Source organism: Mytilus trossulus, chromosome 13, assembly GCF_036588685.1.
Source record: "Mytilus trossulus isolate FHL-02 chromosome 13, PNRI_Mtr1.1.1.hap1, whole genome shotgun sequence".
Lineage (NCBI taxonomy): Eukaryota > Metazoa > Mollusca > Bivalvia > Mytilida > Mytilidae > Mytilus > Mytilus trossulus.
Genome location: NC_086385.1, coordinates 31,187,776 through 31,259,864, shown reverse-complemented (window position 1 = coordinate 31,259,864; position 72,089 = coordinate 31,187,776). Strand labels below are relative to the sequence as shown.

Sequence of the window (72,089 nt, the reverse complement as noted above, 5' to 3'; positions counted from 1 at the left end):
AAAGAAAAAGCAAGGAAAGACTGAAATAGGTAAAACAACAGAAAAGGCAAGGAAAGACTGAAATAGGTAAAACAAAAGCAAACGCAAGGAAAGACTTATTTTCAGCAAGTATGAAAATTGTTTTGTGAATAAACTATCTTTACATTAAAAATATCCTACAAGTTGGTCCCTTTAAACAGTAGCTCAACTCAAAACAATAGAAAAAAAGAAAGTACAGCTGTGGTAGACAACATGTATTGCCACCTGAAGAATAAGACACAATCTATGCGTATCATGAGTTTTGCGTGCGCAAGGACTTCTCATATTCTCCGTTTAAAGTTTCCGTCAATAACTTTACATGCGTTTTGTGTTTCAAAATGGGTAAAATGATGAAAATATATTCTTAAAGCAAAAACGAAGAAAGAGATGTCGTTATTAGTGATTGTGTCTCTCCTTCTCGTCTTCACTCTTACATCCTCGCTCTCTCTCAGCCAGTCTCACATTCTCTCATCCCCACACTCCCACTCTCACACTCTCGCTACCCCGCTCTCCCACTCTCGCGCAATCTCTCGCTTTCTCCCACTATCGCTCTCTACCAATCTCGCTCTCTCCCTCTCTCGCTCTCTCGCACTATCACTCTCTCCCACTCAAACACTCTAACACTATCATATTTTGGCTCACTAGCTCTGTACCACTCTCCTATTTTTTTGCTCTCTAGCTTTGTCCCACTCTCTCCCACTCTCGCTTCCTCACAATCTCTCTTGCCTACCTACTCTTTGGTTCCCTTCTTAGAAGCTGATGTAATGGATATGTCCTTGCACAATTAACAGCCGAACAAGAGATACATAATAGCAGTGCTTATGTTCTGCTCCGTCAAGACTTTGAATGAACAAGTCCTTCTATTCAGGAGAACACCACTGCCTACCAGTATCCGATCGGCATCTCACCTTCAGACACACGTCATAAGGAGAGGAGCAAAACATTACTATCTTGTGCTCAGTTTCTCTAATGATTAAAAGATAAAATTTCTAAACTAAAAATCACCTTCGAGTGCCTTGTACTTTCCACGAAGTTGTCAATTGCTATTAGAACATTTTGATAATATCAGGTAGCTGAGAAAGGTTGTGACCATTTCACTCAGCCAATCATCATCTTAGATCACAGGCAACAATACATTGATTAAATTGTGTTTCCAATGGGTTCTGAAAGGGATAAATTTGCATAGAATTAGCGAAATAAAAAAATTGTGTTATGTTTGCCAGTAAAACCCCTCTCCACCAGAGTTAACTAACATAAAATTCGAGGTTTACAATTATAGGTCACAATCACTACAAAAGTCTAAAAGTCTGAAAAGACCATTTTTTGTCTTAATTTGCATGAACTTTTACTCACATCTGTGAAGCTGGTCGGGAAAATTTGGACTGGCACTGGAAAATGAGAGTATATTGGACAGCCTAGTGATAGACATTTTGCCTTGCAACAGGCCACTTACGGACCCCTCAAAGAGTTGTTGCAAGGGTTCTTTACGTGCAAAGACTGTGGCACTCTCTTTACATGAGGCATCGGATGCAAAATTACAAAACATTTGATAATTGATCTAATACTTAATTCATGTACGTTCAAGATACACTTGAAATATTTGTCAATGGACACCAATAATTTTCATCGTCAACAAATAATGTGAAACGGTATCAGTTCTTATGTTGTACTGTGACACTAATGTTTAGGTTAGGGAGAGGGTTGAGTGCTCACAATAACGTGATTCATTTTTTTACATACATAAGGTTGTTAGTTTTCTCGTTTGAATGGTTTTACATTGTCAATTCGGGGCTGACTATGCGGTATGGGCTTTGCTCATTGTTGAAGGCCGTACGGTGACCTATAGTTGTAAATTTCTGTGTCATTTTGGTCTCTTATGGACAGTTGTCTCATTGGCAACCATACCACATCTTCTTTTTGATATTAACTCCGCAATAAGGATTTTAAGTGCATGTCACAAGCCAGGATTTTCCAGTTCAGTGGTTGTTGTTGGTTCGTGTCTGTTTTATTTTGTTTTCTTCGCAAGTTGTATTTTATAGTTTACGTCGTTATCAATCTAGTTTAGTAAGTTTATTATGTCTGCACCAACGGAATATCTCGTCTTGGAAAGAAAAAGATAAAGGAGAACGAAATTCCAAAGTTAATTGTTTTGGCCTAAGATTTTGTCTGAACCTAACCACTTCGGGACTTGAGATTGTGTTCGGTTCTGGTAGAAGTTCGGTTTTAAAATCAGGTTCATAACAAATAAAACTTTATATGACTTGACTTAAAACATAGTATGGTTTAGGAAGGTGTCACTGTATATAATGTGTGTCTTATATATTTTTCTATATTTCTATATTGTAAACTATACGTACTCCTGCGACCCTTTGACCCTACGACGTCAGCACGAGGTACCTCGGCAAGGGTGCGCCTACGAAGCGCCTCATACTTGCCTGCATAACCTCATCCGCTACTGTAAAGTATATGAAATGAGATGTTAACATACATGTTTTTTTAAAATGGATAAAAAAAATCTCAATATTGCCAGTGCATGAGGGCAATAAATATAATAAGGAAATCATTACTTTTTTAATCAGAAAAAAACTTGAATACTTTTATATGCGTTCGCAAAATATTACTTCGATACATAGTTTTCAGGATAAATATGAGATTAAAAATCATAAATTAAATCAAATAAGAATTAGAAAATGAAGATATTTTATAGATTACACTTAAAGTTACAGCTCTGCATTTCCATAAATATGTGGTTCATTTCAATGAACGATTGATTCACCAGTGGCAAATATTTCGTGCATGTTCAGGACGAAAGCAAATTAACAATGAATAAGTCATGTAGTATATATGAATCGCGATGAAAGGCGGAAAATTTGGACTTCCACTGGAACAAGAGGGTGTTCTTGTAACCAACTTATTTTTGCGGATACTTTTTTTTTCGCGTTGAGATCTTTCAAGTTCACAACGCAACGGTTTAATTTGACAATTTTCAAACTACTTGATGTAGTCAAATAATGAAAGATCCTAATTTTACATATTCGCGTCGATTAATATAAGAGTAATGATTTTACTAACGAACGTCACGAGAATAAATTGCTCGCTATAATTAGTTGGTTTACTGTATTGGATAGATACAGCAATTCAGCCACGTAACAGGCTACCTTAGGATCCCTCGGAGTTGTAAAACGGTTTATACTATATACAAGAGTCATCGGATTTAAATTTTCAAGATCTTTCAATTATTTCCGCTTTATTGCCGGTCGGAAGATTGCTAAAATTATTATCAATTTAAGCACTTATTGGCTATTTCGTAGCATCCAGCCGTTTTAATAAGGAGTAACACAAGGGGTTTAAATTGAAGAGAACCACATACCCTCAGCATAAAATCCTTGCCGATATAAATTGGAATCGAAAACATCTGCTATGTGCGGATTCACAACCTGAGTGTTCACAGCCTAGTGGTATAGCTTCTAGACCACTTGGTCACCACGATGCGTGATTGTCGGGAGAAGACACAGATATGACATGTCTTAACCCCACCCCCCCCCCCCACCCCCCTTATGGTGTTCTTATGTCGAATGAAAATAGAAATTTAAAATAAAAAATGCAGAATTATTTCCCATTCAGGTTTTATTTGTAAAAAATAAAAAAAATATGTATAATTGTTTCAAATACTGAAAATATTTTATAGACTAAACTTTAAGTTCTGCATTTTCTATTTAAATCAGTATGTACTAGATATAAGAAGATGAGGTATGAGTGCCAATGAGACAACTCTATATCCAAGTCACTATTTGTAAAAGTAGCCCATTTTAATGAATTATTGATTAATATATTTTTACGTCCAGTAGCAATAGTTCATGTATGTTTTAAACGAAGACAAGTTTATACATGTTATAATGCTTTAGTCTAGTGGTATAGGTTGATCGGAATAATAAAAATGCGAAAAATTCGGACGGCCAGTGGAACAAGAGGATATATTTGGATAGATTCAAAAATCGAGCCTTGCAATAGGCCCCCAGCAGTTCTACAGTTTCATAACGTGCAAAGAGCGATGCACTATCTATACACGAGGCATCGGATTTTCAATTCCCCATATAAAGGGGATGCTGTTGTCGCTTTACTGCAGGTCGGAAGATCGATTAATTGATTGTAACCCTGAGGGTGTTCTCATATCGGGGAGCATATACATTTAAAATATAAAATATAGAATTACTTCCTATTCAGGATTTTTTTGTGAAATTAAAAACTTGCTGTGTCATGATTAACTGAATAATCCTTTATATGTTCACAGACCATTTTATAATATAGCATATACTATGTTTTAATGTATTATATACCTTTAAAAATTACTTAATTAAAAAAGAAGTTTAGGTCATGCATTATATATCGATATTTATGAAAGTTTTCCATTTGTATATGCTTGTACTTATAAACAAGCCAAATACGCTATTGATTCTATGATGAATTGATATTTAAGTTAAACGACTTAAACTTGATAAATAATATTTTAGAAATATAGAATTATTAGAAAATGGAAATGAGTAATGTTTCAAAGAGACAACATATGCCGCACTTATTTCCGAAACATACAAATGAATACTCGCATTATTACTATAATTGTTGCTTAATCCAAACAGTAACACACACTTCTTTCTTTATTTTTTGAAATGATACCATTACATAAGCTCTGTTATTCTTATCAGTGGTACATTTTGACCTATCATACGATTTCCGCAAGTATAAACATAATTTTATTTTTGCATGGGGCCTACTAATAATTTTTTTTGAATTTATTTATCTGTTTGAGGGGAAGGAATTATTATCTATCAAAACTATGTCCCGAACAATAAGGACATATTTGCGTTTGACGTTGAGCAAACAACAAGCAATCGATCTACCTAAACTAAATTGAAATTCACCTGAAACTTGATACCGATAAATGAAAAAATCAATTTCACAGCTGATTTTGTTTAATTTATAAAAAATCTTAAATAATAAATGGGAATTAAACGAATAGCTTACCAATATTCAACATGAACTTTCACGCCCATCTTTGTTTTTCCTTTTTATTTTTTCTTATACAAAGATCCTCTTGTGATATTTGTGGTTATACTCATAACAGGTATATAACAGGTAGAAATTTGAAAAAATGCTTTGTCATATACTGATTAAATATCGTTGATACAGATCTTAATATGTGACTTATATTTACATAGAAATTATCACAATTCGTCCTTGTCGCGGCTAGTATTTTTTTCTTTAATTGATCATTTTGATTGGTTTATATTTGATAGTTATATTTGCATTTTATTTTGATAGAAATTTCGCTTAAACTTTTTCTTGCAAGTTTTAAAGATGTATAATTGGTAATCTTTCTCGGAAATTAAGATTCAAAAGTAGCTTTCAAAGTAATTTAATATCTACAGTTACATTGTAAGCATCAAATTGACAATTCCTCTCTTCAATAGACGGATTATTTTCATATTACCGACTTTTGACATCGGATTGTATAATTTTTCGACAAGTTACCATCTCTGTTGTAGAACATCCTGGTACTCGGTCAAGTAAGAGCTTCCTAAAAAAAGTAAAATCAAATACATAATCGGTACATTTTTTTCATTTTTTGAGGGGGAAGGGTGGGCAGGAGAGAAGTGGTTTACTTTTTAAAAAAAAAATGTGCCGATTGAAAGCTTGATTTTATGTTTCATTGCTCTTACTTGAGAGAGTACCAGAATGTCCAACCGGCGAAGTCGCTTACCTGTTTAAAGATATCAACTCCGGAGTCAAAAGTCAGTATTACAAAAAATAGTATATAATTGTCAAAACTGGAAGTTATTGAAATTTTCCTAACTTCATTCCAAATTTATTATAGTTTATTTGATAACATAAAATTGAGAATTGAAAATGTGTAAAAACAACAACAACCCGACCAAAATAAAAAAAAAAACAACACCAAAAGATGGTTCCAAATGGGTCTCCCATAAAGCAAGAAAATTCCACATCCGAAGTCGGGCTTCAGCTGGCATCTAGACGATAATGTAAACTAGGTCAGATAAAATGAACATCACACTTAACTCCGAAACAAAGAAACGAAATTAAAAAAATAAAAAAAAACACATCGTTCACTTTTTTCATTTCAATTAGTTTTAAAATTATTTATTAGTTAATTATTAGAAAATTGCAAAAACGTTCCATACGATTCCATTATTTTAATTTCCACCTTTCATACCAAATATGCTTCGGCTCAGTGACGGATCCAGACATTTTCATAAGTAGGGGCCCACTGACTGCGCAGGAGGTGGCCCGCTCCGGTCATGCTTCAGAGATTCCCTGTATAATCAACCAATGTTTTCCCAAAAAAGGGGGCCCGCCTCTTCGGCTCACGATTTTTCACCCAAATAAAATTATAAAAAGAAAGATTTCAATTGTGAATTATTGATCAACTTCTGTTCATGTATAACAGGAATTTGATGTTCAGTAGTTGTCGTTTGTTGATGTAGTTCATAAGTGTTTCTCGTATTATATATAGATTTGACCGTTGGTAATCCCGTTTGAACAGTTTCACATTAGTCATTTTTGTGGCCCTTTATAGCTTGATGTTCGGTGTGAGCCAAGTCTCCGCATTTAGGACCATACTTTAACCTATAATACCTTTTTACCTATTTACACCACGGGGTTAATGCCACTGCTGGTGGACGTTTCGTCCCCGAGGGTATCAACAGCCTAGTAGTCAACACCTCGGTGTTGACATGAATATCAATTATATGGTCATTTTTTTTTATAAATTTCCTGTTGCAAAACTTTAAATTTTTTTTAAAAAACTATGGATTTTCTTATCCGAGGAATAGATTACCGTAGCCGGATTTGGCACAACTTTTTGGAATTGTTGGTCCTCTATGCACTTCAACTTTGTACTTATTTGGCTTTATAACTATTTTGATCTGAGCGTCACTGATGAGTCTTATGTAGACGAAACGCGCGTTTGGCGTATTAAATTATAATCCTGGTACCTTTGATAATTATCTGTATGTTATTAGTTCAACCTCAACAACCAGTGTTGTTGTTGTTCGGAGGCCATTGGAAAGGTCACGTGGTTTTTGTGAAGATCTTCTGCTTTTGAATGTTTAGGTTTGAGCATTCCTGATGAAAGTTCATCCAGAAAAAAATATCAAGTCTTATTATCGTCTATAAGTTTAATATCAAAATGATTAAATTAAAGGCTTCTTTGGACTGAAAACAACCTTAAATTTCATATCAGTCCTGGAAATGGCAAATTTACGACAATCACGTTGAAAAGCATTTCTACTAAATTGTAACGTATTTTAAAGTTGGGGTCATTTCTGTTTGAGATTAAAGCATTGAATTCAATATTATTTTGAATTTATATTACGAGATTTTATGATTTTATAAACTTTGGCAAAGACTCATTGAAGATATCAAATGTATTACTTTGTAAGCCAGGTGCGCATTATGCATGAAGTAAAATTATCAGTAGCGCTCTGATAAAAAGTTTTCTTTTAAGAGGATGGGTTTCTCTGCTTATGATTGCAGTTCCTTACAATAATTGTATCCCTCAAATGAGCTCGACACGACTTTAACTATCTATATCTATTAACTACTTCTTACAAATAAAACTACGTATCTCTCCTAAGTCAGGATCCTGTAATTCAGTGGTTGTCATTCTTTTATCTATGTATTTCATATTTGTTTTTCCAAACTCAAATGTTGTAACTTAGGCCGTTAGTTTTCTAGTATGACATGTTTCGCGGTTTTCATGTCGGCCCATTTATTGGTACCTATATACAGTATTCTTTTTTTTTTCTCTTATTGTTGAAGGCCATTCGGTAACCTATACATTACTTTCCGCTAAATAGATGAAAGAATAAAAAAAAAACATTGGTTTTTAAAAGTCAGCCTTTTGTCTTTATTTTTAACAACTGGTGCTATTTTTCTTTGTCTAGATTCAATGAGGAAACATTCAGTTTTTTTTTTAAATATTTGATCTAATTATAGAAGTCTCAACCTACTGACTCACAATTTTGATCTTTAATGAACTAAAATAGAATGTGTGACCGAAATATACATACCCATCCTTTATAATGCTCTTCTCTTGCTCAGTGTGCAAGTTTGAAAAGTTACTTCCGACCAGTACAAAAAACCTATCAATATATTTTTCTAGATTTTTAAATGTGTTATTATTTATTTAAAAGTCATTACACTTCATATTTAAATAGGCATTGGCTTACTCTCGGAATGGTTCAACTTGTCAGTAAAGCTAAATCTGAAAAAGTTTCAAGCAAAATTAGAAAACTCAATCAATTTGTAATTAATATACACATGGAAAACAAGTATTGCAACACCGATTTGAAATTCAAATTAAAAACCACTCTTTATTTTTTTGTGATTTAATTTGTTGAAATATAACTAGTTAAACATTATTTAAATCTCACCTGAGTTTAATCAATAAATATCGACTCGATAAGTTCTTATCTGCACATGCAGCTACTGTACCCGTAAACAATAAAACAGATGCTTTAAATAACAAAGTTTATTAAGTTATGCGATTGACACCTTGTAATGGGTCCTCCACAACTCTTAACTGCAGCAACATGGCAGATTATCAGCATGAGAGAAGCAGGTATGTCGCTGTGACAATTGCACGTATTGTTGGTCATCACCATTCCACTATAAGTCGTTTTGAGAATAAAAATCAGGCACCAAACGATGTTAAGGTAACACGATACCGAATGACGTTACACCACGAGTTATCCTGACGTTATCGAATAACCAGTCAATGCAGAAGGTTCTACAATCACAAAGTGATTAAATAATAAAAGTCCTTTTATTTTTGGTAACTACATGTATGTGACATTTTTAGCTGTAACTGTTCCTAGATGCAGAGTGCCGATAGATTTGTTGCAATACGAAACGGTTATTTGACATTGATTGCTTTATCGTTTTCCGGCAATTCTTCTGCTCATTGTTTACCTTTAAAAATGTATTACTATACTTTCTAAATATGTTATTTCTTTGATATTTAAGCATCTGCACGATTTATCTTTAGATCAATATGTTATTATGCTTAACAGACTTGAGTTTTATCACCTTATTTTTATTCTTTTTTTTTTTCTTTCAATAAATTCTTTTTCATAATGCACGCCGTATCCCCATAAAATTTTGTTTTGATAAGTAGAAATATAATTGATAGAAATTCAGGATGATGTGTGAAAAAACGGGAAATGGTTCAACTATTAGTTCGTTTTAAAATGGTCGTCAAAAACACCGCTCGGGCAAAATGGAAATTGGAAATTTATTTGAATGAGAATACGGATAGAATTAGGCGAAAAAGCACAATTCAAGCAGACGTTGAAACTCATTCAGAAAATAGTTTGTTAGTATGGAATGTAAAAAAGTGGTTTAACCAAAGTTGATAGTTAGGGCTGGCTCTAGTCAGACTAGTTCCCTTACAAATTTTTCTCTCTCGAAATTTACAAGAATACGACTGACTAATTATGATTCAAACGGCAGAAAGAGACTATATATAAAAAAGGCTATATCTTGAAATCATTTTAGATTTTATATTCGTATTATTTTACGCTTGCATGGGTATTCGGTGTAGTGAGTTTTTATATGTGTTTTTAAGTTGGAATTTTTTTTTAAGTTTAGAGACAAAACGACTGAAAGATGATTAACAAGGTTGCCTTTGGGGCCCTGAGAGGCATATTGCTCATTTAGGCGTCAGGAAAACACCAAGAATTTCCACAGTCTTATAAGGAGTTTTTAGAACAAGTTTACAACAATACATGCAAAAAAGAAGTTTTGGTTTTTCTCTGAGTGGATAAATATAAAATATATATGTACATTGTCGGAAAATATAAAATGTATTTGTACGAGCTTTAAAAACACGACGAAAAGCGAGACTCGTTGAGCCTTCAAACTGTTTCGTAATGAGTACAAATACATTTTATATTTCCGACAATGTACATAATTTTTATATTGTTTTTATCCTACAATTTACATCCGTCTCTTGAAACTTAATTTTTTTAAATTTATATCATTGCCTCTATTTTTTTTCAAAGAAATCGAGATAGTTTAAACGCGGATCGCGAAGAGGACCAATAATTAACAGTTACGCCAAAAAATCAAATATTTACGTTACTGCTTGCTCATTATGGAAGTGGGGTAACATGATACTTTATTTGTATAAGAACAAGTACAAATAAAATAAAAATGTATTTGTGTACATGATATTTGTACAATAGTTGGCTGATTGAAGGATAAATGGAGATATGGGATATACAAATTTATAAGATAGCAACATCTGTGCATTTAACGAGATCAAAACCATAGACATCATGACAAATGCTTATTTAACGAGTATCTTTTTATTTTTAATTTTTAGTTTTAGTTAACGTTGGTCCCCTAAATTGGAAAGTTTTGATAATTGTATTTAGTATAATTATCACAGTAACATTTCAGTTTCTTAGTACATATTTGTTTAAGTCTTTAAACTTTTGTACTTCTGTAGAAAATTCACACCATAATGAAATAAGGAGATATGGTAAAATTGCCAATTGATCAACATTCCACCAAAGACAAAATGACGGAAATGTTACCTTGCTTACATTTCTACTACATTTTAGATCTTTAAATTACCATTCCACTATATGAACTGCATATTCAAAAATATGTATTGTCACCAAATTCCTAATAGAGCACGTACAAAAATTTAAAATCATATACATTGTTTAACCCGAGTCTTTTTGTCCGTCAATTCCGCACTAGGTATTTATAGAGTTTATACGGCTCATTATTAAGGACTACAGTCTTTTTGCTTCAGCTTTTAAATTATGTACATGGTGTTACTACTTATATTAAAGGTGCACATATCGTCCGGATTTTCTTTTTTTTTTTGTTCATAACAGGTTGGTGGATTAGGTATTTTGATCAAATATACAGGCACGCAGAATTCAGACTCCGGCTTACATCTCCTACATGTGGAATTTCAAGCTAGAACTTTTATATTTCGCAGTTTGTTTTACTTATATAATGAATGCACATATGATCTCCAATTTTTTTTTACACGAATTACAGAATGTTGAACTTACATACAGTTTGCAAGGTTTGTCCGACTTATTAAGCACACATTTACACCACGCAGAGAACACTATAATACTATTTTCTGTATCAAGTCAAGAATACATGACAGTTGTTGATAATTTTTTTTATGTTTTTGAGCATATGATTTCGTCATTTCATAAAGGACTTTTTCGTTTTGAATTTTTCTTTGTTGTTTAATTCTTTATAATGTGTATTTTATCAGGATCATTATTTTCTTTACAATTTTCACATCTAACAGAATGTTTAAAAATGTTTGACTGGTGCCTCAAATGTTTTTTTTTATAAACAACTATTTTCAAAATTGTATTGCATCGTCCCGAACATGCATAAAATATTTGCCACTAAACGTTAAACAACCATCAAACCGATCAATTAAAAAACTGTTAACTTCGAAAGGATTTCACGAGAAATTTGTCATGTTATTTTCACTTGAACTTTACAAAAATATGAAGGTATTTTTAAAGATTTTAATTAAATTGAAGAAGAAAGATATTATTTGAAAAATTGTATTTTAAAAATTTACGTGGATTTAACGTGTACAAAATTCCGGAGATTTATGCAAGAACTATTATCATAAGATTCACGTGGAACCAACCAGTTCACGCAAGTTTCAAGTATATGCTCGTTTGATGTGAAAATCAGACGAGATCAATGTTAATTCATGCGAGTGAAATTCCATGTGCAGGACGAAATAAAATTATATCAGTAGAATTTTATATTGCATTACAGGAAATTTAACAAACCCGACAGGGGAAATGAAAATAAAATAAACACCATTCAGATCCCGACAAAACGAATGGTGCTTATTTTATTTTCATTTCCCCTGTCGGGTTTTTGTTTTCAATACCTCTGAGCAGGAATAACGTTATATTCTGTATTTAATAACGTGTGCGTTTCCGGTCAAATTATAGACGTATCGATCAACTTTGAAGCCGTTTATCTCAAAAACAAGGATGGTGACATATGAGTTTCTATACGTGTAAGAATTCAGTATGCAATCCTGGATATTATGTTAGTTTTTTGTTTTTCTCCGTATATTAGAACATAGCCATCCTTTGCAAAATCTAAAAAGGTAAGCCGAAATAAAGGCATTTCCCCTATATACCTAAATAAATTTGACACCAAAATTGACATTTTTCTATGAAAATTACAAAGAAAACAAAAATTGTGACCCCCATTTTTTATTACATATTCCGATGTAACTCGATTCAAAGAACACGTGTGCCAAACATTTTGGAAATCGGGAGATATGCCATTCGGTATCGTGTTACCTTTAAGACCTTCCGAGATCAAGAAGACCCCCTATAACATCTGCTAGGGAAAATCAAGCATAATGAAGGTTGATCAGAAGGAAACCCATTGCAAACAATACAATCCTAAAAAGTGAGTGGTTGCCATACAGTAGACTTTAAACAAGAAATGTTCGAGATCGACTCATCGGTACTGGTTATCGTGCGATAAAACCATTTTGGGGACCTTTGTTTACGCACAGAAATACAGTGGCCCGTATCCAATAAAGTGCAGAGCTCGTCAAAGTTGGAAATTATCATCTTGGAGGAACATCCATTGTTCCAATGGAATTCAGCTTATCTTACTTGACCCGATCGTAGCCCGGATTTGAACCATATCGAGCATATATGGGACACTATTGGGCGTAAAATGCGCCAAAGGACACCCCAGTTCAAACACGTCATGAAATAAACAATGCCCTTCATCAGGAATGGTTGCGGTTACCTCAGCAACAAATTTGTCGACTGGTGGCAGGAATCAGAAGACGTTAAGAGGCGGTTATCCGTTTGAATGGAGGCTGCATCAAGTACTAATTCTTTGGCGTATAACGGTCAACTATGATGTCAACAATCATCTTAAGATTAATTTTGAAATGTCTGACATTGTAAAGTTACAAAATGCATTTTGTTTGTACAAAAAAAACTTCATTTTGTTATCAAAATTGTGGTTAGATAAAACATTTTTGTCATACATTTTTTTATTCATTTTAATGCAAATGTTATCATTAACGATGTTTCAATATTATTTTACAAATATTTTATCATATTCTATCCAAAAAAAGAGGCTGATTTTTCAAGGTTTAAAAAATCAAGGTGTTGCAATATGTGTATATATAAAAAAACTTATTGTTTATCTTTCGGCTAATCACCAATTCTCACAGTCATTTTAGTGTTCATTAAGTTTTATAGATATTGATAGATCTACCATATTCGTTTAGAACTAACAGTTCTTTTGTTTCTTTGTTGTAAGATATACAGAACGGTCCATTAATGCCGTCGTCTGCTGTCAAGACAATGTCATGCTTCTGTTCATCATTAGATATTTTATGTATATTGTCTGGTGAACATCCTCTTAAATACACATCCCCACAGTCATCTACGGCTACATCACCAACTTCTTCCAGTCCAGGACTGATGTATATCTCACGTTCTGTTCCATCCGAAGAAACTAAGAATAATTTATTATTATCAAAGTCAGTACAATAGACATCACCATCCTGATTGGCACAAATATAATAAGGATCAAATGTTGTTTGTAATACTTTATGAACTTTACCATTAATATCCACAATGGTTATAGTGTGAGATTGATTTTTTACCCATATCTTGTCCTTTAAACTGGTGATTCTCGTACAGTTTCCTTCAACTTCAATTATCCTTCCAGGCTTCAATGATGTCAGGTCGATGATCTGGATACCTGCATCACCAACAGCTACTACAGCATGATTTTTGTCAAATAAGCTTATATCTAGTGGTGATTAATCCAATTCAATCACGTTGGAGTTCGATCCATCAACTGTACAAACAAAAAGTTGTTTGCCCCTGTTGTGACAGAGGAGTAACCTATCAGCAGGCATAAAGCATCCCCTATAGATACGTACTTCATTATCTAATTTCGTGGTCTGGAATGAATGTGACAGTGATAACTTTCTTTTGTCTTTCACTAGAAATTGACCTTGTTGATCAATATCTAGTACAGGTATTTGGACTTGAACATTTTCTACCGTTATTGTACCCAAGTCTGGGACTAGTTTCTTAATTTTCGACTCATATTCTGACGGATGATATTTAAGTATCGGAACAGTAGCTGTTTGGATTTCTCTGATTTCTAATTCTTTCTGGTACGTTTTTGCATCTAGAAATTTTACCACCTGGAATAAATGAACTTCTGATGTGTGTTGCTTCAGTGAATTTAGATCACTTTTCCATGTAGACAGCGAGTCTGAGCTGGATTGTATGATATTTCTGTTTCGGGACACACTCTCAGTACAATTTGTATACTTAGAATCAATATCTTTATGTATCTCTGCTTCTAACGTATCTAAATGAGCAATGACTTTCCGTTTGATTTCAGACACCCTTGTCTTTATTTTGGAACGACTTTCGTCCAAATCTACGAGTGTTTTCTCACTTTGACTTCGTCTGTTCTCTGTAACTTGACATAGGTTCGAAATCCTTCTCTCTAGATCAGAAATAGCGGTACCATCTTTCACGCCTCTAGCAGCTTTTTCAATTGAAATGACAGACTCGCAATTCTGATGTGATACCGGAACACATGACTTGCAGACTGCCTTGTCATGTTGACAGCAGTACAGTGCAATCTTTTGATCTGGATGATTGTCGCAGTTCTTTGACAATGTAAGAAGTGAAGAACTCAGTTGTTGTATCTCTTGCGTTGGTATTACCTTGTGAGGCGGGGACATCCTTTTGTGAACTCTGGAACACGCCTTACATACAAGTTCACTGCAGTCACTGCACCAAGATACAGCTGTGATGTCTTCATCACTGCGCTGACAACCAGCACAGAATTTATTGTCCGCCATTCTGTAAGAATAGAAAAACATAGCGTCTACAGATATTCACACAAAGAATGAAAAGTGTTGCGGCCTTCTTTGACCTCATGTGCTCTGTAAAGAGTTTTCGGTTAAATTTAGACATAGATAGTATTTTATCGTATTGCACTTTTCAAAAGAAATGATATAAAAAAAACATTTTTATCCTTTTAAAGCGAGAGTGATCACTCTGACCTGTCTCAACTCCTATATAACTCAGATAATAACTGAATAACTGCAGAAAAAAAGAAATGTTATATCTATCAGTTTGTCTTCAAGAAAAAACAAGAAATCAAGAATGAGGTCAAAAAATAAATGTTACACAATAACAGCACATCAAGTTCTCCACATTAAATAAGACAACTGGATGACAGTTTGTGACAAAATATATTTCACATTATAAAGAGTGTAAAGAATTTCCAGGAATAAATCTTTTGAAAAATTAAAACATCAGTTGAAATAAATAGACGAGTAAGAATGTCTTTAATAATTTTAGAAAATTGTAAAGAAGATAGTACGAAAATATGATACTGTTATCTTAATATCGTAAGGAAACATCAAATAGTGAAAATAATGAAATCTAATTAGAATTAAAAAAAATGGAACTGCGGAGGGGATTCTCTGCATAAGCATCTTTTATGGCAAGCCGTTTTGCTATTTATTCTTACTTCAAGATATCTCATAAACTTTCTTAGATATCTTATATAGTTTAAAAGATATCTTATATAGTTTATAAGATATATTATATAGTTTATAAGATATATCATATAGTTTATAAGATATCTTATATAGTTTATAAGATATCTTATATAGTTTATCAGATATCTCATATAATTTATCAGATATCTTATATAATTGTCTTTATAAGATATCTCATAAACTATATAAAATATCTTATAAACTATATGATATATCTTATAAACTATATAAGATATCTTATAAACTATATAAGATATCTTATAAATTATATAAGATATCTTATATAAAAATTGTTTATAAGATATCTCATTTACTTTATAAGATATCTTATAAACTTTAGAAGATATCTTAAAAAGTATATAAGATATCTTATTAATTTTAGGAGATATCTTATATAACATTAATGATATCTTATATACTATATTAAATATCTTATATATCATAGGAGATATCTTATATATGGTAGGAGAAATCTTATATTTTATAGGAGATATCTTATTTAGTTTATAAGGTATCTCACGAAGTTTATAAGATATCTCTTAAAGTTTATAAGATGTCTTATATAGTTTATAAGATATCTTATATAATTGTCTTTATAAGATATCTTATAAGCTATATCAGATATCTTATAAACTATATGAGATATCTTATAAACTATATAAGATATCTTATAAACTTTATAAGATATCTTATAAATTATATAAGATATCTTATATAAAAATTGTTTATAAGATATCTTATATAAAAATTGTTTATAAGATATCTCATATACTTTATAAGATATCTCATATACTTTATAAGATATCTTATAAACTTTAGAAGATATCTTATAAAGTATATAAGATATCATTTAAAATTTTTGAGATATCTTATATAACATTAAAGATATCTTACATAACATTAAAGATATCTCATATACCATTAAAAATATCTTATATAATCTATGAGATATCTTATAAAAATGAAATTATATAAGATATCTTATATATTAAAGGAGATATCTTATATATTATATAAGATATCTTATATATTATATAAGATATCTTATATATTAAAGGAGATATCTTGAAATTCGAATAAATAGTAAAACGGCTTGCCATAGTCTTTGGTCAAAAGAAATATCAAGAACATTGTCAAAACAACGATTCGTATTTATCAGAGATTAACACTGTCACCTTTAAAGTGAAGTAACTATTAGCAAATTCAAAGGGAAAATTGGTATATGAACACAGCTTTAGTGTTTGTGTGTTCATTATATGTCCCCATTTCTTTACATTATAATGCAGAAACGAGTGACGTCTTTCTTGAAAATGTCCGTATACAACAAATGAAAGGCAGAGGCACATGCAAATTCATAGATGGAAAATAAACAGACATCGCCGTGGCTAAAAAGAAAATAAACAGATAACGCCGTGGCTAAAAAATAAAAATAAAACACAGGCAATTAAGTATCTGGATTGAATATGAAAACACCTAAAAATGGCTTTACATGTAGTTTTCAAATAATCAAAACATACACACTTTTTATGTTTAATTTTCGAAATTGTTGTTTGACATCTACTATATTTAGCCTTCGTTACCAACGTAAACAAACAGTTTCTATTGTAATCGTTATCATAAGAGGTTTCACTATTCAATTTTGAATATAATTGTTAGATTAAACTTACCTATCAAGTTTGTTTAAAACATAGAACTGTGTCTTTTGTTTTTTTTCAACCGAAGCACATTTAAATTACTTTCGTTTTCAATGGAAATTCCCACTCAATTAAAGGGAGATGATTTAAATGTTCCAAAGGTGATTCGACTGAATCGGCTCATAAATTTAAATCGAATATTTGTTGATGTTGATAAAAGGAAAGACATATTTTAAGACTGCGTAGCTAATCAATTTGTTATTACAATAATATATGGGTCATAATAAATGTATTGTCGCTTATATAGTTGCCTTTATGGTTACACAGTATACCGTATCGCGTTTAGCAGGTTATTTTTGCGTGTTTATAGATGTGTATAGGGCGTACATCTACCCGAAACATGTGACCAGAAAAGAGAACTATGTTATTTATTTCAATAGGAATAAATTGATCGAAGGCTTTGTATATATTACCTCACGGATCTTTAATATTCAATGATTCTATGGGAATGGGGCGAGGATACATTAGCGGCGAATTAAGATCGATGTATAGAGCGTACATCTACCCAAAAGATATGGAAAAAAGAGGAACTAAGTAATAAATAAATCAATCAACGTATATCTTCGAAAACAAATAGTAGCTTATAAAAGGACATTAAATTCCTGGATAAATGTGCATTAATATTTGTGCTAGGAAACCAATTTTTATATGAAAATCATGTGAAAGTCTAAACAATAAAGTCGTTCAGTCATGTTCACTTCGCTTGAAGTTATTCCAGTACTGATTAGATACTAAAATATGTATGATGTTTTACCTGGCTTTGGGAACTCCTGCAAACAAAATGTTTTAAACTGTTCTGAAAATGTGTGTTTGACCTGTCCAGGAATTGAACATATAACCTCTTAACCTTCTTGCAGCACACAACAAGGAGACTATCCGGACAGATTGTACAATCAAACTACATTTACACACTCAAGTAACTGGTCCTAGAGGTGCAATTTTGTTAATGTGAATTCTTTATTTATTCACCATCACTACCGTCATTTCTAATGTTGGTCTAGTAAACAGTCATTTAAAATTATTAGTTTAAACATATTTAGTTATAGTGGGTTGGGAAACAAGTTATTACAAGTTGTATTAAACATTTCCACTTTGCAGGTGCGAGTGCTGCCTTGTAGGGGAATTAGCCAGCATTTTTTCGAAATATACAAGGGTGTATTTAACGTGCAAGAGATATGACTCTCTCTTAACACGAGTCAGCCGTTTATCGTCCACTTCCGACAGATTATCATAGTTTTTGCAAGACAATACTCGGAAATGTTGTCAAGGGAGACCCGAATTCAGTCTGAAATTTTATCCCCGGAGTGAGGATCGAACCAGGAATCTTTGCATAAGAAGTCCGATGCACTTTTTTTTCTATGGATAACATTTTATTTAAACATGTGCAATGAAAATTCACCAGACAGTACCTGAGATAAATTACATCTGATGTTACTATATGTAACAGACAGTTACAGTATGAAATTTATACAATATTTCTGCATGGTTATTTGATAACGGAATTGTCAGATATAAAATGTTCTTTTCTCTGATTTAAAGATAAAAATACTGAGAAATGTATTTTTTTAACAATGTTTCAAAACAGTCTACTGAATTGAGCTTAACTGGAGGATTCAATATACGAAATTTCTTCCTTTATATATTCTTAATCATAATGAAATTAGCTACCTATAAATAAAAATCGCTACTTCTTTTAAAAAAAACCATAAACATAGCTTGGTCAAAATCCAGCGTATTTACAAAAATATCATCAACATTACACATGAAATTACACTAAACAAGGCTCTGCTTTCATCAATCTGAGTTATCCATTCCTTCATAACAGTTTGACGACTTCAAAATCAAATACAATGTACTTTTGGGTAAAATTGAACTTTCAATGACGAATTAGCAAATTATCATGACTGTTTATGTTATAGTAATTTAATTTGTTTTCCTAATTAAATATATAATTACGCAACACGCAATACAATGTATGACATCTATATCTCACTCCTCTACATGTGGCCTTAATAATGTTTTCCTCGTATTATTTGAAAACAAACGTCAAGTACTTGAGCAAATGGCATTAAACATGATAGATTTTCACATAAAGTTAATAATACGAGGAAGAAATTGTTTTGATGAACTCTTAAATTTTTTATGAATTCATAATACATCAATGTATTATGTATACCTACTTAAATTACATTGAACATGTAAAGTGCCCACGCATACACTTTTAAATGTGTCGTGACGAACGTGACTGAAGATACTTATACAAATTCAAAAGTAGAATTGTTAAATGGACAACGCAGCTTTAGTATGTGCTTATTCATTATAGGTCCCCATTTCGTTACATATTAATGCAGAAACGAATAACGTCTTTCTAGAAAATATCAGTATACTACAAATGAAGGGAGAAAGATACCATACAGAGGATCATTCAATCTCATAGATAGAAAATAAACAACCAAGGCCGTGACTAGAAAAGAAAAACAATCCAGATACAATTCAGTATCTAAATTAGATATGAAAACACCTCAAAATGGCTTTGCATGTAGTTTTCAAATAATCATAACAAACACACGTTTTATGTGTTATTTTCGAAATTGTAGTATAATTATCCTTGGTTACCGACGTAAACAAACGATTTGTATTGTCATCTTTATCATCAGAAGTTTTACTTTTCTATTGTGAATTCAATATGATTGTTAGATTAAACTTACCTATCGAGTTTGTTTCAAACATAAACTGTGTCTTTGTTTTTTTTATCAATCAACCGAGGTAACTTAAAATTACTTTCGTTTTCAGTGGAAATTCCCATTCAATTAAAGGGAGATTATTTAAATGTTCTAAAGGTGATTCGACTGAATCGGCGCGTAAATCTAAATCGAATTCGTGTTTATAGTGATAAAAAAAAAAAAAAAATTTAAGACCGTGTAGCTAAACATTTTGTGATTTCACATTTACACATGTTTACAATAGTAAATGGGTCATAACAAAAGTATTGTCGCTAATATAGTTGCCTTTATGGTTACACAACATACCGTTTCGTTGTTGAATTTCGCGTGTTGAGAGCTGTGTATAGAGCGTGAATATATCCGAAACATATGACAAGAAAAGGGAACTATGTAATGTATTGCAATAGAATTAAATTGATCCAAGTCTTTGAGAAATTACCTTACAAATCTTTAATAAACAATGATTTCATGGGTATGGGCAGGGATACATTAGCGGCGGGTTAAGAGTGGGTTAAAGTGCGTACATCTAACCAAAAGATATATGAAAATAAAAAGGAACTCAGTTATCAAAAAATGAATCTACTAGTACTGCAACTGACATCGAAAAAGATGCTTAGTTAACGAGTTTAATGGTCCGGAATAACACAAGGATGCAAATTGTTTTAAATAATAAAATAATATCTACATTTTAATTTCCGTCTGGTCGTAAAAAGTTTCTATGGTCACATTTTTGTATTTTATCCCTTTAATGGGGGTACCCCTCAATTTAAGGTTTTGGGTAGTAACTTTAAAATCCAAAAATATATTTTTTGGTTAAATGTCCCGCTATTTTCGTAAATATTTGCTATGCACATATCATCGGAATGATGAAGACATACATGTAAATATAATACCATCTCCAAGTCAAACTTTCAAACTTAAAGTTGGCTGTTTTTTTAGATAGACATTTAACGCATTTTTCTTTGAAAACGAGAAAACATATGATCCAAAAACAGCATTTGTCATTTGAGAGGACAAAACATATTTTTGCGATACTGCATGCAAATTTTGTTGGGAAAATGCCAAACAATTTTGTAAAAACTCAAAAACAGAAAACATCATTTGTACCTTTTTTATATTACGGAATTTCCTATCCATCATTCAGCTCCACCATTTATTTTTTCCTTCACAATGAATTTGATAGTTTCGATGTGATTATGTAGGTTTTGTAGGAGAGGTTAATTTATTTTTGAGTGATTTGAATATATATAGTAGTTCTTTCGTGTATTTTCTGTAAATAAGTAATATTTTTGTTAATACAATTTTGACTTTTTATTAAAGTTAACCAAATCTTCGGATACGAGGTTTTTCCGGATAATGACTATGGTTGAAATTGTATGAAAATACATTGTATGTGAATGTTTAACCTCAGAGCAACTAATATGCATGCAAGTGGTCGGGGAAAGGTACTATTGAAGTTTCGCTGAGATTTGGTGTGTGACAAGGGGATGATACACCCAATTTCTCGAAATTGGACGAATCATCAGTCATGTTATGAGATCTAGACTTGCACCAGAAGGCAAAATTGTTGCGTCTTTAAATTAGATTGATTGATTGATTGTTGGTTGCTCAACGTCCAGTGGCAAATATTTCATGCATGTTTAGGACGAGAACAAGTTAACAATAAAAACAATAGGTAGGTCTTGTCATAAAAGAGGCCATTCGGGATGATGGTCAGGAAAATTTGGACTGCCATTAGAAAATGATATTGTATTGGATTTGGACAAAAATTTCCCATTGCAACAGGCCACCTACGGACCCCTCAAAGAGTTGTTGCAAGGGTTCTTAACGTGCAAAGAACGTGGCACTCTCTTTTCACGAGTCATCGGATTCAACGTCCCCATTCTGACCGGACATGACTGCGAACTTCATACATCCCGCACAACCAAACGGACGCCCCACTTCGTTTTACTGCCGGTCGGGAGAAAATCAAGTGACCATACTTCGTTCCCCAAGTCACCCTTGGGGAACTTTACATTAGTAACAACAGAAATCCATATATGTGATCAAACTGATCGACATGTATCCTCAAAACCTGACACTTTATACGATCTCGAGCTCAGTTTCTTCCTTGTAGTTTGGATAAAAATAAAACAGAAAACTGAGTCCTCTAAACGTGTTGACAATCTTTTAAGTTGTGCTAAATAATGTGAGTAATCATTTATCCGTGCATTACCAAGTACTTATTGAAGTCAATCCCTGTGCAATTAGGTAAAATAGTTACTGAAAAATTAGAATTTGAACTTGCTGTCAGTTCATTGATAACGATTGTTAGTGATGATCTGTTCTTCCATATGAAAAAGCCTTTCTCATGTAGCACATCCTCTACATATACCGATCACTTTTACCCAGGATTGTCTCTGACGCTTACCAAACTGCCAAACTCCAGAACTAACTAGATATTGTGACACCTTACAATTCAGACACAGTGGGGCCAAGGGATATGAAATATAGAGTTTAGCTCTGAACTCAATATAGGGGATGCCATATCTGCTTCATGAAAATTAAAGTCTATGTTAAGACTTTCAGAATTACACCTAGGTGTGTCTGAAAACATCAAGGATGCATTAAAAGAAAAACAATTACTTCACCCTGCCGCCAGTGCTCTTATGAGCTATGTCCTCGTTTGGGTATTTCTATGGAAATTATGCCCGCATAGCTTCTTGATAGATATAGGAAGATGTGGTATGAGTGCCAATGATACAACACACCATCCAAGTCACAATTTATTAAAAGTAAACCAATATTTTAGGTTACGGTCCGGTCTTCAACACGGAGCCTAGGCTCTTAAGTTCATTTGTTAGTTAATTGATGAAAAATAACACAAATGCGCTTCTTAATCGTATATTGTCCCTAAAGATAACAAAATTTCGTAAATGTATGGCTATTACAAAATCAATCGTTTCTATAACAACATTCGCCCCATTACATTTGGGATTGGCCGTGCAGATATATCATGTATATCCATATGGGAATATGGGTCACGGACATTGACGAAACTGTGCACTCACATTGGTTTTGTGTTTCCTATGCAAAGGTAAGACTTTATCTGACGAGTTTGACCGAATCAAGACGGTATTAATGCTCCAGATGGCATTTGTACTTAAAAAACTGTGTTTGCTTTAAATAAACCCTGTCCTGCGCCGAACTTGTTCTTGTAAAAATTGAGAAGATGTTGATTCATGTCTCTATTTATTGAATACTTGAGCTATTATGTGTCGCTTTAAAAAGTTATATAAGGATCATGACTGATTTTGAAATACAACATTAGAAAATTGGCATTACATTGTGTAATTTTTCATCCTTCCCTTAAAAAAATAATGAGTTAACCATTTTACCGGGATTATCCCACTAAGACAATGTTCATGCACCTAAATGACTTTGTTTTATACTCAACCAAACCCCTAATCAAGGCAAGTAACACTAATGAGGGTTTTTTAACCTCGCACTCGCCTCGGGTGACTATGGTACATTTTGTGTTATAACTGATCTGTCCAGACTTTGCAAATACACAATATGTATTTATCTATAACTAGATACTAATTTTCACAAAAAACACAACCTTTTAGATGCCAAATTAAAAACACTGTTTCAGCACTCGAATTTTGTTTTTTTCAAAGATAGAAAAAATTGATAAACTGGTGTTTTATAGTTTAGAAAACAATGCTGTAATATACTGTAGTGAAACAATATACACAATATGAAAGTTTATGGATGTGAAAAGGTCAAGGCCACTTCTTCTTTTGCTATGTCATAAATGGAAAAAAATCAGAAGGTTCTAATTCAACGCCATTTTTTAATGGCAGCTCTTCATATAAGTAGTCAAATTTGTCGTTTTAACATCGTTTATAGTATATGCTTATGATTGAACCGTTTTTGTAGCAATCTGTAGATTAAATAACAGAAAAATTCTTCTTTCTGTTCTTGTGGTTGAAATATTGATATTTTTAGGTCTGACCTTTGATCTCAATTTCACAAAAATGTGACCACTCTTGATTTTTACGACCCAACTTTTCTTGTTGCACACGTTTTCCTCTTTCCATCGGTATATAATTTAGGGGTGTGTGCTTCCGGACCATTAAGGTTTTAAAAAATGAACTGTGGTTGCAGTACTATACGTTTATCTTCGAAACAATTAGTTGCTTATATTCAATTATTGAAATACTATGCATTAATACCTGTGTCAGGAAACCAAGTTTAATCTGAAAATCATGTGCAAGTCTGAACAATCAAGTCGTTCGGTCATGTTCACTTCGCTTGAAATTATTCCAGTTCTGAGTAGATACTTTCAAAAGAAATACGTATGATGTTGATTGCTGCAACTAAAATCAAACGGATACTGGGCATAGACTGAACAGTGCTGAATTTACCTCAAAGAAATTGAAAGACTAACAATTACTAAAGGATTGACCTTGGATCATGACGATAACTCTTTAAATCAGTTATGCGTTTGTATTAGTCAAGTTTCGTCAATATATTTTAAGCATTTCCCTGAAACAGATAGGAAATCATCTTTGTTATAACCTAGAACATAAGAATTTATTTATGAAAATTGTTGACACAAACGTATACAGTACTTACAATGTACTGTACGCACGTATCAACTACAGATCTGATACTTAACGTTCGTTGGAAAATGTTACAGACATATAATTTAACATACTAAATTATAAGCCTTGTTTTGTGCTCTACCTGAAGCCATTTCACTGAGCACGTTTTTGTATCTTGGACTAATTTAACGCCTGAGTTGACCTGGCTTTGTGAACATGAAAAAAATAATGTTAAAACTGTTAAAAAAACTTTTGTTTGACCTGTCCAGGAATTGAACAAATAACCTCTTAACCTTCTTGCGGCACACAACTAAGAGACTATCCGGACAGAATTTACAATAAAAACTTCTTGCGGCACACAACTGGGAGACTATCCGGACATAATGCATAATAAAAACTTCTTGCGGCACACAACTTGAAGACTATCCGGACAGAATGTACAATAAAAACTTTTTGCAGCACACAACTGGGAGACTATCCGGACAGAATGTACAATAAAAACTTCGTGCAGCACACAACAAGGAGACTATCCGGACAGAATGTACAATAAAAACTTCTTACGGCACACAACTAAGAGACTATTCGGACAGAATTTACAATTTAAACTTCTTACGGCACACAACTAGGAAACTATCCGGACAGAATGTACAATAAAAACTTTTTGCAGCACACAACTAGGAGACTATTCGAACATATTTTACAATCAAAACTTCTTGCGGCAAACAACTAGGAGACTATCCGGACATATTGTACAATAAAAACTTCTTGCGGCACACAACTATGAGACTATCCGGACAAATGGTACGATCAAAACGTCTTGCGGCACACAACTAGGAGACTATCCGGACGAAATGTACAATCAAAACTTCTTGCGGCAAACAAATAGGAGACTATTCGGACAGAATGTACAATCAAAACTTCTTGCGGCTCACAACTAGGAGACTATCCGGACATAATGTATAATACAAACTTCTTGCAACATAATACCTAGGAGACTATCCGGACATATTGTACAATAAAAACTTCTTGCGGCACACAACTATGAGACTATCCGGACAAATGGTACGATCAAAACGTCTTGCGGCACACAACTAGGAGACTATCCGGACGAAATGTACAATCAAAATGTCTTGCGGCACACAACTAGGAGACTATCTGGACAGAATGTACAATCAAAACACATTTACAAACTCAAGTGACTTATCCTAGAGGGACATTTTTTTTATGTGAGTTCTTAATTTATTCACCATCACTCCCGTCATTTCTAATATTGGTCTAGTGGACAGTCTTTTTTAAATTATTAGTTTAAACGTATTTGTTTTTAGTAGATTGGGAATGCAGTTTTTACAACTAATATTAATCCCTTTCCACTTTGAGGTTGCGAGTGCTGCCTTGTAGCGGCATTAGCCTGGTTGTTTTGTGTATTTTATTTGCAAGAGATATGGCTCTCTCATAACAGGGGTCAGTCATTTTTCCGCCGGACTATCATCTTGTCCTCAAGACCATAAGGCGCTAATGATGGCAAAGGAGAGTTGAAAGTTCAGTCCTTGAAATTGTATCCCAGGAGCGAGGATCGAACCAGGAACCTTTGCGTTAACAGTTCGATGTCCTAACCAATATACCACGGATCTGCTCGCATAAATCTAAATTATTAATTCATTCATAACAGTTTGACGACCTGAAAATCGGATACAATGTACTTTTGATGTAAATAGAAATTCAATGATGACTTGGCAAATTATAATGACTTTATATTATTGTAATTTTGTTTATCTAAATCAATATAAAAATTCAGGCCACGGCACGACATCTATATTTATCTATGAGGCCTTTTATTAGATTTGTCCCTTGTATTAGTTGAAATACAAACACGTACTTGTGCAAACGGCATTAAACATGATAGATTTTTCACAGACAGTTAATTAGAGTAAGAAATAGTTTTGATAAACTTTAAAATTTTGATGAATTCATTATACATCAATATATGTATGTATACCTACATGTACTTAAATTACTCTGAACATGAAAGTGCCCATGCATACAATGTTAAATGTGTCGTGACGAACGTGACTTTAGATACTTTAAAAAAATACATATTTTAGATAACAATAACAATGCTTACACTTTGGGATGAAAGGCATATAACTAACTTAGTTAAGATTTGTTCCGAGCTGACAGATTTTTCTACACATTCTACGATAAATCAGTGCTACGATTATATATCTTAACATAAGTGGTAATATGCATATCAGCCCTGTTTTTTCCAAAACAAACTTATTACAACGGTGAGAGAAATACCGATGAAAAATTAATGATCTTATTATAATAGTCCATTTGCCAATGACCGATTTCATTCTGTTACATTTTTGTATTACCACCCTGTGAAACATTTTTAGTTACTTCCCTTTGTCAATCGTAGACTGGTTCTATACAGTTCAAAAACGGACTACTGCCTTTGTAAAGCATGAACAGTTGAAAATAATTTACATGTATAGGCGTTTTTAACCATTTCCAATGTAAAATAACTATTGGTATTTAAAGTTCCAAGCTAAACAAACGTTTAAAGGTAAATCAATGGATGTTTGCACGTTGCACACATATACACTAGCTCTTCGTTGTCAGTTCAAATCGACCTTTATAAGCAAAGACGACAATTAAAGTGTATATATAATTTCAAAGTCAACTATAAAATGGACAAAGTACCCGGCCCGATTTGTCTTTGTATTCATCTGATGAGTTAGTATAAAAAAGAAGATGTAGTATGATTGCCAATGAGACAACCGTCCACAAGAGACCAAAATGGCACAGAAGTAAACAAGTAAACAACTATAAGTCACCGTAAGGCCTTTAACAATGAGCAAAGTCCATACCGCATATTTAGCTATAAAGGCCCCGAAATGACAATGTAAAACAATTCAAACAAGAAAACTAACGGCCTTATTTATATGAAAAAATGAAAAAAAAATAATTTTATAACACATTATAAAACAACAACCACTGAATTACAGGCATTTTTAACCGATTTTTATAGTTTTGTTCTTATGTTGTACTGTTATACATAAAGGCAACAGTAGTATACCGCTGTTCAAAACTCATATATCCATGGACAAAAAACAAAATCGGGGTAACAAATTGAAACCGAGGGAAACGCATTAAATATAAGAGGAGAACAACGACACAACACCGAAACGCAACACACACAGAAACGGATCAAGCAACAGACAAAACACCACGAGAATAACAAATATAACAGCAAAACCAAATACGTGAATTTGGGATAGACAAGTACCGTGCCACGTCTTTATCTCAATATCTCAAAAATAAGAGAAAACACAAAGGACTCAACGTTAAAATGCAACACACACAGAAACGAACAATATTATAACAATGGCCATCTTCCTGACTTGGTACAGGACACTTTTAAAGGGGTTGAACCTGGTTTTATGACATGCCAAACCTCGCACTTTAATGGCAAAGTTAAATATTACATTGAAATGACAACATAATATTACAGGACTACAATACAAATAAATAGGGGAACACATTAGACAAAGAAAAACATGATGAATAGATAACAAAAGGCATCAGGTTTAAAATTCAATACGCCAAAAACGCGTCTTGTCCATACAAGACTCACCAGTAACGCCCAGATATAAAAGTTTGAAAGTGAAAAAAGTACAAAGTTGTACAGCACTGAAGATCAAAATTTGAAAAGGTTTTGCCAAATACGACATTGTTTGTATGCCCGGGATAAGAACATTCTTATTATATAGAACAATTCATGCTATTGCAAACAGTAAATTTTATCAAATGGTTATGAAAGAGATATACATAATGAAACTGAAGTATTAACTAAATACAGAAAAATAAACCCGAATACATAACGCCCAGATATAAAAGATCGAAAGTGAAAAAAGTACAAAGTTGTACAGCACTGAAGATCAAAAGTTGAAATGGTTTTGCCAAATACTGCATTGTTTTTATGCCCGGGATAAGAACACCATTATTATATAGAACGATTCATGCTATTGCAAACAGTAAATTTTAACAAATGAATATGAAAGATATATACATAATGAAACTGAAGTATAAACTTATTACAGAAAACTAAACCCGGATACATGATGCTAAGTTCAATACAGCATAGACACACCCGAATCAGTCCAGGCGTCAACGCAATTAAAAAAAATGACGTCACATACGATGGCGAAAAGGCAAACGTTACGCCACATTTGAATTTGTGAAATTCAGAAACAGCATGACGTCACACATGAAAAACTATAATTCAAAAGTGAGATAGAATTAGGATTGCTTTAATATTATATTAGAACTAAATACTGATAATTCATTAAAACAAAATGCATATTGCAATACTTATTAATAGCAATTAACTGTAATATATATATATATGTCCAGTTTGTTATGAATCCAACTTCAAACGTAATTAATCGTACAAAATTAGATATAATTAATAAAGGCGGTGATTAATTTTTCTATCCGTAACACCTAAATATAATAAAAAGACGTCAACACATTTGACAAAATCCGATAAGAATTACAGATATAACATTAAACATGTAAACTAAATACATGAATTTGGGATAAACAAGTACAGAAACACGTCTTATAGTAATACGAATTCACATTCAGCAAAACAGCCACAATCGGGAATAAGTCACGTTAGGTAATTAAAAGATTAGAGGACATAATGACAAACCACAATCTACCATGTGGTAAAAATGTCCTTAGCTAGTTTGGTTAAAGAGACATCATATGGATCCACCAATTCGTGATGGTGTCCATAAAATTTACGAAGTGTCAATTTTAATCTGTACTCCTCATAACTTTGTTGGAGCAGTTTCTGCGTAAGGAGCACACTCCTGTATATGAAATCCGTATAGTGTGAACAAGCACGTGAATAACGTATCGATTGTGATATGTAAACACCATACGAAGGGGCAGAGGGTATGTTACTGCTAAGAAATGGAAAATTGATAATTGGGAAGTTGAAATCGTCCCGTTTATCATAGATTTTCGTGTGAAGTCGTCCATCTACGTTAATATTAAGGAAAAGATCAAGGTATGAAGCAGTCCTTTTGGTATCATTAGTATCCTTAATTTCAAGTTCACTGGGATATATGAGATGTAAGTATTGGCTGAAGTATGGTTTGTTCAATGATAAAACATCATCAATACATGTATATCGGAAAGTAAAATTAAAGAATTTTGCAAGGTGCTTTTTCTTTTTGTCTTTTAGAAGGTTCTGAGTAAATTCTGCTTCATACGAATACAAAAACAAATCAGCCAGCAGGGGTGCACAATTAATACCCATTGGAATACCGACTGTCTGTTGAAATATAAATCCTCCAAACTCAACAAATATATTGTCGATCAAAAAGTCCAGCATTTTAATAATACCATCTTCAGTATATTTTTTGGAAGATTCAGTGTGATTCTTTACAAAATATGAATTATTGTATCCCAAAACAAGAAATTTGTATCTACGATTCCCATTTTTATGGAAAAAGCTCTGTTTTATGAGATGGTGAAGTCGATCTTTCAAATGAGCATGGGGAATAGTAGTATATAGCGTAGAAAAATCAAAAATTTTATGTTGCTGCAAAATAGCAAAGATTGTGATCGAAGGTTAAGCAGTAGATCTTTCGAATTTTTGAGAATCCACATCTGGTAAACACCACTGGTAGAATATATCTCCTCACAATATGTTTGCAGCCCATCTTTTACTGTAGAAAGAATAGTAGTCAATACTTTAGAAAGATGTTTAGTCGAACATTTTGAAGACCCAGCTATGTATCGTTCTTTATATGGAGTTTTGTGTAATTTAGGTATCCAGTATAATGAGGGCAAGTTTTCTTCGTTTTCTTTGATGTTGATACCAAAAGAAAGAAGGACAGATTTATGATTTTGTAAAATTTCATCCTTGGTAAATGATGTTAAAGAATATGTAGGATTACCAGTAGTTTTATCAATTCCAAGCTCTGTAGTGAGACATTGCAAATAATGTTTTTTACATATGAAGACAATATTATTGGAGGCTTTATCTGCCGGAACAACGACATATTTGTCATGCAAAGAAGATAAAGCATCCACAACCTCCGGATTCTTGAAAGGGTTAAAAAATCTAGTACTCATATTACATCGTAGTTTTTGTATGCGCCTCTGAATGCATGATCGAATAGCTTTGATCCATTCAGACAAAGTGTCCAGTTCGGGTTCGTCTGGTTCGCGCTTTACCCATGTTCTTGCATAGTCCTCAACTGCATCCATCAGTAACTTGAAATTCTTTTTCCAGTTGATGGGCTGGGGGATTCTATACTTTGGTCCCTTGGCTAGCAACTCTCTTAGTTGTTCATTGGTAACAATACCAAGGTCACCAGTAATAATATGACCAGCTGGACTATAATTGTATTGAGAAGATGCACATGAGCAATCCGGAGGCTTGGATTTTGTATCTTTGAGATTAAAAGCCTCTAAAACTCTCTTGTGGTTGAAAATCTTTGATGCAATAGACTTGGTGTAAGTATAAGAAATAACAGGTGTAGCTTTATTTTTGAAGTAATCAGGTATAGTTTTTTGTACAGATTTTTTATGGAAAATATTGCCAATATTTACAGCATCTAAACCTTTATTGGCGAATTCTACCTTAAAAAAGTAACTTTTTTCCTCACTATTGGATGTAGTCAATACGGATTTGAATAGTCTATGGTTAGCAATGTCCATGATAATTGCAACTAATCTATACAAAACAGAACGAGAATCAGTAACGGAAGTATTTTTGGCATCTTGAAATAGTAAAGAAAGTTTTAACAATGGAATGGAGTATAATTCAGTTCTAATATGATGAATTCCTAAAGGTTTTTGAACAGACGTTAATAGACTATCAATTTTCACGGTGTGTACAGCAGGTGGTATATATTTTCTGTGACCATGACTTCTATTTCGTCGAGCAGAAGTATTAAATAATTCTAATGTATTGACAGTACTACACCTGGGACTAGATAAAATACCTACACCATCAATTTTGTCATTGCATCCATAGGGAATGGCTGTTCCCAACTCTCTAATCCAAAAGTCTTCTCTCTGTAAACGATATAGTGTACTCAATATGGGGTCATTTGTTGGATGATATATTTTCTCTATAATCCGGACTTTCATTGAAACAATAGAATGGTCAGGCTGATTAAAATGTTTATAGAGAAATTTGTTGTTATTAGGATCATTAACATTTGACCGATGATCATTCATCCTAAAATTGAGTCTTTGTCGCGTTTCCCCGACGTAGATCAATCCACACAGAGTACATTTAATACTGTAAACAATATTGGAGGCAGTGCAATTCAAATCCTCATGGCTATGTGTATTGTAATTTTTGGTGGTTAAATTACTTTGAAAGTGGGTATCAGTTATTAGTATATCACAGGTTTTACAATTTTTACGGTTTTATTTGGAAATAGGGCAATATTGATGGTGGTCATTGAAATCTAAAATATCTGAAAGTTGAACAGTACACGGCCGAATCTATTCAAACTTGTCTGAATTTTTATAGTACAATGAGGATGCAGAAGACTGCACATGTGTCATTTTCATAACATCATTTAAGATGATCCTGGGGACACCTGATAAAATCGGTGGTGTTGTGTCCTTGACAACAGCCGATTGACACCTTTTTATCCTGGGCGTCGTGTCATCCAGTATAATATTATTTGTTCTACTAGTTTTCATGCTGTTAGGCTACCAGACTGGTAGAATCCTCGGGGACAGATTGTCCACCAGCAGAGATTCCGGTCCGTTGGTGATAAATAAAGGCAACAGTAGTATACCGCTGTTCAAAACTCATATATCCATGGACAAAAACAAAATCGGGGTAACAAACTAAAACCGAGGGAAACGCATTAAATATCAGAGGAGAAAAACGACACAACACCGAAACGCAACACACACAGAAACGGACCAAGCAACAGACAAAACACCACGAGAATAACAAATACAACAGCAAAACCTATACCACTGTCTCAGGTTAGAAGGGGTGAGGGAATGCCGTTAACATGTTTAACCAGGCCACGTTCTTTACGAATGTAACTGTCCAAATGTTGGAACCTATAATTCATTGGTTGTCGTTTGTTTATGTGTTACATATTTTTTATGTTCTTTTCTTTGGTAAATAAATCAGGCCGTTAGTTTTCTCGTTTGAATTGCTTTAAATTGTCATTTCGGAGCCTTTTATAGCTGACTTTGCGGTATGGGCTTTGCTCATTGTTGAAGGCCGTACGGTTACCTATAGAGCCATTTAGATGTTAATTTATGTGTCATTTGGTATATATATACCATTGAGTAGCGCCTAAGACACGGGAGGGGATTCCGTGCATGAGTGTCTTTGGTCTAGAGAAATATCAACAATATCGATTCGTATTTATCAGAGACTAACACTGTCACTTTTGATGTGAAGTAACTAGTATAAGCAAATTCAAAAGAAAAATTGGTATATGAACACAGCTTTAGTGTTAGCGTGCTCATTATATGTCCCAATTTCTTTTCATCATAATGCAGAAACGAATAACGTTTGGCTTTAAAATGTCTGTATACTACAAATGAAGGGCGAAAGATACCGTACAGAGGAACATTCAAATGCATAGATAGAAAATAAACAGACAACGCCGTGGCTAAAAAAAAGAAGATCAAGACAATTAAGTATCTCAATTAAATATAAAAACACTTCAAAATGACTTTGCATGTAGTTTTCAAATAATCATAACATACACACTTATTATGTGTTATTATCGAAATTGTGGTTTGTAAGCTACTATAATTAACCTTTGTTACCGACGTAAACAAACGATTTGTATTGTCATCTTTATCATTAGAAGTTTTACTTTTCTATTTTGAATATAATTGTTTGATGAAACTTACCTGTCCAGTTTGTTTTAAAACAAAAACTGTGTCTTTTGTTATTTATCAACCGAGGTAACTTAAAATTACTTTTGTTTTCAGTGGAAATTCTCATTCAATTAAAGGGAGATTATTTAAATATTCCAAAGGTGATTGGACTGAATCGGCGCGTAAATTTAAATCCAATTTCTGTTTATGTTGATAAAAAGAAAAAGACCGTGTAGCTAACCAATTTGTGAGAACAATAGTAGATTGGTCATAATAAATGTATTGTCGCTACTATAGTTGCCTTAACGGTTACACTTATATATGACCTTACAAATCTTTAATAAACAATGATCCCATGGGAATGGGGCGGGGATACATTAGCGGCGGGTTAAGAGGGGCGTATAGTCCGCTAATATTTCTAAAAGATATGAAAAGAATAGGGAACGAAGTATTTAACAAATCAATCTACGTTCATCTTCGAAAAAAAGAGTAGCTTATAAAAGGACATTAAATTCCTGGATTACTGTGCTTTAATACCTGTGCTAGGAAACCATCTGGTGTATTACAATTTGTGTGACAGATCTGATACTTTACTTTAGTGTGCACATTTTCACTCAACCTGACGACAATTAACTGACAATCGTGGACTAATTTAACGCCTGATTTGACTAGGCTTTGGGAACTAACACATTTAAAAAATATTTAAAAACTGTATTAAAATTTTTGTTTGACCTGTCCAGGAATTGAACCTTAACTTTCTTGCAGCAGACAACTAGGAGACTATCCGGACAGAATGTACAATCAAAGCTTCTTGCGGTACACAACTAGGAGTCTAACCGGACAGAATATACAATCAAACTACATTTACACCCTCACTTGACTGATCCTAGAGGGACAATTTGTGTATGTGAATTCTTAGTTTATTCACCACCTTCTTCTTCTTATTTTCTGTGAATTCTCATGGGTTTTTAATGTTTCCCGTTGTCCTAAGTCAGGAATCTGATGTACAGTAGTTGTCATTTGTTTATTTAATTTAAACGTGTTTCTCGTTTCTTGTTTTTTTATATAGATTAGACCGTTGATTTTCCCGTTTGGATGGTTTTACACTTGTAATTTTGGGGCCCTTTATAGCTTGTAGTTCGGTGTAATCCAAGGCTCCGTGTTAAAGGCCGTACATTGACCTATAATGATTTACTTTTATAAATTGTTATTTGGATGGAGAGTTGTCTCATTGGCACTCATACCACATCTTTCTATATCATAATCTATTCACCATCACTACCGTCATTTCTAATGTTTGTCTAGTGGGTGTCATTTTAATAAATAATTATCAAAGATATCAGGATTATAATTTAGTACGCCAGACGCGCGTTTCGTCTACATAAGACTCATCAGTGACACTCGTATCAATATATTTATAAAGCCAAACAAGTACAAAGTTGAAAATCAATGAGAGAACCCAAAATTACAAAAAGTTGTGCCAAATATAGATAAGGTAATCTTTGCCTGGGATAAAAAAATCATTAGTTTTTCAAACAGGAAATTTATAAAAATGGCCGCATTATTGATATTCATAATTTATAAGTTTAAACATATTTATTGAAAGTGGATTGGGAAACAAGTTATTACAACTTATTTCAATCCCTCTCCACTTTGCGGGTACAAGGGCTCCCTATAGCGGCATCAGCCTGCTCTTTTTTTAGAAATCTACAAGGTTGAATTTAACGTGCAAGAGATATGGCTCTCATTTAGCACGAGTCAGCAATGTATTGTCCCCTTCCGACGGACTTTCATCGTTACATCAAGATCATAATCGCAAATGGTGTCAGTGAGAGCCGAAAATTCAGTCCCTGGAACGAGGATCGAACCAGAAACCTTTGCGTCAGTAGTCCGATCCTCTAACCACTACACCACGACTCTGCTCTCACAAATCTAAATCATTGATTCCTTCATACCAGTTTGACGACTTGAAAATCAAATACAATGTACTTTTGAGTAAAATTAAACTTGTAAAATTCAATGAAGACTTAGCAAATTATTATGACTATCCATGTTATTGTAATTTTGTTTATCTAAATTAATATACAAATTCAGGACACGGCACGACATCTATATTTATCTCTGATGCCTTTTTATTAATTTTGTCCTAGTATTATTTGAAATACAAACAAGTACTTGTGCAAATGGCATTACACATGATAGATTTATGATGAACTCTTAAAATTTTCATAAATTCATTAGATATCAATATATGCATGTACACTTACTTAAATAACACTAAACATGTTTAGTGCATGCGCACATGCATGCAATTTTAAATATATCGTGACGAACGTGACTTCAAATACTTATAAAAAACATTACGTATTTTAAATAGCAATGACAATGCTCAATCTCTGATTTCTAAAAAAAAATGAAATTACAACGTATTTTTTGTCATAAAGCTATTTTGTCATCTTAAAACAAGAAAATAGGAAAGAAGTGATAAAAAAAACTGTCCCGGATTCGGACTGAGGACTATTTAATTTACTTTTACCAATTTAAAAATGTTATACTTGGTTCATTTATTGTTTTTTTTTTCTGTCAACGTTTCTTCCCTACGACATAATTGTTGCTAAAACAATACAAAAAGAAAGCACTAATAATAACAATACTTTAATGCCAAAATTGCAAACAAGAGAATGTCTATGCTCGAGATTGTTTGCACTAAATTTGAACCTTTTATAGCAACTATTGTGTAACTGTTATTGAAAATTAAGGTGGAAATATTTTTTTAACATTTGAACGCCTGTTGATTATCGTTTATCATACAAGGAAAGTGAAGGCATTTTGCACCTATCTCTATTCATAATGTCTCTAGTGAGAATCAGGAACATACACACGGCATCCACAGAGACGTAGAAGGCGGCTTACAGAAATCTCCCTCCCAAAAAAACCCATTAAAATCATGAAAATCTATACAAAAATATGATACGAAATAGCTTACATGTATTAAGGCCATGAGGTACGAAATGGTAGATGAATTTGGCCCATTGGGTACGATTTTTTTTTTCGGGGGTTCGAAATGGTAAATGTTGGGTACGAAATGGCATATTTGGTTACGAAATGGCAGAGGTACGAAATGGTCAGGGTACGTAATGACTTGTTTCCACTTATACTTCGTCGACTTTTGAATATTTAGTTTTCAGCGGTCCTGATGAAGGTAAATCTAGAAAAGCGCTTCGAACGATTACAATTGTCAAACGTGTTTTTTTTTATTTTTTTAACCTAATCTGAATGATAGCCAAATCGTCCTAATATAATATTTGATGGGTCTTACCGAAAAGTATCATTTGGTACATGGAGGAAGTCGTTTGTCCAAAATTGATTCCCGGTAGAAATGCCAGTCATCTTCACTCATTGGTTAATGTTTGAAAATGTTTAGATTATATTGTGCAGGGAATATGTTTCTTAACCACACACAATCAAACATTGTTGAAGTCCGTTCATTGACCTATAATGGTTTACTTTTATAAATTGTCATTTGAATAGAGAGTTGTCTCATTGGCACTCACACCACATCTTCCTATATCTGTGTGTGTAGGTTTAAAACTTAATAGTGACGTTAGTAAACTTAATAGTGACGTTAGTAAACTTAATAGTAAACGTTTTGTTAATTATTGAACTTCGTACGTACGATTATCTGTTATTGTTTATTTCCGAATTTTATGATCTTTATACACATTGAGCACGATCTGCTTACCCCTCCGAAGCACCTAAATATTTCAAGATCTTTCGTAGGGTTTGTGTTGCTCAATCTTTTGTTTTCTATGTTGTGTTCTCCACATATAGTAACTGAGTTTTGTCTTTTGGTAAATTTTACTTTTTTGACATGGCATTGTAAGTTTATTTCCGATTTCCGTGTTTGAATATCCTATTTGGTATCTTTCTGTGTGTGTTAAATTTTAATGTTGTGTATCTGTTGTGTCTCAGTTCTCCTCTTATATTTGATGCATTTCCCTCAGTTTTAGCTTCAAACCTGGATTTTTTTTTTCTCAATCGATTTATGAATTTCGAACAACGGTATACTACTGTTGCCTTTATTTATTCATCTCTGTATTTGAACAAATATACTTTGTTGCCTTCATTCGTGTAGTTGACCAATTTAAAAAAAAAAATGTATTATTTAGAATCAGAAGACGTCTTAGACTCATTGAATCAAAGCAATATTATTGAAAAGTGTCTGTCTTCCGTTATAAGAAAGTCTTTGCATCAGTGCGATCTAATCAAAAACTATTATTAACTTCTATATTTTTTATTTCGAATTATTTGTTTTCGAATAATCAAAATATTCATTGGAATTCAACGTAGAAGCCAGCCAGAAAATGATGGACGACCATGTATATTACTATTAATGTATCCAGTACCGGCATATGAGGAATGGACGCGCACAAAGACCGAATCCCCCTTGGTTATGTTAGCCACAACGTTCCCACTTACAGAACCATCATCACCATTGTTTGCCCGGAGGAAAGTGGTCCCATACTCGGCGTTGTTTATCATGAGTTCGGTAGAATGTTCCCCGGAAAAAACTCTGGTTACCCATATGAATACATAAATACCACTCGTTGGTGCGGTGAAGATTCCAGTCACATGGTTGTACCCATTTCCTACATTTGTAATAGGGACGTCGTATATTAATGTTAGATGAGCACTAGGGTTAATTTCTGGTTTTGACATGTAGGAATAGAACGCAACAAATCCATCGCTGTCTATGTTATCTGTTGGTAAAAGTAGACGTTCTGAAAAATAAGAATAAATTAGTAAAAGAATATGGATCAATACCTCGGACACTATCAGTCGAGTATGCGATCAACAGCCAAAGTTATCCATAAACCACATATAACTAGGCATTCCGGCTTACTTAGCAATAGTTATGTGAGGATTTGCGAAAATACTGTTAATAAATACCTGTCCTCATCGAAACTAAACAGAATACTAATCAAACCGTATGTTTCTGTTTCTTTTATTATAAGTGATTTTGAATATCATAAAGGCCGCCTTCCTTTTTATTTGTTCAAATTTTTCGGAGGGTAATAATACAGAAATCTCTTGTAAAGACCGAGTTCTGCCGCTTTGTGCGATGCACATCAAATTTTAAACTCAAACTCGTAAAAAATTGAAAACCACACAATTTGATGTATGTGAAGTTAGCAACCGGTTCGTTATTCGTTATTCAATATTCAATATCCAACCGGCTGCTAGCAGTCGGTTGGATATTCAAATTTATTTTAGAATCATAAATAATTTTAATGTTTGATAACATTAAAAGCATGATTTTTATAGTTGAAAAGAGCGAAAAGATACATAGGAAATCGTCTTATTACACCATCAAATTCAATCTCCCATACAGACAGAGTTATCGTCCTTTCCTCCTCAATCTCTCTGCACCCGGCTAATTTTGGTCGCATTTTGCGACCATGTCCGCGTTTATAATAAAACGACCTACGACAGTTCCAGAAAGTATTATTTATCGTCTTTTATGTCTCTTTGCCAAAATATATGAAAAAAAACATGTGTGATCGTTATGTTCGTTCAATATTTAAATAAATAAAACAAAATAGTTCGCGGAAGGACATTGCATTTGAAAATCGGTTTAAAATGTAAACAAACGCACATGTACTCGAAAAATGGATCCGAATGCACGTATTCTGGAATGTCTACGTAAATATGACGACAATATCACTTTGAAGGACAAACAATTTGAGTGCTTGTGCAACATTTTAAAAGGCAACGATGTGATTTGTAATTTACCGGTTGCCTATGGCAAATCTTTGTGCTATCACCTCTTGCCCAGCTTACTGAACGGGCTGGTGTTGGTGGTTAGTCCTTTGAACATTATCCAGAAAGACCAGCTCTCCTCTTTACGGACACGTGGAGTAAGTGCTTGCAAACTTACATTTTCTTGCAATGTAGATGGTGGAGAAGAAAATGAAATGGACTTGAAGGACTATTCATTGACAGATGTTATTGATGGCAAATATTCAGTCATTTTATGCCATCCTGAGGCACTCTTCAATACCAAATCTGGACAAGGACTTCTTAGAAATAACACATTTACCAGCAAAGTTCAGTGTGTGGTTATTGATGAATGTCATATTGTTGAAAAATGGTAAATATGCAATAGCTTTTTCGTGTAGTTTTTCTTTTTGGCCCAGTAACCAGCCCCTCACTAAATAAATATTTGTGGTAATCTATTATTCTGTCTGCTTGATCAATTTCCTACACAAGAACAAATATTTTCGCATGTAAATGTATAAAAGACTTATATTTTGTTCTTTCTAATGTATAAATATACACAAGGGGACAACAGAGTTGACGTACGTGGGTTCGGTTCCCACCCTAAGCTTTCCAAAGGTGTACATATGGCTGGTGCAAAGTGGGCAGATTAGCTTAGTGGCCCCGCGTCAACTCTGTTGTCCTTAGTTGTTTATTACAACAAGAAACCAGAGAGCTGCTGCTACCCAGGGAACGACCCGCTGCCTTCTTTTTTCTTGCTTCCTCTAGCTATTTCTTTTTTTTATAGATCCCAAGTTGAGAACGACAATAAGAAGCAAACGAAAAAAAGATGTGGTATGATTGCCAATGAGAATCTCTCCACAAGGACCAAGAATGGAAATTTACAACCATGACAACTAAAGGTCACCATAAAGCCTTCAACAATGAACAAAGCCTATCCGCATAGTCTGCTTTAAATGGCACCAAATAACAATGTAAAACAATTCAAACAAGAAAATGTATACAAGTTCTTATAGTATTACTTTTGCCTGTAATAAATATCAATACATGCATGTCTGTTTCATTCCAGGGGCAAGGAGTTTCGTTCCTCATTTGCTAGTCTTCACACACTACAAGCTTTCTTTGTTGGGAAACCTATTCTTGGCTTAAGTGGTACACTTACAGCAGATTTGATAAAAAGAATACCATCTATTCTCGGAATGAGCAATCCAGTTTTTGTACAAGAGAGTCCAGATCGACCCAACATTTTTTTGAATAAAGTAGAAAAAACTACTACTGTGGATGTGAGCAAAATGTATGAGAAAATTTTCATAGATGAATGTGACAAATTATTTTCAGACAAAAAATCTTATCCTGTAACATTAATGTTCATACCAATGTTATATATGAGTCATGCAGCTAGCTACTTGAGACATCTTTTCGGCGAGGAAGATATCAAAACATCCTGCTATTCAGTTGTTTTTTCAAGACAAGATGCAGAAGTTATTGCCACTACTTTAAAAGATTTAAAGAATGAAAATCCTAGAATTCGTCTGGTATTAACAACCTCTGTGTCTGGAATGGGATTTGATCCTGAGAATGTTTCGCATGTTATCCACACAGTTCCACCAAGAAACTTAAGTCAATATTTACAGGAAATAGGAAGAGCAGGAAGACGTGGGCAAAATGCAGAGACTACTCTTTACCACTGTGCCCGTGATCTTGCAAAAAACTTGCCTGGTATACAGAACGATATAATTGAATACTGCAAAAATAAAACTGAATGTCTACGAACATTAATGTTAAGTAAATTTGGATTTGAAAAATCTGAAACAGCATATTTGTGTGGTAAAAAGTGCTGTTGTTTTTGTTCTAGTTCATGCAGCTGTGGTTGTTCTTCTATTAATTAATGGATTATTGTTCAAAATGTGTTTTTACATTTATTTAAAATTCAAACCCCATAGCTACAAGCTTCACTCCTTGTTATGCATATGATAGCTATGGCAAACATGCACAGCTCGCAATCCTTCGGTACATCATAAAATATTTCCATACACCCAATATATGTGACCTATTGCATATATATAGTATTACCAAAAAATACCAAAACTTAAAAAGAAATTCAACTTTGATCATTAAACAATGAAAATGAGGTTAAGGTCAGATGACATCTGCCAGCTAGACATGTACACCTTACATGTACAATCATACCATACACCAAATATAGACCTATTAAATACAGTATAAAAAAAAACTGAACAAAACACAAAAACTTATAAACTTAAATCACTAAATAGTTATCAAAGTTACCAGGATTATAATTAAGTACGCCAGACATGCGTTTCGTCTACATAAGACTCAACTGAAGAAAGCCAGTTCTAATATATGACCATGCAATCTAGGTAACCTATGTTCCATTTATTAATAATTAGATAGTTGGTGAATGTGGAACCGGTACTGTTAATTCAGAAATTATTGCATGCATTTTATTATGGCTATTTTGCCATTTAAGAGGAAAATGCAATTTTATTCTTTGCTATACATGGACATGTTGAAAAAAATCTTGTTAAATTCATAAAACAAATATCAAAATATGAGTTTAAATTATTCTGTTTTTTCACATTTTTTGCAAAATGAAAAATAAGCAATAATTTCTGATTTTACAGTATATGTGATATTGGCCAAAAAAATCAACATTCCATAAAAAATATTTATGAAATATCAAAAAACTATTTATGAAGTTATGACACTACATTCACAAATCTGGTAAATTGTTAACATCATCATCATCATCATCATCATCATCATCACTTTCAACAACATTTTCTTGAGACACTGTGTTTCCCCATGATAGTCGTGTGTATGTCCATTTAATTCTTTCTTCCATGTCTTTTTTGTCAATTTTTTCCAAAGGAGTTCTCTTTATTTGATCGAAGCCAATACATTTTCTGCCGGGGGTATATTCGAACGGTCTTGCTTGTCGTAATGTTTGTTCTACCTCTTTAATATCTTTTTCACATATTAACTTTGAATGTCTAGAACTCTGTGTTCTCATGGATAAAGCAGAGTCTAAGTTTTTAACAATGTCCATTGTAATGTCTGCTGCACCAGTGCACCGAATGATTGCCTTTTCAGTCTTGTTAGCTCCTAATTGTTTTATGAGAGTCTTTGTATTTCTTACTGAATGTTCTTGTACTAAATCTTGTTCTACGTTGTTGCCAGTTCCACCACGCATATTACAATATGAACCTTCCAATACTCGCATTTTATTTAAAGGTGAAAGAAGATGTTCAACCTTTAGTATGTAGTCTATTGCCTCAATGAAGTATTTGCTTAATCTTGAATGGCTATAGAAAAATGGTATAGCATACATCAGATTTGGAATTGTTCTAGTTATGTCACCCTCTTTCGCGGTGTCCTCTAAGGCCATCAAATGCAACGCCCAGTTACATACATTTGAACAATAATTGAAGAGCTGGTCATCATTCTTTTCTGCTTTCATTTCAGGCGGTGTCTGAATTTCAACTATTGGTCGTACCTTCAACTTTCCATCTGGTGTTTTGCCAATAACCTGATACATTAGTTTTTGTGGTAGTGGAATTTCTGGCTTCAAAAGATCAAATTGCCCATATTGAAAGTGTTTTAAGAATTTTTCCAATATACTGTACATTTCAGATGTCCTGTCCCCTTTGGATTTTCCACTTGTAATGATATTTGGATCAGAATCCTCATTCTCCATTCCAAAATATTCTAGAGCTTGCTCTTTGATCATGGCTTTTCCAACACATAACAGTAGCTCGTTGTGTTGTTTAAATTTTCCTTTGACTTTTCCATTGACATCACCTCGTTGTAGCTTTGCCTTGAAATGATATAAAGTGCATGGTTGTCTCAAAGAAGACTGCTGATACAGTTCTTTATAAGCTTTCTGCAAAAAAAAAATGTGTGAAAGGATATAATATTAAGTACCCTTAATGATTATTTAAAACAATGACTAAAATATGACATACATTTTGTTTGTAGTTATAACTTACGTGAGTATTAACACATGGTGAATAAGTCTGGTATCTCCTCACCTTTATTACATGTAGCTTTCATAACATTTGCATAAATAATAATAGATGAAATTGTCAACACAATACAATGTATATACCCAAGATCTGAAGAATATTTAAAAAAAGGTGTTGTGTATATTTATTGATCCGATGAATACATCTGTTGTACAATTGTCACTGGCTCAAACGTATATACAATGTAGTACACACAACATTTTTCAAAACACCAAAATACTAAGTGAAAAGGTATATTTTAATGAAACGCATTTGACTAGTAGGTCAAACAACAAATGTTCTGACGGCCAGATGTAACAAAATGGATCTTGATAATTAGTTTAATACCAAACAGAAAACAATAAGCTTGTGGTATTTGGCCCAAACATGAGGTGCAAAAACTGGTACACCATATTCCGAGTTGGACAATAAATGTCTCTTCACTGTACCAAGTCAGGAATATGAAAGTTGTTATCCATTCCTTTGATGTGTTGGGACTTTAGACTTTGCCTTTTGATTTTGAACTTTCCTTTTTTGAATTTTCCTCAGAGTTCAGTTTTTTTGTGTTTTTACTTTTTTCAGGGATGGCATGAATCGAAAGATATTTGAAAGGCCAAATAATTTACCTTAATTCAGAATTGACTCTTGAAATTTAAGGGTTAAAATAGGAAGATAAGAGGATGCAACATATGAGGGGGAGGACAGGGGTAAGGGAGACAGGGAGAAAGGAGAAAGGGGGTAGGAGAAAGGAGAGGAAGGCTGGGAGAAAAAAAATAAAATAAGGAAAAGAGGGGTAGGAGAAAGGAGAAGAGGGATGAGAGAAGGGAGAAGTGTACCCCCCTGTCCTCCCCCTCACATATCAGGATCATTATAAAAATTATAATCCTTATTCTGCTCTGTATGGCAAGACTAGTATCATCATTGTATTACTATTTGTTAAGTATTAATTATCATTTTCTTACCTCAACAAAATTCTGTTTAAGGTGCCAAAGCTCACAAATCACAGGCTGTAGATCAACAAGTTTCTTTCTATCTGTAGGTGCCAGGGTTCTAAGATTTCTAACTTCCTGCAAATTTACTTTAGTCAGCTGATCTCCTCCAATTATGACTTTGAATTTAGACAATGCATCTGTATTACCTATTAAAATTAACCATAACTTGGATAACTATGCACATTGTGATAAGCATCAGCACATCAAACTCTATACATACAGATAGGATACTAAAAACATGAGGACAAGCTAATAATATATAGTATCATTGAGCAATATAATATTTCCCACAGAAAGTAACCAAAAGTTAGCGTGCAATAAATTCCAATTTTGAACTAGTGCAATAAATCTTCAAAATTTATGACATCATCAACGACAAAATCTTAGTTAAAGCCAATTTTTACTTTCAAATATTCAAAGGGTTATTGCATGAATTTTGGGGAATTTTGTCCCTCGTAGAACATATAGTGCACTCACAAGCTGTGCAATAAAAATTCTACTCGGGACAATATTCCCCAATATTCATGCAATAACCCTACATGTATATTATTATATGGTACATGTAAGTATGTTTTGTTTATGTTACATTCAATTGAATTGAACACTAATTATAAGAATATTTCTCCTGTTAATACATATCATATTATCCTGATTGGGTTGTTGTCACTAAACTTTTCCCATTATAAATCTTATTTCATTTATATCTTAATAATAATAATAATTTATAATAATGTAAATTATAGCACGCCCTATATAAAAAATAAAAAATACTCTTAGGCGCTGTACATTCAGCATGGAAAAAGAACTTCATAAATGCTATGCTTAAATGTACCTGTTGCTTTCTCAAATAAACTGCACATTTGATCTTCATATGAATCCATGATATCCACACAGTCTTCATGCTTTGATTCATTTTTCATCATAATAGGCAATGGAAAGACCTTGGACTGTTTTTCCATCTGTCGCATGTAAGGATGTTTGATATGAGCTGGCAAAAGGTTTTTCATCCACTTGAATGCTGGTATTTCAGAAATAATTCTTCCAACAAGGACACAGTAACTGTTCATTAGCTTACTTTTGTAAGAATCATGAGGTAGAAACCTTTCAGGATGAAGATTTTGTAGAATAAGTTGAGGATTTCTGTTGTCAAGATCTGGACCAGCTAATCTACTAAAAATAATATTTGATGCAAATAAATGGAGGTCCTTGTTGTGTTTTTCAGTTGACTGATGATTTGCTCTTACATAAACATCAAGATTGTCCCCAGTTATCTTGACCAACGGATTTGTCTGGAGTTCCTTTACAATTGCTTTTTCAGCATTATTTGCAGCTTCATCCAATAATCTAATTTTGTTTGTGGTTGACAAGGTAATTCCCAATTTGTTGAATCGTGCCAATGCCTACAAAACATTAAACGGACTTAAAACTATGCATGATAAACAAACTGTATACCAACAACTGCTTTGTTTCATGGTTACATATCATCACAATACAATGACAATATATGACCACAATTTGTGTATAAAGAATACATATACATGGTCAATTTCGCTGCAAATTTTTGCACCTGTCCTTAGTCAGGAATCTGATTTACAGTAGTTATCGTTTGTTGATGTGATTTATATGTGTTTCTCGTTTCTTGTTTCTCATTTTTCATATAGATTAGACCGTTGGTATTCCAGTTTGAATGGTTTTACACTAGTAATTTTGGGGCCATTTATAGCTTGTTGTAGGTGTGAGCCAAGGCTCCATGTTGAAGGCCATAACTTGACCTATAATGGTTTACTTTTATAAATTGTCTTTTAGATGGAGAGTTATCTCATTAGCACTCATACCACATCTTCCTATATCTATGTACAGCATGTACATTTATGAAGTTCTTTTGCTATGCTGAAAGGAACGTTAAAAACAAATGTGTGATGTACATCCAATGTATGTAAAAGGTTTTGGGTTCACTGGTTTTCCATGTTTTCATTCACTTATTTTTGTATAATAGGATGATGATATGATCTCTTGATTTTACATCCAAACAAGACCACGGAAATTATAAACTATTAAACGTTGTACATTTTTTATAGCACAAGCACCCTAAGCATCTGTACAGGAAAAAGTAACCAGAATCTATATATGCACACCTGGTACCGTTACTTTAGTACATTGTACTAGACATGCCTGACACTTAATATTATTCACCCTAACATTTAAACTAGGATACAGTTCTCGTCCCGGTACATTGTCCTACAATGTATATAGTGTACTAAAGAAAGCTGTTGGCCATAGCTTCAATATTCATTGTGAAAAAGTATTGTACTCTATGATAAAAAAGATACTTGTAGCACAAAGCTTAATAAATATGGGCCATTTACTTCATATTTACAATTCATATATGTTTTTGTATCTTTTTATATTGTATGTTTCTCTGTAAACTTGTATCTAGTTTTAAAAAAAAAAGTATTTATCTATGTATCTATCCATCTATCTATCAAAGAAAATTAAATAAAACTTACTGCATGGTTTGTTAATCAATCATATACTGCATACTGGTGTACAGATCTGGTAAACACAGTAAAGGAAATGAAACTGAAACATAACAACAAAAACAAACTGGTAACAAATAACAAGTGAACAAATTGCATGCACAGTGTTCTAGCTTGCCTTAAACAAAGACATGAAGACAAATCACACATACGATGTATGCCTTTATATTGTTGTAATCTGAGTTGGACCCCCCCCTTCCCAAAACCTCACAAAAATTTTGGTCTTAAAACTAAAACAGGAGTTTCTTTAAAACAAATATTTTTTGCCAAGTTATAAATCATCATTCTGAATTGTACACTAGTCAGTTAGTTATTACATGTACAACTTAAAACAAATTCCAATATGTTATTTTATTTTTACATCAGCAGGTGAACATGGTTCTGCCTTTTACAAATAGATCCCCTGACTGTGCTATACATATTAAGAACTCCAAACTAGAACACCATAATAGATATAAAAATAACAATATCAACAGTCAGATAGACTCAAATCAAACTATTAAAAATGCCCCCTCCTCATTCCTTAAAACAGAATGGTCACTACTTAAATACATAACAATTGTTTGGTCAAGAGAGGAAAGTTCCAAAAGGATAATCATGAAAGTGTATGATTCACTGATTCCAAATAGTACATGTATATATACATGTAATTTTTTAAAGAATAATCGTTTTCATTTTAAAATATATTTTTACAAAATATTTATGATAAAATATATTATCCTGCAATGACGCCTTTTATCAACCTAATAGAGGAACTGTGTATACTTGAAGAATAACATTAAAATTATTAGACAGACCTTTCAAGGTTTCTAGTACCTTTTGATGTAAACAGAGGAAATATGGTTGTAAATTTGACATCACAGTTGTTTCAGGCTACCATTTTCAATAAGAAATTTCAAACAAATTTTTACCCAATATGTAGCATTTTTTCATTGCAGGATAAAGCTAAGATATGTTCATTGTTGAAAATATAAAAAATATTTGTGCTTACTACAAAAAAACAGCAAGACTATTTTTTTCTCATGTTTCTAAAGCTCACAAAATATTTTGTTATACTTTCTGACAATGACCATATACATGTATTCAGTGATATTGTTGGCTTTTTTCAAAACTACCTCTACCCTTTTTTATTGGGAAAATATGCGTCATTTTCATCAAATTGGGAAATTTAAAATTAACCATGAATTTGACTGAAACTTCAATTTACAGAGCCATTTTCAAGAGTCAAACCCTGCTTTAAAATAAGACCTCATTTTGTGAGTGATGATACATAAATAGACCCTCAAATCTGCAAATATAATCATTTAAGGCTTGAAATTTTTTTAAATAAGTGTTTTTCAGTTTATATTCATGCACAATTTCTATTGAGACAGCACTGTTTGGGAAAAAATTGTCTTTTTGGGAATAATTTTAAGCCATTTTTTTTTCAAATTGGGATTCTTCTCCAGGGGAAAAAGCCTTTATTCTCCACTAATTTAAGGCAAACAATATCACTGGTATTGTTTACTTACATGTATCTGACTGTATGAACAAATTAAAAGAAGTAATGCTAATTCAATTTTCAAATCATCTGAAGACATCAAACATTTTCTTCGTGAGCAATGTGGGATTTCTTGTCGAGTTAATTTTTATTCACACAAAATAACTAACTTCTTTGAACAGAAACAAGAGAAATGTTGAATCAATTTTTTTTCTCTTCAACATGTCCAAGGTTGATATTTTTTTAAAGACAAATTTTGATTTTTTGTTTGTTTATCAAAGTAATATCAAGCCTTCCTTGCTTTAATCAAATGGTAGGTGCCTTCTTATATCTGTATCATACAATACTTTAAACTTATCAAACACAGGTCTGCCAACACAAAACAAGTACTAACCCTGTCCTCAACATGACCTGTAGTGGCTACTAATGTTGTAAGTCTGTTCCACGCAGATAGTTGTTCACATCTGCTTTTCATCAGGATTGCATAGGCTGATACTATGGGAGCAATTTTATCGATTGATATCATTCCATCTGCACTGCACATTTTCCCCACCACCGTGCATAGTATATTGAACAGAAATGGCACCCTGCAATTATATCAAACATATTAAAATACATTTAAACATAGACAATGGACATGTACATGTATTGTATACCATGGCATGTACACCATGTACATGTATACTGTAATTTCAGAAATTTTTAGAAGTTTTCATTATTATAAATGATGTGACTGGGAATTGCAATAGTAAAAACTCCTATTTTGAAATCTGAGGCATATATCATATTTTTTGCAAAGATCAATTCCAGTAATCACACTCATTATTCTAATATTTTTGTCCATTAACAGGCACGTCAGGTTATGTTACAATATTGTAAATGCACAAATTAATTTCAAAACTTAAAGTCCTCACAGTAGTATATATACAATGTAGGTTCAATTAAAAAGTTAACCTTCTACATGTAGACTACATAGTACAATGTATATGCTAAAATTGACCAACCACACATGTACAGGTTAAATCTATGACATGCACCTGTGTTCTCCCTCAGAGCCTTATAGCATCTGGTGCAATATTAGATGTTTTTTTTATAATAGAAAATACAGTAGCCTATAAGAGCCAAGGTGCTACATGTAAATTTCTGGGAAAACAAGTGTTTTTTTTTATTTCCCTATTTACATTTTTATTATTTTTCATACATGTATATATATGTACAATTTGGAAATTAGTATGACGTTCATTATCACTAAACTAGTACTATATATATATATTTGTATAGGGGCCAGCTGAAGGACGCATCATTGAAGACCTGTTGGTGACCTTCTGCTGTTGTTTTTTTATTTGGTTGGGTTGTCGTCTCTTTGACACATTCCCCATTTCTATTCTCAATTTTATTTAACTTTAAAATACAAAATGAAATAGCACTTAATTGAATTTACCTGTCCTTGATTTCTTGTGCCAGATCACTAATGAATTTATCCCCTGCATCATGGAGCAGAGGAACCGATCTGCATTTGTATAAGACAGATGAAAGTGCTATATTCCGTGTTTCTAAAAGTGAGCACTTCTTGTCAATTTCGTCAGCAAAGGCCTTCTCTAATCTGTTTTTAATGGAACTGTCATTGAATAAAGTATGAATTAAACCATTTAGATCATTGTTTATCATACATTTAAACAAATTCTGAAAAGTTGTAGAATTCCTGTCTTTTAATTCTGCTTCATTCTTGTTTTCATTATTAATCTCCATTGCTCTTTCAGTTTGTGGTTTGCCGGTGGTATGAACAAAATAGCAATGATCATGATGATCATTTATTTGATCAATTTTTCCAATGGTTCCGTCAATTGAATTGTCCAAAATTTGACTAACCAACGGTTCCCCTGGTTCTGTTGTAAGAACTAACATTTTTTTGGCAGATGACCGAGATGTCGATTTCGATTTTTTGTAGCCTTTACTCACTTCTTCACATTTACTTAAACTCGCACATGGGGAATTGTACATTCTCTTTGTCCTGCTTACATTTTCCTTTTGACTGTAGGAGTCAGCATTCTCCTTCATCATAATTTTGAAGATGTTCCATTTTTCAATGAAGTTGAGGCAACCTCGACATATTGGTGCCTGGCAATTTACCAACTCTGTTACGATTGTCGAATCTAAATATGACGAAATAATTTTTACCAGACCGGTTTCTTCGCATTTCTTGCCACCAAGCTTAAAGGATCTTGTCTGACCAGCAGAAAGACAACAAAAACAAGTAACGTTTTCCTTTTTTACCGGTGTGGCCATATCAGGGCTGCCATTTTTGCTGTCATGTGACCGATTTTTCACCGCGTGATCGAAAGTAGTTCTTAGCCGGGTGCAGAGAGATTGAGGAGGAAAGGACGATAACTCTGTCTGTATGGGAGATTGCATCAAATTAAGTTGTTTTAAACTTTCGTTGTCCTCGAAAATAAACCCTTATTAATGCTTAAGTAAGTTGCATACATATTTTTCTTTATGATATATAAGTTTTTATCAATAAAACGACGCCAAAAATTTTATTTTGTATCTAATTTTTCTTAAAACAAAAACAAAAACCGATCACTCTAGAAACATATAGAACTATAAATGGAAATAAATATGGAAAGCCTAAAAAACAGAAATACATAGTGAAAACCTACCTGAGACCGCTTAAATGAGGGTGAAACCCACCTGGTCTTTCAAAGTCCATAGTAAATGATTGACTCTGTTTATATAAAGGTTGTATAAAAAGGATTTCCGATAATAATGTCATCTTCGATATCTACGGAGGGCGTTGATTGTCACTTTTCTTCTAGAAATTGTCAAAATTTCAGGACAAAGGACACAGGGCACTGGTGAGAGCCCCATGATCTTTAAATCTTTTAAATAGTGTGTAGACATTTAGATAATAGGTAGATACAAACGGGACTAAAAGGAATTTACGTACACTTCAAGTCTTCCATGTTTACGGAGCGCCCAAAGTGCTAGTTGGATATTCAAATTATATAGTGAAAACCTACCTGAGACCGCTTAAATGAGGGTGAAACCCACCTGGTTTTTCAAAGTCCATAAATTCAAGTAAATCATAGACTCTGTATATATAAAGGTTGTATAAAAAGGATTTCCGAAAATAATGTCATCTTCGATATCTACGGAGGGTGTTAATTGTCAATGTTCAGCTAAAAATTGTCAAAATTTCAGAACAATGGGCGACAGAGCACTGGTGAGAGCCACATGATCTTTCAATCTTTCTAATATTATGCAGACATTTAGAAAATAGGTAGATACAAACGTGAAATAAAGGAATGTGGGTACACTTGAAAAGTGACAATCAAAGCCCTCTGTAGATATCGAAGATGACATTATTTTCGGAAATCCTTTTGGTACAATCTTTACATTTACAGAGTCTATGATTTAATTGAATTTTATAGACTTTGAAAGACCAGGTGGGATTCACCCTCATTTAAGCGGTCTCAGGTAGGTTTTCACTATATAAATTGAATATCGAACTGACACTTTGGGTATACATGGAAGACAGGAAGTGACCCAATTTTTTTTTAGTCACATTTGTATCTACCGATTTACTAAATGTCTGCATAATATTAGAAAGATTGAGAGATCAGGGAGCTCTCACCATTGCCCTGTGTCCTTTATCCTGAAATGTTGACAATTTTTAGCTAAATAGTGACAATCTTAACCCTCCGTAGACATCGAAGATGAAATTATTATGGGAAATCCTTCTGATTCTACCTTTAGATATACCATTATACAGAGTCTATGATTTAATTGAATTTTATGGACTTTGAAAGACCAGGGGGGTTTCACCCTCATTTAAGCGGTCTCAGATTTTCACTATATATTTCTCTCTTGGGCTTTTCATAACTATTTCTATTTATGTTCTAAAATGTTTTAGCGTGATCGGTTTTACTTTTTGTCTTAAAAAATATCATATATAAATGTTCACCTTCGAAGTTCTTTTATTGACAAAAATCCGTTTTACATAAAGACAAATATGCCAGTTAAAAAAGGGTTTAGAATTTACGGCAGTTGGTCCGAGACCACAATTGTCGTCCCTTGTTTTTCGTTGTTCACGAATATAGTCCCTAGTGTTGACAGTGGGTTACTTGCCATTAATGTTTATACCCCTTCCAAATTTATTTCTCCATGTTTATTGCCTCAAATTGCAAGTGTGGGGGTGAAATTACACTGTAAAAAATTTGGGTCCAGAATTTTAAAGGAAAGGAGTGATTTGGTCCAGCTGAAAAAGGTTGAAAATTAGCACTTCGGAAGCTGTCAAAAGATTTCAAGACGGCCTAAACATAAAAGTGTCCATATTTTGAGTTAGAGTCGATGAAGTTTTCTATAATTTTAATATAATTTGTCCCAAAAGTAGTACAACACACTGTTTAAGTTTCTTCGAGAAAGCGCAGGTGGGATTTTTTTTATTTTCATTTATGTTCTAAAAGAAATGCACTACGAAATAATTGTGTTCTCGGACCTAAGAGGTGAAATCTGTAAATATAGAATCTGTACTTTTGCAACTTCCCTAAATGTTTTGATGGTGTCAATTTGTCAAATAGCATGAAACTAAAGGATTTAAACTTTTATTTTATAGAATTTCTGCAAAATGACCAATGTTGGCATTTTATGGTCAAAATAGGCATTTATAGCTTTTTCAATATTGATGCATAAATGGCATCCTGACTTTCTATTTGACAGGTTTTCATGTGTCAATATTTGTGTTTATATGCCTTTATCTAGTTATTTTACTTATTTATGAACTCTGAATCTACAGAAAAGAAGATTATCTCAGACAATAAGTGCAAAATGTGTTGTATAAATGACCCTTGTCTAACGCCCTGTTTGGATGAAGTAAAAAGTGGGGAGCTTGGTACATAAAATTTGAAGTCCATAATAAATACCTCACTTAATTTGTATCAAAAGCACTTTACAAGTCTATTGTACCTGTTCCATTTCACATAATATCTTTCTTTTCTTCTGTAGGATAGCAAGTGATTTAAATATAAGCCTGTTGAGAATAAATTGCATGCAAGTTTTTTCCTAAAAAGGCAAAAATCTTTGTATCAGACCATACTGTTTGTAAGAAAAGTTAATTGCAAGAGTCTTTTTGTGCTCAGATTTGTTGTATCATGTCACATGAGTATATAAATGATAAAAAAGGCCCAAATTTTTATTTCTTATAGCCTCAGTATGCATTTTTTAATGTAAATATATGGCACCGCCTAAATTGACCCTAAATTTGTTCCAGTCTTACTTGGCCTAAGACCCTTTTAAACTAATATGATATGTTATTTGTAACTTTTCTTTCCATTTAAAGTACTTTCAATACATATGTAAGGATTATTTATAACCAAAAAGCTTCACAAATTTAAAATTGCTGGAAAATATTACATCTTCATGTAAGGCTCCCCTTCATTGAAAAACCTCAATTTTTAGGCGCAGGCTCATATAAGTTTTACTTTTGAATAATTATGCCAAGTCTGATAAATCAAATGAGTACTCTATTGCTTTTAGTACAGGATAAGTTATATATTAAGGCATTTTAAAAGAATTTTTTTGCAATATTTTTATTTTTAAAGCCCCAAATGTTGATAGTTGAAATTTTTCAATTTTAACGTCAAAATTTTACGCGCAAAGATGAGTATAGAACTTAACTTATTGTCTAAAATATACATCCTATTGTCATGAAACTTTGTAAGCAGTGTTATAATTTATTAAGCTTTGGTCATACCAAGTTTTTTTAAGATTTGTCAACTCTTTCTATCCTATTAGGTCCGAGACCACAATTGTCGTCCCTTGTTTTTCGTTGTTCACGAATATAGTCCCTAGTGTTGACAGTGGGTTACTTGCCATTAATGTTTATACCCCTTCCAAATTTATTTCTCCATGTTTATTGCCTCAAATTGCAAGTGTGGGGGTGAAATTACACTGTAAAAAAATTTGGGTCCAGAATTTTAAAGGAAAGTAGTGATTTGGTCCAGCTGAAAAAGGTTGAAAATTAGCCCTTCGGAAGCTGTCAAAAGATTTCAAGATGGCCTAAACATAAAATTGTCCATATTTTGAGTTAGAGCCGATGATGTTTTCTATAATTTTGATATAATTTGTCCCAAAAGTAGTACAACACACTGTTTAAGTTTCTTCGAGAAAGCGCAGGTGGGATTTTTTTAATTTTCATTTATGTTCTAAAAGAAATGCACTACGAAATAATTGTGTTCTCGGACCTAAGAAGAGGTCATTTAACGATTTTCTACGTATCTTATCAATCCTCTTAACTATGAAAATTATTAAGTATTTCTTTTTTTTTTTGATTTTCAACTAAATTTTTAATATCGAATAACGAACCGGCAGCAACTTCAAATACATCACAATTTAATGTTCAGAATCATTATATTTTCTGTTTTTTTTTATTCCATTTGAAAATAAGTTTATTATGTACTTTAATAAACATAAAAGTTTTCAGTCTTTAATCAACAATAACAATGTATACCTCGTATCAAAATAAAGGTAACCTAAAAGGTAATCTTACCTTTCCGAGAAATTGCATTCAATTTAGGATTAACCGGTTCTTTCACAATTCCACTTTTATAATCCGTATTTTCCTGCTGATCCACATTTTTGTGTTTAGAAATAGTACTGCTTTTCACACCATACTCCTTCGGATCGGAATGTCTCACAACAAAATGATTTTCAATCACTTTCAAACGACGTTCCAGTTTATTTCGATATTCTATGTCAGTTTTCTTATCAGTCATTAAAACTTGAATATGGTTTCTTTGGATGGTAACTGTTGTTTCTAGATCGTATATCCGGGCACTTTGTTGCTGAACGACATTATCTAATTTCTGAACTGTTTCTCGCATTTCTAACATTTCTTTATAAATGATTTTTAAATCATTTCTGTCGTTTTCTAGTTTTCCGTAAACATGGCTTATTGTAAAACAGAGAAAAACAAAACTGAGAAACATTGAGCGAATCATTTCAGTAGATAAGTTGTGGTATGAACTCTAAAAGTATTTATCTCGTACTGAAAGTTTCGATAAGAATCAACCTTGTAAATGAACTATTCATATCTTTTCAGTTCAGAGACCTCTCACGAAACTGAAAATAATAATAAAAAAAAAGAAAAGAAAAGAAAAAAGACACTGGCTGAAGTCCACAAATAAAATTGAATAAAATTATATATTGGATATACGTCAATGAGACAGCAACCGAAAAAGGAAACGAACTACAAAATGTAAGACAGCAACCCTCAAAGATCGTCTCAAACAATGATTTGCCAATATCTCACTATGTCAAGCTCAGAATCGTCTGAGTCTAAACCTGATGTTCAGTAGTTGTCGTTTGTTGATGATGTTCAAAGTTTTTCTCGTTTCTTGTTTTTTTATATAGATTATCCCGTTGGTTTTCCCGTTTGAATTGTTTTACACTAGTTATTTTTGTGCCCTTTATCGCGTACTGTTAGGTGTGAGTCAAAGGTCCGTGTTGAAGACCATACAATGACCTCTAATGGTTTTTCATTTACAACTGTGACTTGGATGGAGAGTTGTCTTATGAAAGGCGCTCATATGTAACATCTTCTTATAGAATACTTTAAACTCACGAAAGAACTTCATATTTACAATTATAGTAAATGTGTCCTATCTCCCGGATTGCTTATGTGTATAATACATTACATAGCCACATGTTTATTTCTGAAAATAGCCTACTTTGACTTACTGCAATTTTGTATGGGCAAGAATTTTAACATATATGTCTAGAAATGTGTCCTAAAATCAATATGTCAGAATCTGTAACTGTTAGATGAGAAGTGTTACGCTGACAACAGTAACATGCGCCATTTAAAGTTTTATATATCAAACATTTGATAACATTGTCTTTTTGCAAGCTTTTTTTCATCTATATGTTTTGGAGTTCAGTGTGACGTCCATTTCACTGAACTAGTACACATGCAATTTTATTTAGTGGCCATTGGTGGACTTCTGTTGTTGTCTGTTCTTTAGTCGGGTTGTTGTCTTTGACATATCCCCAATTTCCATTCTCTATTCTATTCATAATGTTAAATGAAAGGTGTTTTCTTTATTATACTGGTTCACTCATAAAAGCATACTCTCAAATCACAACTGAAACATGTGAAACCAAACACTGAAAACTTACGCAATCGCAATGAGAAACACTCCATTTAATTTGAACATTTCAATTTTCTCTTCTTTTTTAAAGACGACAAATTACACCATATGTAAATTAGTATCGAGGTTGCTGTACTAGTCGCCCAAGACTATTTTGTATCAGGTTAAACCTGTAAATTAAATATGAAAAGTTAAATAGTTAAGGCTTTTCTTTTGTAAATTAATTTTCCCAACAGTAGTGCTTTAGGTTTTTGTGTCATCTTTATACGCCCGCTTCCCCCTCATTTTCATTTTTTTATTATGGAAAATACTATCTTCACGAAGGTCAGTTACTCTTCCGTCTATTTAATGTAAGGATATTAATTTTCTTTGTTTTCCTACAAATAAGTTCACTTGTTTATTACGCACTATAATTCTAATGGATATAATTCTTGATATTAAAGATGCTCGATCTTTATATCTTTTTTTTATAATTTAAAGTCAAAGTCAGATCAGGTATAAACAATGGATTTTACTTGTTTATACCAAATAATTTTGTTTTAATTTGGAATCACATTACCCTTGTTGTATGCAATAAAAAAAAAAACACGAAATTAAATTTGTGACTAACTTTTCTTTTCCCTAGTTGAATTTAATTATAGTAGTTTTTAAACTGCACAAATTCGTCCATACGGATTAGGAACTTCATCAAAATTTTAACGTCAGTTTCCGCTTTGTTAATTACGAATATGAATGAAATATTTCAATTCGGTTGTTTTTGTAAAATTTAATAAAAGGCCCCATACTTAAAAGAAAAGAAATAAATGACCCGTCAATAGATTTGAAAAACTAGACTAACATATCGTCCTTAAACATTGTTAAAGGCACATAGAAATGATCTTAATTCGACTTTGTCGCGGATAGTAATTTTTCTTTCATTGATAATTTTGATTGGTTTATAAAGGAGTAGGTCCAGTAAGACCTCTTTTTGACCCCAAAATATAGCGGTTTTACAAAATTGTAAAAAAAAGTAAACTTTTACTTAGTTATTGGATAGCAGAATGGTTCTGCTACAAAAATATGGGCTGTTTTTGACACAACAATGTACATATATTGGGTACTAACACCATGAAGTCGTGCTAAATTACTGAAGTCTTCACAATTCCATCATTTTTGTTAAATTTTGTTATTTTGATGTCCGTGTTGAAATAATAAATTCAATACCATTCCTAAAAAAAGCCAATAGCTGTCAGAAGGGAATAACATCGCCTTATTCAGTTCAAGCAATACACAGCTTACATGTAATTAATTACCCGTTATATAAAATTCTGAAACTTTTCAAGACAAGGTCAATATACAACAAAATGTGGTATAATTTATTAACTTTGAATTCCGAAACTATTGCAATATTTCCAATAATGAGAATAATACAACTTTGGAATTATCTCAATTATGGCAAATCGCAAACAAATATATAAGTATCTGTTATCTTTTTTCAACAAATAAAAACGGATCGGTGTAAGCCAAAACCCTGTCTAAATCAAAGATTGGACTGCAAGATAATTTTGTCAATTTCGTTTCTTAATTTGTATTTTTTCTCCTTATTTCTGGTGTGTTAAATGTTGAACGCATATGAATTTTATCTTTATCATGAAGGCTTAGTTTTGAATTCCCGGTAGAACTCATGGCTAACGAAACGTCTCAAATTACAAAACATGAAGTATTTAAAGCAGTTAGACAACGATCAATTACGGTAACTTGACCTTAAGTTTCCAAATTTAAATGAATTAATATTTAGTATGCACGTCAAGTGTAATGTCATGAAAAACTGTTGATTACTTAATTTTTCAATTATAATTGACAGTGTACCAATATTAATTATATAAAATGTATGACAAACAAAGCAGATGAAAAAAAATCAATCTTCTGTGCACTGCAAGCAACCAAAAACTACAAAAAAAGACACCAGCGCATGACTATTAAATTTGTTCGTTCGTTAACCACAATATTAAGATATTTCAACTTATCATGTTTAAATGCGGAAGGTGATATGTCAAAAAGAGAGCAAAAGAAAATCTGACTTGTCTCCGCAGTTAAGGTAATATAAGTCATGATTGGGTATCTGCGTGTAAAAATCGTGTTTTTGTTCGAGTGTTTTGCCAAATAATTCATAATTTTCCGGGAAATAGAACAAGAACTAACAAATAAGAAAACAATGCAAGATGGGTCGACCAATATGAAAGGCTATTTTGTGGTAGGGTATCGACGTCTCTTGTATCTGCATAATTGAATCGACATTGATTATACTTCAGATCATTTGTAACAAAAAAATTGATATATATCAACAGCATTTTAAGTAGGCAGATCGAAAATTTATTATGTTTTTAATTGGTTAAATTTTACAATTGAGTTTCTAAAAAAATGAAATAAACTTTTGATTTTATGGGGCTTTTTTATTGCCTTATATTCTGATAGATATAATATATTGGAACAGTTTATCTGAGTACCAAATTGAATACTATTTGTTTTAAAACAAAAGTGACCTGGATCGTTTGGATGTGACTATCATTGAAACAAAATTCGTCAGAGTAAATTGGCACGTCACTGTCATAATCCTGGACATTAAATAAGATGAACGTGTTATAAACATAATATTAAACATCAAAAATATGTTGAAACACTCACGTAAACCCTTTCAAATAAACTAGTCTCGATAATATTGCATTTTAGACTGTATCCCAATAAATGGGTACCAGAAGGCATGATATGAGTGACAGTTAGACAACTCTCTTTCCAAAATTGATGGTTTGGTTATTATATCTAGTCCTTCGTGTAACTCGGTGAATGTGATGAATATTTTCAACTCGACTCTTCGACGTAGACGCAGTCATGGTCATCGTCATCGTCATTATACATCACTTCTCTGCATCATGTCTCCATTAATGACCTGCTGCCATGTATAAAAAAAGCCGTGAGGTATTGATCACATTCGCACGAAACTTAATTTACTACCTCTTACAAAACTTTATTCTCTGTTCAATTTAGGTTTGGAATCCACTGTTACAAACCTTTATTTAATCCAATACAAACTTGAAGCTATAATTTCGGATATTGCAAGTCACAGACTTTTCAAGCCAGTCCGCATTTGAAAAGATGAGAAAGAGTAAAGATCTTTCCTTAATCTTTCCTTCGTCTACTTAGGCAATATCCTTCATCATAAATTAGTTCATTCATATCATAGGTTATATACATCCATAAAAAACGAATATCTTGGTCAGTATCATAATTATGACAAGTTTTAAGGCATCGGTTACGGTTTTCTTGAAAAAAAGATAATCCAAAACTGAACTCAAGAAGATTAAACTTTTTGTTTTCAAAAACAATATTACAGTAATAGAACGGAAAACGATAAGAAACAAGAAAAGAGGGACGAAAGATACCAAAGGGACAGTTAAACTCATAAATCTAAAACAAACTGACAACGCCAAGGCTAAAAATGAAAAAGAAAAACAGAAAAACAATAGTATACACGACACAACATACATGTAGAAAACTAAAGAATAAACAACACGAACCCCACCAAAAACTAGGGGTGATCTCAGGTGCTCCGGAAGGGTAAGCAGATCCTGCTCCACATGTGGCACCCGTCGTGTTGCTTATGTGATTACAAATCCGGTAAATAGTCTAAAAGTCATCCAAAGAGTTCCGATTTGGTAACTTAAAAAAAATGCCTAATTGAGGAAAAACTTTTAAAAGTATAAATCTAACTAAACATGCTAAACAAGGGGAATTTTTGAAACTCTTTGGTTTATGTTTATAATGCTTCTAAAGCGCTTTTATTCATTAATCCTCACTAGGAATGCCAAATACTAAACAATCAAATATCGGCCACTGTAAGGCATATTTTTTAAAGGCTCCGACATGAAAAACGTCAAAATGACTTGAGGTATGCATACACAGGATGCGCCGGTGTATAACTATTTCTTATAAAAACGACACATTTTACCTTGTAAAAATTAAATGTTTGAAATGAAAAGAAAAACTGCCCTGTATGTCTTTATGGTTTCAATACATTTAATTTCGAAGTTAGGTTAAGGTTGAATCAAAGTTTGCAAAAGAATCAAAATAAGTAAGTATGGTCTTGTCCTATCTATACATGTATGTCTGACTTCATATATCATCTATAGTTATAAATGGAAACAAGTTACCAAAAATACTACCTATTTTAGTTTCCTTGTAAGTTTTGCACAATTGGCTTATTAATGTTCAAGAAACAACTTATTTGATAATTTTTATAGTTACCATATTCCGATGCCGAATAATATGTTTACTAAAGGTGCTAACAAAATCGATATGAAACCGGTTCATTGTTAGGTCAGAGTATTTCCACACTGCAACAAAACATAAGTAACTCAAAAAAACAGTTATCCTTTATACAACGTATAGTTCAGGTCACGTGTAATGCAATGTAATGTTTAAACAACAGACAAAACCAAGATGACATTAGTTATGGCATTATTCAGACGGCAAGTACAATCAATGCAATAATATAAAAACGTATTAACATATGCATTGTTTGGACATGTGTTTGAGTTAAGACGGCGTGACACTTTCGATTTAAAAAAAAATATTTTTTTTTACAAAAAGAAGTATCTGTAGTAGAACTTTGATATTTTATGATTTGTTTTTATTAATATAACTATTTTGTCTTTAGACATGTTAGAAGTGACAAATATATAATAGTACTTTGTACACAGTAAACACGTATCTGTAAGAGAAAGATTTATCACTTCGAATTTCCATCATGTACAGTCAAAGTTTAATTTTATAAGCATATATATATTAATGGCTATTAAATGTAAGATGGAAAAAGTAAAAGCATTTTCAGGATGAATAAAGTGAAACTAGTAGAAACATTGATTTGTAGTAGACTGATTCGCAGAGATTTCGATTAGTTAACATGCTGTTCATACGGTCAACGCCGAATGGAAGACAAAGTACACGACATAGACACAATGTTCTGACTAAAAGATCGCGAGCCGACAAGCTTAAAGTTTATTTTGTTTTTAAAATGCCTCGTGCTAACAGGATAATTTGCAAATACCAACTGTCAAGTCTTTAGAATGGCATAGGTTCTTACTTACGACCTTCCACACACGCTTCCGTGAAAAAAATATTAACGGGTTATTTCTTTTTGTGGATTGGTACTAATATTGATACCTGGTACATGTAGCTACCTCGGGCGAGTTTGATGTTTGCGATTGATATAATTTTGAAAAACATTCGTTAAAATCTTTAGAGTAAGCTTTCTATCCGGTATCGATCTGTTGAGATAAGCCCTTTTCAATATTATTTTTTTTATCATAGTTCATTTGTTGTACTGTTACACCAGTGTTTAATTTTAGGTGGATGGTTTCGGGCCAGCAAAGACGTCTAACTCCTAAACATTATATATGTCCTTTTCCCAAGTCATGAGCCTGAAATTCAGAGGATGTCGTTTGTTTCTGTTTTTCCTGTCGTTGTTTTGTACATCACTTTTGACGTTAGTGTTCTTGTTTAAGTAGGACCCTTATGACTTATGTCTTTCATGAAAACATGTGTGCGCCTTTGTCGATTGTGACCTGAATAACTGGATGAAGATAATGTCGTATGTGTGCCATTGAAATACCCACCCTCAATGTTACAACTTTATATTAATTTAATGTGGTTTTGATAATTTTAAAGGTTTTACCATGATGAAATTATAGATGTTATCTTGCATGTAATTTTGTTCTCTGAATGAGAGTACTTTGCATGAATCTAAAAATACACCAAAATATCAAGATTTATAAAAGACAATGCGGGAAACATTTAGGATATAACAAGCTTTTCACAAAATATAAAAATACGAAATATTAAAGGAAGGATCACAACGAAAGATTGACAATAAGTCCTGATGATCCTACTGTGTGTTTCGTCATGCGAACCGAAGTATATAAATGTTAATCTCTAACGCTTCTGCTTGTACCTCTATGAGGTTGAAAGCATTGTCTTTGTGATATCCGCTCTGCAATGTCTAATGTTGGAAATCTGTCCATTTACTATCAATAAACATAGCATTAAACGCTCTTCATTGTTAACGGATACCTAAAAAAAGCAATGTATGAACACATCTGTTTGCTTTAAGCAAACTAGTTATATTGAGCACATCTTCTAGTATATCAGTCTGGATCTGTAAACAAACTATTTACTCTGAGTTGACTTGATCGGGCTTTTGTTATTATAGACGAATGATTTTCTTAGTTGAGGACAAAAAAGCAAATGAAAACAAAACATTTGGTAGGTCATGAATATGTAGCGCTAACTATACGTGAGTTACCATGTTAACTTTTCTCATGAATACTTCTGAAAGCAATATAATGTAAATGCCAAGGATTTATATAAACCGAAATAGTTGATGTGCAACATATAAATCCCCGATAAGAACAGTCAAATATTAGTTGATCCGTGTGAGTCGATTTACTATCAAGACAAACAATATACTATGAAACAACTAATATATGGTAGGATATTATTAAGATGCAGTTATCTCTCTTTCGATGTAGAAACATTGTTTTAGCTGAAAACATTTAAAGATTCAATATTAAGATAATCATACGTTAATTACATCTACTTGACACTGTAATAAGTACACTTATCTTGAATGGTATATAGGTGAGTCTCTATGTTCCGTTTTCTGCTCAAGTGTAGAATTGATTTCTTGCTAGTTGCATCAGTTGACATACGGATCAGGATCTACTTACCCCTTACCCTTCCCTGTCACCTGACATCATCCCCAGTTTTTGTTGTGGGATTCGGTTTGTCAGTACTCATTTCTTTATAATTTTGTTGTGTGTATATATTATCGTTTGTCGACTTAAAAATATGAATGTCATTACGGAAACATTTGCCCTTCTTTTTTAAATTCATGAGAGCGAGAAAAAACTCATCGGAATTAAAAATGTGTTAAACCATCACAATAAGATCAAGTTGTCGAAAAGATTAAGTTTTCAAATGAAAATAAACTCCAATTCCAATGGGGACTAACTGTGCACCACTTATTGCGGACCTGTTTTTATATAGCTATGAGTTACAATTTATGACAAAAATAAGCAAAGACCCATCGAAACAACATCTGATACACAAATTTAATAATACTTTTAGATATTTGGATGATATTTTGGCTCTCAATAATGACGACTTCAGTATGTATATTAAAGAAATTTATCCTGTTGAACTTACTTTAAATAAAGCTAATACTACCAATGACCACTGCCCTTTCCTCGATCTTGATATCTATATCACTAACGGAAAGCTAAATACTAAAATTTATGATAAAAGAGATGATTTTTCATTTCCTATCGTTAATTATCCATTTTTAGATGGTGACGTTCCCTTGTCACCATCCTACGGTGTTTATATATCTCAACTTGTACGATTCGCTCGTGTATGTAACAATGTTTTAGATTTTAACGACAGAAATTTATGTATGACTGAAAAATTATTACACCAGGGTTTTCGATATCACAAACTAGTCAAAACATTTACTAAAATGAATCATCGGTATAAGGACATCATTCGTAAATATAACTCCACATGCAGACTTCTTATACGTTCAGGTATTTCACATCCAATTTTTTTATGGAAATATTCTTTATAAAGCACAAAGGTGTCAGTATTCACCTCAGAAACTTACAAAACCTTTGAATAGACTTATTAAGAAGGGATATAGCTTCGTTACTGTTGGCAGGTCATTAAAGATTGCATATTTTGGCGTTACTATTGATTCACTTATAGGGTCTTTGCGTCGGAACTAAACACATTTATTCAAAAAACAGTTGTTGGCATGACACGGGTTATGTTCTTCTCATATATGTTATGATGGTATGATACTAAACCCCTAACGGGAAAGATTGTGCCTGATGTTCATATGATGAAATCTTAATCTTTCAGTCAGTTTTATTGAAGTTTGGAGCTGGCATGTCAGTTAACTGCTAGTAGTCTGTTGTTATTTATGTATTATTGTCATTTTGTTTATTTTCTTTGGTTACATCTTCTGACATCAGACTCGGACTTCTCTTGAACTGACTTTTAATGTACGTATTGTTATGCGTTTACTTTTCTATATTGGCTAGAGGTATAGGGGGAGGGTTCAGATCTCACAAACATGTTTAGCCCCGCCGCATTTTTGCGCCTGTCCCAAGTCAGGAGCCTCTGGCCTTTGTTAGTCTTGTATTATTTTAGTTTTAGTTTCTTGTGTACAATTTGGAAATTAGTATGGCGTTCATTATCACTGAACTAGTATTTATTTGTTTAGAGGCCAGCTGAAGGACGCCTCCGGGTGCGGGAATTTCTCGCTACATTGAAGACCTGTTGGTGACCTTCTGCTGTATTTTTTTCTACGGTCGGGTTGTTGTTTCTTTGACACATTCCCCATTTCCATTCTCAATTTTATTGTAATTGAAATGTAAAATCGAAATGGTGAAATTAATTAACAAAGAAAGGGAATAGTTTAATAATGGCAGTTTGTAAAGAAAAACAATGTATATGTTGATTTCAGTTCATAACGAGGGACCAAAGATACCAGGGGGATAATTAAACTCATATATACAAAAAAAATGACACCTCTATGGATTAAAATAAGTAGCATTTATTGTCCTTAAATTTATAAATAAGAAGAAGATCACGAATTGAGTGAAATAGTGTTTTTTTTAGTTTGCTCCGGACTAATTTTAAGCAACAATTTAGTGATTACATACAGATACACAATGCTTATAACTACAATATACAAATCAAGTTTGAATTTGATCGGCATCTGAACTCATGAGTTATGGTTCGTTGGACTTTTATGTTGAATTATCTGTTTTTTTTTTGTTGTTCTCTAACTTTAGTTTGCCAATTATTTGAAACACTAAAAATATGCTTAAGTACGCATTTTGGTATTACATATTTTCAAGAGTTATGCCAGTTTAAGTCTTATGATGAACTGTGGGTACATGTACCTGTTTTGTGTACATTGTCTCCAATTTGACCTTCTTGCTAAAAAACAAGAAATAAAATGAAGTCATTAACAAAATATGAAATATAAAATGTATATATATCCTTTTGATCATAAGTCATATCGCAATGAAATTAAACGCAAAATGATTACATGTGATATTTGATATGAACAGCTGTAACAGTTGCTATTCACATTTCATCAATTGATTGACTAAAAAGAGTCGAAAAATGTCTGAAACAGTTATAAAGAGAAGTTATTGAATATTTGCCATTCGATTACTTATGTTAGATATTTGGATTAAAAAATTCCACTTCACGTTTGTGTGTGCCCGCACAAAGTCAAGCACTATTGACAATGTAAAATTGAAAAGGACAAACAATTTAAATATAAAATTAGATTAACCTTAAAAAGGTTTACGCATATGAACGATACTGTACTATTCATCAAAACTGTGAGTTATTTAGGGTGTACATATGTTACAGAAGGACGATCACAATTGAAAACATTTCAGAATAATTGTGGATAGCTCGACGATTTCCCCAAAACATAGTTTAAAAAGTATTCGATTATAAGTAATTTGTTTCTGTTAAAATAGATGGAAATGTTTGAAAAGATGAAAGATATCCCTGCACGCTAGGGTTCTATTTCTGTTTTTATTTCATTCTAATCTCTTTCATAGATTGTCCTCTTTTTCTGCTGAGCGGTTGTCTCTAGTAAACTTTTTTTTGTAATAGATATATCAGCATGCTTTGGTTCTATGTTTTGTTTTGCTTTATTTCATTTTAAGTTAACCAACACTGATTTTCTTATACCACACCGAGTCTCCATCACTAGAAGTTCATATAAACACGCTTGGATTATATGTTTGTTTTTATTTAATCTTAATGTATATCTTAAGATAATCTTTCTTTTCAAAACTGAGTCACTTTCTACAATAATACAAAAAAGACACTAGCTCCATCGATCCAGGTGCACATCTGATTTTTTTTTATTCAAAAGCTTTACTTGAATTACCCAAAATACTTGTAGGTTTAATCTTTAATATATTGCCATTCGCGCATTTATTCTGTTTTTCATAAATATTTCAATCCCCAAGGGTGACTGGGGTATAGAAATATGGTCACTTGGTCTTCTCCCGACCGGCAGTAAAACGCTTGCCGAAGTGGGGCGTCCGTTTGGCTGTGCGGGATGTATCAAGTTCGCAGTCACGTCCGGTCAGAATGGGGACGTTAAATCCGATGCCTCGTGTAAAGAGAGTGCCACGCTCTTTGCACGTTAAGAACCCTTGCAACAACTCTTTGAGGGGTCCGTAGGTGGCCTGTTGCAAGGCAAAATTTCTGTCCCTATCCAATACCCTCCTTTTCCGGTGGCAGTCGAAATTTCTCCGACCATCATCCCAGATGGCCTCTATTGTATCAACCTACCTATTGTATTTATTGTGAACTTGTTCTCGTCCTGAATATGCATGAAATATTTGCCACTGGACGTTAAGCAACCAACAATCAATCAATCAATCAATCATAAATATTTCATTCTAATACTTTTGTAAAAATGTGTAGTCATTATACAGTTTGTTTTAATCATAAAAGTAAATTCAAAAGATAAATAAAAGATACATGAGGTGCATTCTGTTTTAGTGCCATTCGTTACAATATTACTGTGAATTACATCGATCAAAGGGAAATAAACTTGCAACTTCACCCTCAAGGCTTCGTCTTTTTTATAACTTTGATGTATTTGCTATCTGTCTTTTCATTCGTATAATCTAGTCGTTATTATGTGCTGATAGTAAATAAAGATTAAATTATCAACTGGCGAATAACGTTTGTTTGAAAAGAAAGAAAATTATATATCGTAATTAGAAAGAGACGGTAATTTCCAGTTTAGTTTATGGTGAATTCTCTGTATGATTTTATTCTGTTTTAGTTTTATCTGAATCTTTACACTTTTACTTTTTCTCGACTTACAGTGAGTTTTAATCACTGACAAGATATATATACATTTATTTGTTGGCTGAAAATTTAATCACTTATTGGTTGATTTTCCAAATCCGAAATTAAACAGATTATTAAACATCACCCAAGTGTTTTTTTCTGTATTACCTGATAACTAGAGACGACACCTCCGCCTTATGTATTTTTATAGAAGGATTCTTGTTAAATGTGGACTTATTATCGAAACTTAGTTATGAAGACCTTTCTTTAACCTATATCGGTTAACATTTATAAATTGTGACTAAGATGTGATGCGGTTTCTTGGCACATATACTACACCCTATTTTATCTATAGACACAAGATGTTTAAAAGGAAGAACAGATGCTCCGAAAGGTGATAACAGTTGCGAAACTTATATGTAGTGACCAACATACATGAAATAAGATGCAGACATTACAAAGAATTACTAGAAAGAGAAAAAAAATGGTTATATCAAGTAGAACGTTAGCAAAATTTAACAGAGGAATATATGAAATAGCACGATATGATATGTAATTATAAATGTCGACGGAAATGCTTACGTGGAATCGATATTTCCTTAGATATATAGACACTTTACAAAATGTATTGTTAGTACATTGAAAATGCTATTCTGAAACTTAATTCATTTCTTCATGTCCGGGCTTTTTCGAGAGAAGTCCGGGCTTTTTCGAGTGTGTCCTTTTTAATAGAGTGAATATGCACAATTCTTAGCTAAAAATGTAATTTGTTGGTGTACGAACGTTTAAAACTATAAAATAAAGATTCAAATTGAGGTTTTTTTCAACGCACATGCATGGCACAGATATTAGCACCTTCAATTTATAAAAAAGTATCGTTCATTTGTATTTACCGTGAAACCTGGGTAAACCGAACCCTGATAAAACCGAATTTCAGTTTTCAAAGTCTCAAAAAAATTCCATACCAATTAACGTTAATCTAAATGGAAAAAACCGAACCCTGTCAACACCGAATTCCGAATGCTTTTTGACGGCTCGATAATAAATTTGTATCTAAAAATTACCTGTCAAAATCTATCAATACCAATAAAAACAATAAAATATTATTAATGATTCGAATGATGTAATTAAACAAACACAGGATGACAGAGTATCCCCTAGGATATTTGAGGTTTAATGAACTTGTGAGTTGTTATTACAAACTAATAAGCATGTCTGAGTCCATGTATACAGTGATTTATTTGTAAAGAAACGTTAAACTGGTCGGCTACCCTAATCGCCGATAATGACAAGAAAGGAACTTTCCCTCAGATCAATGAAATGTACTTTACTCAAATAATTACGGCCACAAAATCGTAACTGCCATTCTGTAGCTCAACTGTTTAATTAAAAAATAGTTTTAAAGCCTTTCACTGGATTAAGAAGTCGTGAAACACAACTAAGTCAATGTATTCCCTTTAAAGGCCCTCTATACTTTGATTCGAATGCTCCTGAAGACTTCTGTTAACTAATTAGAAACGATAAAGTCCGAGAATAAACTGAACCCCTGCTGCTGTTTTACTGTTATCGTGTGCTGAAGTATCAATCAACGGGTGATCAGTTTAGTCCGAGAACTCGTGCGTACAATGACGTTCCCTTCAACTACGGAATCGTCTTTAACAGTGACTGTGAATCTGAATTTGTCAGGGGATTAACGGACGTGAAAATAAGTATTAGTTTCCTCAATAGATATAGGAAGATGTGGTGTGAGTGCCAATGACACAACTCTCCATCCAAATAACAATTTATAAAAACAAAGTATTATAGATCAATGTACGGCCTTCAATACTGAGCTCTGGCTCACCCCGAACAACAAGCTATTAAGGGCCCCAAAATTACTAGTGTAAAACCATTTATACGGGAAAAACAACGGTTTTATCTATATAAAAAACAAGAAACGAGAAACACGTATAAATTACATAAACAAACGACACCTACTGTACATCAGATTCCTATCTTAGGACAGGTGCAAACATTTGCAGTGGGATTAAACGTTTTAAAAGTACCAAACCTTCACCTTTTTTTCTGAAACAAATCTTCTAAATTGCATGTTCAGAATATTGTCGTGATGTCAAAAATCTAATGTAATTTGCATGCATGGACAATTCGGATTGAGACGTTTATACATATATTGTATAAGGTGAGATGTATGTGTGTTTTTAAAAGAGCATACATCCGAGATATGTCATTAACTATTTGTCTTGTATCGTATATTATTTATTTTATTGATTAAACAATGGAAACCGAAAATGTTTAAATGCTACTACGAATACAGATACGAATTTGTTTGTAATAGTGACATTGTGTATATATGTTACAGTGAATTTGTATAATCAGGGATTATGTAGAATCCCTTAAACGTTAAGGAATTATGTATAATCACTGGTTAGTTATTGTATTATATATAATCACTGAAATGTTCAGGGATTATATATAATAACTAGAAAAAGCGTCAGGGATTATACAAAATAATTGAAATCTATAATACTAAAAGAATGAGGTCTAGTTTGTCATCGGATAAAAACGACAAATCAAAGAATTCAAACTTATATTCAGTAATATAGGACAATGGTGTAGATTAAAAATTACGTCACTCCAGACCCTTTTGTTTTTCACATAATTAATAATGCCAATAATTGACAAGTTCCGGGTCGAATCAGATACCGATACCGATAGTTTATTCACCTGTTACCTATAATAGCCTAACTGTACGTTCCGCATCTGATAGGCGCATCATCAAAGTTTGACGGTGTATTTAGGATTTTGCTATATACACGGGTCATACTCACAGGATTGACACTACTAAATTCAATCATTGTCTTATTGTTCCCTATTGTAGTATTTCAATCAGTAAGACTTTCTAAGATAGCAATAAAATACTAAAAATCTGGACTTAAAATAAGGCAAATAGGTACTTTTTTTTTAATTTGTTAGCGGGCATGACGTAAAACAGCGAATCAAATAGGTCAAGTTTATTTATAACTAATATAGGACAATACTGTTGATTTCAAAATACTCAATTCCAGGACGTTTTGTTTTCCAAATAATTAATATTACCAGTAATTGATAAGTTCCAGGTCGACGGGTTCACCGTGACAGAAAAAGTTTGAAAGCAGAGAAAAAAAATGTATCTTATTATCGGCATGACTTCATCAGCTAACAATACCAATACTAACAACAGGCTTACGCATGGTTATATACAGTCACATAGCTGCGATATCACGGGCGTGTTCTAGTGATACTAAAATATATAACATAATGAAATATATTAAAAGTTAACTGCGATATACCAAACTAATATCCTTAATATTCTAAAACGTTATGCATAAAATATTAATATGAAAGACACAGTGATATTGAAATGTTAAAGACAATATAATTAAAAGATAAGCATTATATAATTAAATGATAAATAAAATATATGATAGAATAATTGATGTTTTGTTTTTAATACTGACCTTATCAGTTATAATATCAAGCAAGCCCTTTTTAATACTGACTGTATCAGTATTAATAATATCAAGCGAGCCCACATGGGCGGGTTGATGAAGATAGTATGAAAATATTAAATGGCATAATGATTATTCTTGTTATCGTATTGTTTCAGCATTTGTTTTTAGGTTGAGAATATGAATTGAATGAAACTGTTATCAAAATTATTTGTATGCGTACACTCATTTTCAATTGATAAATGTTAATGTTATGTACAATGTTTAAAAAATAAACAATTTATTCACAAACTAAATTTGGGTTCAATCTACTATTACACATTTGTCCTGCTTTTTTACAGGCATATCTAACAAATCCACATCTGTTTTACCATAATATCAACATTTGAAAAAAAAAATTGTCCTCCATATCGAATTAAATTTTACGGCACGTCTCATAGACATAGAGTCTTCAGCACAAAGATCTGAAGGTACCAATGAAGGGAAATCAGCAATCCTTCTTCTTCATTCGTGAATAATGACCATTAGTTTTTTTTAGGATCTTCCTTTCCTGAAACCACTTTTGGAATTGGTTTTAGATATCCATATGTTGCATTTTGTTTTTCCTCTGCAATTTGCCTTAACTTTTGAGTTTACGTGTTTTTTTTCAACCCAAGCAACATCTGTGTTTGTACTGAACTTATCTGTTAATAATGAGGTTAAACACTTGAATACATTCACTGTAACATATATACACAGTAGAATAATAATATTTTCTAATACAATGTTTGTATACCCAGCCAATTGGATCACAAGTCACTTAAAAATATAAATCTAAAAATCATATCATATCAGAGTCCAAATATTTAAATCTAGATAAATCGTCTGCGTTTTGTAAATGCATGTTAAATATGTTTAGCTGTTCATCTTTGAAAATAAATAGGAAATTGTATTAATTGTTTAAAATATGAAAGCGATAAAAATGTTTCTTTGCCTGGTATGCATGAGAAAACTTCCTTACAGAGTTCATTTCATAAATCCGAGTTAATATGGAAATAAATTTTACTTGCAATTTCTTTTTGCTACGCATTTTACATATTCTACTGTCCTTAGGCTAGCCACTAAACAGTCCTCGTTAAACTGTTAGAGAT

At 32.8% G+C, this 72,089-nt stretch overlaps 3 protein-coding genes across 3 annotated transcripts; 1 reads left to right on the top strand and 2 right to left on the bottom strand.

Moving 5' to 3' along the window:
- Positions 1–37,921: 37,921 nt before the first annotated feature.
- Positions 37,922–39,030, bottom strand: LOC134694258 (complement C1q-like protein 4). The gene is made up of 2 exons (XM_063555260.1): positions 38,949–39,030; positions 37,922–38,361 (listed from the first exon to the last, which is right to left on the bottom strand). The coding sequence occupies exons 1-2, from the start codon at positions 39,028–39,030 to the stop codon at positions 37,922–37,924; spliced, it is 522 nt and encodes a 173-aa protein (XP_063411330.1).
- Positions 39,031–39,249: 219 nt separating this feature from the next.
- Positions 39,250–41,247, top strand: LOC134694257 (putative ATP-dependent DNA helicase Q1). Its single transcript, XM_063555259.1, has 2 exons — positions 39,250–39,731; positions 40,428–41,247. The coding sequence occupies exons 1-2, from the start codon at positions 39,250–39,252 to the stop codon at positions 41,245–41,247; spliced, it is 1,302 nt and encodes a 433-aa protein (XP_063411329.1).
- A 487-nt stretch (positions 41,248–41,734) lies between these two features.
- On the bottom strand, positions 41,735–50,793 carry LOC134695062 (uncharacterized). Its single transcript, XM_063556237.1, has 5 exons — positions 49,834–50,793; positions 48,787–48,979; positions 45,208–45,775; positions 44,346–44,521; positions 41,735–43,262 (listed from the first exon to the last, which is right to left on the bottom strand). The coding sequence occupies exons 1-5, from the start codon at positions 50,676–50,678 to the stop codon at positions 42,093–42,095; spliced, it is 2,952 nt and encodes a 983-aa protein (XP_063412307.1). The 5' UTR covers positions 50,679–50,793; the 3' UTR covers positions 41,735–42,092.
- Positions 50,794–72,089: the final 21,296 nt, after the last annotated feature.

Bases quoted from the DNA above. Each gene is read 5' to 3' on its own strand.
- LOC134694258 (XM_063555260.1), bottom strand. From the start codon at position 39,030: ATGCGACCAAAATTAGCCGGGTGCAGAGAGATTGAGGAGGAAAGGACG. The intron at 38,362-38,948 runs GTGTAATAAGAC...CTTATTTTTCAG, and splicing joins ATGGGAGATTGAATTTGATG to AACGTCTACTTTTACCAACA.
- LOC134694257 (XM_063555259.1), top strand. From the start codon at position 39,250: ATGGATCCGAATGCACGTATTCTGGAATGTCTACGTAAATATGACGAC. The intron at 39,732-40,427 runs GTAAATATGCAA...GTTTCATTCCAG, and splicing joins TGTCATATTGTTGAAAAATG to GGGCAAGGAGTTTCGTTCCT.
- LOC134695062 (XM_063556237.1), bottom strand. From the start codon at position 50,678: ATGGCCACACCGGTAAAAAAGGAAAACGTTACTTGTTTTTGTTGTCTT. The intron at 45,776-48,786 runs GTTAGTACTTGT...AATGTTTTGTAG, and splicing joins CAGGTCATGTTGAGGACAGG to GCATTGGCACGATTCAACAA. The intron at 43,263-44,345 runs GTAAGAAAATGA...TTTTTTTTGCAG, and splicing joins TTAAACAGAATTTTGTTGAG to AAAGCTTATAAAGAACTGTA.